This window comes from Microcebus murinus, chromosome 8 (assembly GCF_040939455.1).
Source record: "Microcebus murinus isolate Inina chromosome 8, M.murinus_Inina_mat1.0, whole genome shotgun sequence".
NCBI classification, from domain to species: Eukaryota; Metazoa; Chordata; class Mammalia; order Primates; family Cheirogaleidae; genus Microcebus; species Microcebus murinus.
The window spans coordinates 96,256,877-96,325,000 of NC_134111.1; the positions used below are offsets into that span (position 1 = coordinate 96,256,877).

At 38.4% G+C, this 68,124-nt stretch overlaps 2 protein-coding genes across 19 annotated transcripts; one reads left to right on the forward strand and one right to left on the reverse strand.

Moving 5' to 3' along the window:
• The first annotated feature begins 2,825 nt into the window (after window positions 1–2,825).
• MFF (mitochondrial fission factor) lies at window positions 2,826–35,402 on the forward strand. 18 transcript variants are annotated; one of them, XM_012749390.3, is made up of 12 exons: window positions 2,826–3,030; window positions 6,080–6,191; window positions 7,160–7,337; window positions 8,243–8,463; window positions 9,894–10,063; window positions 16,745–16,833; window positions 19,752–19,826; window positions 24,319–24,477; window positions 28,493–28,525; window positions 30,081–30,140; window positions 32,992–33,076; window positions 34,305–35,004. In XM_012749390.3, exons 3-12 carry the CDS (start codon window positions 7,300–7,302, stop codon window positions 34,434–34,436), a joined length of 1,062 nt encoding a protein of 353 aa, XP_012604844.1. In that variant the 5' UTR covers window positions 2,826–3,030; window positions 6,080–6,191; window positions 7,160–7,299; the 3' UTR covers window positions 34,437–35,004. The 18 variants fall into 18 exon arrangements, with proteins under 18 accessions (XP_012604844.1, XP_075862102.1, XP_012604845.1 ...); XM_076005986.1 differs by having other exon boundaries at window positions 2,843–2,861; XM_076005987.1 differs by lacking the exon at window positions 32,992–33,076 and having other exon boundaries at window positions 34,566–35,402.
• Window positions 35,403–40,006: 4,604 nt separating this feature from the next.
• TM4SF20 (transmembrane 4 L six family member 20) lies at window positions 40,007–54,010 on the reverse strand. The gene is made up of 4 exons (XM_012749389.3): window positions 53,774–54,010; window positions 47,225–47,290; window positions 43,856–44,007; window positions 40,007–42,119 (listed from the first exon to the last, which is right to left on the reverse strand). Exons 1-4 carry the CDS (start codon window positions 53,954–53,956, stop codon window positions 41,873–41,875), a joined length of 648 nt encoding a protein of 215 aa, XP_012604843.1. The 5' UTR covers window positions 53,957–54,010; the 3' UTR covers window positions 40,007–41,872.
• Between the last annotated feature and the right edge of the window lie 14,114 nt (window positions 54,011–68,124).

Genomic DNA, 68,124 nt, shown 5'->3' on the forward strand with positions numbered 1-68,124 from the left:
TAACCTGGAAGCTCCAATATTTATAATAATATGCTGGACTTGTCAGACTGTTTCATAATTTCAAGTGTTTTTAAAAGTACTGGATTGCTGTTAAGGACTTTTGGATTTGTAGATAACTATAAGTCATCCATTTCTTTTAAACTTGGGCTTCATAGTTGGAATGTCACAATTTGCAAAACTAGGCTCTTTGTAGACAAAATGTTTAGGAATATAGAAAAAGAAAAAGATTGGAGATAGAGAGGCCAATTAAAAGGGTAGCAGCTCAGATGATGGGTAATCATCTAGCAGTTGGAACAGAAAGGACAGATAAAGTAGATAGCAGTCATCAGAGAGAATCCAAAGGATGGAGGATGCATTAGTCAGGGTTCTCCAGAGAAACAGATGAAATAGAATGGATGGATGGACAGAAAGATAGATAAGTAGATCTATGAAAGGGGATTTATTGTGAGAATTGGCTCACATGATTTTGGAGGCTAAGAAGTCCTGCCATAGGTCATCTACAAGCTAGAGAACCAGGAAAGCTGGCAGCATGACTTAGTGCAAAGGCCTGAGAAACTGGGGAGCTGCTGGTACAAGTTCCAGAGTCCAGAGACCAGACAATCTGGAGTTCTGATGTCCAGGAGCAGGAGTAGATGGATGTCCCAACTTCAGAAGAGAGAGAGCATATTCCCCTTTCCTTGGTCTTTTTTGGTCTCTAGAGGCACGCAGTTAATTTGATGGTGCCTGCCCACATTGGGTGAGGGAAGATCTTCCTTACTCAGTCACTGATTCAAATGCCAATCTCTTCCAGAAACACCCTTACAGGTATACCCATAAATACGGCTTTACCACCTGTCTGGGCTTCCTTTAATTCAATCAAGTTGACACCTAAAATTAACCATCACAAGGTATTTGGGAGGTAATTAAAGATAATGTCAGTATTTTAAACCTTGATGACTGCAAAAATCATCTTTCCATTATCTGGAAAAAAGGAATTCAGCAGACAGTGTCTGGATTGAGAAGGGGGAAAAATGTGAGTTTAAAACCCTGTTGAGATCAAGCTCAAACAGGACACAAGTGGAAATTGCTTGAACATATGCAACAGAGTGAGAGTAAACAAATGTGCTAATTTAGAGAAAGAAAACCCACCATGAATCTATATGACACAAAATGAGTAGAGATCGTTTATGAGTAGAGATGTAAGGGAGAGAAAATGCTTTTTTTTCCCCTTTGCAAATCTACTACCAGACAGCATTAGGAACTTTGAGGTACAATTCTCTGCCTCATTTAATTTACCAGATTCAAATGATGCAAGAAGATAAAGGATGATCTCAATTATTGGCGAAGAGATAATGGATTTGATAATTGGATCACAATCTTCATTTTAAAGTTATTTCAAAATGGGTTTTCTTTTGGGAAGGGCAGCAATAAAAACCAAATTGCAAGTAATTAAGAAGTGAAAGGTTAAGTGGAAGCAGCAGGAACCTCATTTCTAAAGGTTTTGATCATAGATGGCTTATCCAGCTTGATCTCAATCTTCTCCCAAAATGTTGACTTGGAATGACTATTTCTAAAATCAATCAATTCTTAAAGGATGATTTGCCACTGTAGGATATGCTACCCCAAAATATGCCACTTTGGTATAAACATTATTTTGAGTCAAAGGCATTAAAAAAAAAAAAAAACTGTAGATGCAAGAACATTCTGATTTTCCTTTTTCTTCTTGAAGGCAGGAGGTGAAAATGCCCATGCGAAAAGTGTCCTTGCTGTACCAGGAGGAAGATATTCTTATCACCAGAGACAGGGAGTCAAAGCCAAGAGATATCTGTACAAACCAACTTTGTTAAACTAACCCTTATCTTCCCAGTCAGTTCTCACGGTTAATGGCCCTAACCCAAAGCCCTTTGTTTTCTCGTATTTTCACAATTTACTACTCTTTGTCCAAACTATTATATGAGCTTTGGATCCTGACTGCTTCTTTGGGTCTTCATTTTTCTAGTGAAGTCTCTGGAGTACATGAAAGAGTTACTAACTAAAATTTGTATGCTTTCTTCCTTTTAATCCATTTTCTATCCGTTTAATTCTTAGGCCCAACCTAGATCCCAAGAGGGTAGAGAAGATATTTTCCTTTCCCTACACCGCTATTAAGAAGGAGCTCAAGAACGCAATTCAGAGGCCTTCCCAAATTATTTTGAAGAATGGCAACATCAATGGACTATCTTTAGATACTAGAGGAGTACATAACTCATAGTATATCTTTGTTGGCTTGTTTGTGAAAATCGAGGCATATGAAGTATTCTGTTATTTGGCCTCCATCGGTCCCTGGATTCCTGCTCTAGCCCGAGAGCTTCCATAGGGGAGAGTCAATAGTTAGGTGGTTAGACCCAGAGAGAGCTCTCTGGACGCTAAACAAGTACTGTGAAACCTAACTTCCCCTCTTCCCAGATTCTCACCTTGTAAAACAATGCCTGATAATTAGAGGGTTTACAGAATAATCAAAATCGGAGTGTATAAGAATCACTAGAGGACTCTGTCTCAAAAAAAAAGAATCACTAGAGGAGCTGGTTAATTATGAGGATTCTTAGGCCTTACACCATAGAAATTTTGATGTAGATGGTCCAGAAAAACAGTTTTTTAAACTGGCTACCGAAGGTTTACCTTGTAAACACGAGGTTCTTCTAGACCATGAACTCTACAAAGGATAAGCATGAATCCAACATAAGTACCACAGAGATAACACCAGCGGCCCGCGCACTTTGCCCACAACAAAGATGGCTCCATATCGGCGTCGCCTGGCCCCTACTCCTGTGCGTGAGCCGCACGTCCGCCTTTTCCCGCGTCACATGACCACGAATCGGCTTCCGTTACGGTTACTAGAAGGGGTCAGTCCCGGGCGTTCTCGCGTCTTTCCCGGGCAGCTGCGGGCCGCTCCGCCGGTTTTGCCTGGGCGCCTCGGTGCGCTCGGCCAACGGCCTCAGAGAGCGCTCACCCGAGCGCCCCGGGAGCCGGCGGGCGGCGGCCCTCGCCAGCGACCCTCCAGTGGGCGTAGGGGTGAGTTCTGACGCCTTCCCGACCCGGGACGCGCGGCCTCAGCTGGCAGCCAGGCCTAGCGCCGCCGCCCTGACCCTCCGGCGGACAGAGGGACCCACAGTGGCCCTGGCCGGCCCGTGGTGACCCCCTGGCCGGAGTCCGGTGGTCCCCCGACCTCTCGCCTTCAACTCTAGCCTTTCCTCCTCCTCAGGACCTTGGCGCCCTTTCAGTCCCCGAGGAGAGCGAGGGAGAGAAGAAGCACTCTCTCCTGCAAATGTTTTTGAGCTAACTTCTTCACTCTTGTAGCTGGGCATCTCGTTTTGTGGTTTAATTCGGACTTTCCCGACTAGAAAATAGTTAAGGGTTTGGGAAATGGCAGGAAAGTCCTGTGAGCTTGAACGCCGGGCTTTGCAGGTTGTCTTCACGCATCCTTCCCATCCCTGACACCTTATGTTCATGACCCGTAAGCCTGCCGTTTTAAAAGTAGGATTTTGTTTAGTTTTCTGGAACATAAGCGTTCCAAAAGAAAGGCCTTGTTCGAAAAAGGTTGTGGCATCGCGGGTGACAGCGGGCCACCAGAGAGACCCCTGTCGGTGTGTAAGCATCCTTGCTCCCAAGTGTGGATGCAGGCAGTGGCTCCTGGGGTTTCCTTCCAGTCACAGGGAAGCCGGAGGAAAGGGCCTCTGACCTTGGTCTGTAGGATGAGTCCTCTGGTTAAAGAAAAGCCCGGGCTGCGTCCCACAAAGTTACAGCGGGGACATTCTCGAGGGAAGAGCACCCTTTCTAAAGTGGTGGCGTCTTTTAATTGCAGAAGATAAAAAAGAAAAGCTTCCAGGGGCCCTCGTGCCCAAATATGGAACCATTTGTATCCAGGACTCTCACCCAAGAAGACACTTTGAGTGATCTTGAATGTTGTCTCTCCCTGGGTGGAAAACATTTGTTTCTGCCTCAATTCCGTTGACTAATGAGATCCCAAAAGAAAACCCTTAGGAAAAATAGGACGATTTAGTTGTACTTAGTAGTGTTTTCCCATGCAATTAATTTGTTTGGGGATTTACTGCCTTTTTGTTTTCCGAGGCTTGTGAGTTGGTTTTGCTATTCTTTCCAAAAGGAAATTGTGTTCTCTCCCTTCCTGTACGATAGAGCTGCCTCCTTTTAAGATTACCACATTTAGCTGTTGCTTTCCTCTCTTCTGTGTTGAAACGTCTTTGTGGGTTCATAACTTTATTTTAAAGTTCGTTAATACATATTTTTCAAAGCTTGCAGTGACTTAAGTATAGTTGCTTGGAAAGAGAACTGAAACAGGGTGACCTATATAAAAACCTTGACCTAGGTCCACATAATAAGTGATAAGGAACTGGAAATTTGTTGTTGTTGTTGTTATTGGCGAATTATATAAAGCCCTTGCAACCACAATCAATACGAACTTAGTTGTTTCTGAGACTTCCTAGGCTTTCTGGGTTCTAAGTGTTCTTATATAGAAAATGAGAAAGTTGGGCTTGAATCATTGTGTCCTCAAATTGGTACACCATCCACCAGTGAGATGTGACTTGACTCTAGCTGGTACGTGGGTGAGAGTTTTTGTTATAGCTGTGTTTTTATGTGTATTTATATATGTACATCAAGTCTATGGCTTAAGGTAGTGATGTAAAATTTTCTTTTAAAATACATTTATTTACATTGTTTTTAAGTTGAATTAAAGAAAAATTAAGTGTAGCTAACAATAAATGTACTCTGTGAATATAGCAAACAAACATGAAGTTAATAAGTTACTTATGTTTAGGAACCACTGGGCCTAGAAAGTAGAGATCTGTTCCTTCATGCTTTTTCTTGGGGGAAAAAAAAAAAAGAAAGTAGAGATATGAAATCTTTGATTCTAAGAGAAATTTTGTCTCATTAGTTATGTAATAGAGAATCATGTACTGAGTGCCTACTAGATTCTGAGTGACAGAGCTTCTGGAATTAATATCTTAACCTCAAACGATAAGTTTATTTTACTTATTGCCAAAAGATATTACCAAAAATTTTATAGTCTAATAAGGGAGATTTTGATCTGTTTTACTTAAGCAGAAAACCCAATAATTGGGGACAGTACAGTGTTAAATCTTAATAGAAAATTTCCACTTACTTTTTAAATTTAAGTAGTTCAGCTACAGGTGAATTTAGCTTTTCCCAGAAGTTGACTTTTGAGCGTCCACCTTTGTGTTCTAAGTCAATGATTGCTGACAAATTCAGATTCTCATGAGAAAATAAGTTGGCTATAGAATAAAATGTTGAGACCTATGAGATATACTAATGGAAAATTAAGAAGACTGAAATGCAATGAATGGAATACAGAGAATAGCACATTTCAAGGAGATAAGGTGGTTCTAACAACTTCCTTCTCTTGTTTATTATTATAAAACTTCAATTTATAATGTCCCAAGGCATATGTTTTTGACATAGCTCTTTTCAGTGTATTTTTCCCCTAAATACAAGTTTTTTTACTATGCTTTAGGTACACACAAATGTTATAAGAGCATTTCATCTAGAATGATGTACAAAATTTGATTACAGTTGGCTGTGGTGACTTCAGTGGTTGAGGATTGGATTGGGTGGGACACTTGCATTTTTTCTGTATATTCTTAATGTACTTTGTACCATGCACATGCATGTATTGTTCAAAATTAAAACATTTTAAGTGAATGAAAATTTAACCAATGCATTTGTTCCTCAATATATACATATGTGTATATATGTATACATGCCCATAAATATTAAATTCATTTAAACGGATATATTTTCCATATTTTTCATCTTTCTAAATACAATTCAGAAACAGTGGCAAAGTTAGTCTTTTATTTTATATTGCCTTACCTAATGAATAGTCATAAGACCCTATCTGTGGGACTAAGATTGGTGGTAAACTTTGTTAACTTTTTCTTTCTTTATTGGTTTTTCTTTCTTTAATTGGTTTCTTAATGTGATGTTGTGCATCTTTGTTACTGTTACCATTTTGAGAATACCCAACAGTGAATCCCCTAATATGAGTGTTATCTAGTTTTTCAATTAGCCTGTTTTTCTCCCTCAGGGACAAAAGTGGCTCTAAATCCAGCATATGCACATTGAAGCAAGTGAAAGGATTTAATATGAAGCACAGAAGCAGATAGTGCCAAATAGCAAGCAGTAGTTGGTACACATTTGTGAGTAAAAATTTTCTCTTTTGGCTCCTTTAGTCTTTAAATCATGTGCATGCCAAATCCTTAAAGAATTATGTCCCCAAAGACACTGTGGTAAAGAATAAAAGAAGCTAGTTAGCCGTGATTATCAAGTCAGTTGTTGGAACTTAGCAGGATAACCAACCACTAGGAACTCTTCTAAGCATCGAAGGGTGAGGAACCTGTGGCCTTCTGATTTCAAGATTATTCTTTTTTAAGCACCAAAGGAGGGAAGAAAAGCTTCTTCTTTTTCTGCTGCACCCCTTTTAATAAAAGGGTTTGTTCTGTAAAGTTTGGGTCCAGTCAAAAGGCCACATTTAAGGACCTAGAAGACTACCTGTGGCCTTAAGGCTGCAGATTCAGACTACATCTCTGTCATGGAATTTATGAAATATCCCTGCTATCATAAAGACATTTCTACTCTCTTTAATTTTTTATTGCCCTTAATTTATATATAATATCATTTGCTGAAAATGTAGTGTAATTTGCTTTTTGAAATTTATTTCCTTTTAAAGAAACCATTGCTTACATACCAAATTTTTAGGCTACCTCAAATATATTTACTTTTTACCCTTTGCATTCTCTTTGTGATTTCTTCATTTGTGCTTAGTCTTAAAAAAAGAGGGGGGGTTTCCCCCTTCTGGATGTAATGATTAGAGGAGTTTTACATCAGTGTTTTTTTCCAATCTAACTTCATGTTTGTATATACATTTGGTAGAGCTTTTCTTTATCCTGTTTGCACAATTATAACAGACTATGCTTAAAACCATCTTCGTGATTTTCAAGGTATAGAATAACAACTGTTCAGGAGAGATTTGAAAATTGGTTTCTCAGACCAATCCCCAAGCCATTTCAAGTCCAAAAATAATTTTAAGTAGATACTCACTTTTATTCATAGTTTTCTTATGAAATGAATTGTTGAAATACTGATTTTTATTCTTTCTTTTTTACAGCTGGAAAAGCAGTGTCCGTGTTGTTATGTACACCTCCAAAAAAAGTTCAGATCTGTAGGGGAATTGTTGTGTAAAGTAAACTGAACTACAGGGTAGCAGTATTTTAATAGCTATTGTAGACGTGTATTTACTGTAATAAAATGAGTAAAAGAACAAGCAGTGACACACCACTAGGAAGGTCAGTGAAATTTTATTCAGTTGAGCTGGTATGACAGGTTTGAGAGACTGGCTTTAAAGCTGATGGCCATAGGCTGACCATGATCTTTTACACTTTTATTGGCATTTTGTATTTTGGGACAAATTATTTCTACTATGTTTCCCTGGGATCATGGATCCTTCTCCGATTTAGAAGGTTACTCAATGCATTTGTACTGTCTTTCCCTTTAAAGGCATGTGATGTTTTTAAAATATATACATGTAAATATGATATTAAATACAAATTAATAATGTAAAACTCTCAATCCCTCCAAAAATGAATGCATACATTAGGATTTATTAATACAAATTTTATATTTGGTATTCATTGCATCTCAGTCATTAGATACATATTCAATAAGAGTTTTAATTTCTGTGATGTGATTTTCAGGGGTTGCATCTTTTTTTAGTAAACTCAGAATTAACCTTATTTACCTTGGGAGTCTGATTTTTATCATTTAAAGGTTTTGTTTTTTTCATGCATGACAGAAATTTCTAATTTTATTTTTAGAGTTCAAGCAGCTTTCCCTCAAATAGCTTAAGAAATTTTAATTTAAATTCTATTTCAGGCATTTTTAAGTGATAAGCAGCATGCATATTTTTGTTTATGCAGAAAGAGCATGTGTATATTTGTATGTACACATAATTTTTAAAATTTGCTCCCAAGTAGTATCTTTAAGTGCAATTTCAGCTGATAAGTAAGAAGTCATTTTGTTTAGGAAAACATTTTCTTTGGTCTTTTATTTTTCCTTTGTATGTATTCAGCATTTGCAAATGAGAAGTTTCCTTTTGCTCTTTCTGTAAGATAATGTCTTCTAACTTCACTACATAAAGGAGGTTGGCATTGTAACACTGGGTCATCCCTGTCTTTAAATTTTTCTCCCACAGGGTGAGTGGGGCAGCATTTCCTTCTCCCACTGCTTCTGAGATGGCGGAAATTAGTCGAATTCAGTATGAAATGGAATATACTGAAGGTATTAGTCAGCGAATGAGGGTCCCGGAAAAATTAAAAGTAGCACCACCAAATGCTGACCTGGAGCAAGGATTTCAAGAAGGAGTTCCAAATGCTAGTGTAATAATGCAAGTTCCAGAGAGGATTGTTGTAGCAGGTATTTCACATTTGTTTAGAAAGTTGCGTGATAAATCTTCATTTTATATATTTTTATGAAAACTTTTAGGTTTTTCAATATATTATCTAGAAAAGGGGTTGGGAAACTCAACTCTATCTTTTTGAAATTTTTATTCGTTATAGTAGTTTGAATTTCAAACAGTATTTCTTTTTTTTAAAGACAGAGTCTTGCTGTGTTGTCCAGCCTGGAGTGTGGTGGGCTGATTATAACTCACTGTAGCCTCAAATTCTGGGGTTCAAGGGATCTTTCCATCTTGGTCTCCCAAAGTATTGGGATTACAGGCATGAGCCACTGCACCCAGTTCAAACAGTATTTTTTAATAATCCAACTCATTATTAGGTTTTACATACATAAAATATATACATTTTAAGTGTACACTTGATGAGCTTTGACAAATATATATACCCATGTAACCACCACAGTGCAGATACAGAACATATTAGTTATCCCAGAAAGTTCTCTTGTGCCCCTTCTCAGTCAGTCCTTACCCCACAACTCTAGGCAACCATGATCTCCTTCCTATAACCAGAGACTAAATTTGTCTTTCCTAGAGTTTCATAAAAATGGAATCATGGAGTATATGCTCTTTTGTCTGGATTCTTTTGTTCAGTATAATATTCTTGAAATTCTTCCATGTTGTTACAGATATCAGTTGTTCATTCCATTTCATTACTGAGTAATATTTTACTGTTTGGATATACCATAATTTGTTTATCCATTCTTTTGTTGGTGGATATTTGTGGTGTTTCCTGTTTGAGGTTGTTAGCAATAAATCTACTGTGTATATTCATGCACAAGTCTTTGTGAGGACATATGTTTTTCTATCTTTAGGAGTGAAATTGCTTGATCATATTATAAGTTATGTTTAACTTTTTGAAAAGCTGCCAAGCTATTTTCCAAATTGTTGTACCATGTTAAATTCCAATCAGTGATGTGTGAGAGTTTCAGTTGCTCCATATCCTTGCCCACTTTTTGTATTGTCAGTCTTTTTAATTTTCACTGTTTGAGTAGGTGTGTAGCATCTCATAATTTTAATTCTGTTTCCCTGATGTTAATTTTGAACATCTGCCTGAATGCTTTTTGACTATTTATAGGTCTTATTTGTGAAGTACTACTCAAATGTTTTACCAGTTTGAAAAATTGGGTGTTTTAAAAGTTTTTTTTCATATTATGGGTACCAGTTCTTTGTCATATATTATGTATTACATAATTTCTTTATCATTTCTGTACCACACTGTTAGATATTAGTGAAATGTCAGTTCTTATGCTGAAAACATATTTTTAAAGAAATTAATGCTTAGTGGGTAGGTTAATAATTCAAAAGTGGGAGAAGGTAAATATATTTTAACAAAATCACTGTATTTTTAAAATCTCCTCCCTTTCCTGTTTTTCCCCCCTCTTACTCTTAGGAAATAATGAAGACATTTCATTTTCAAGACCAGCAGATCTTGACCTTATTCAGTCAACTCCCTTTAAACCTCTGGCACTAAAAACACCACCCCGTGTACTTACACTAAGCGAAAGACCACTAGATTTTCTGGATTTAGAAAGACCTCCTACAACCCCTCAAAATGAAGAAGTAAGTAGAGTTTTCACATCAGCAGAATTTGAAATAATATAGACGAAAAGGTAGGTTGAGAGAGGCATTAAGAAGCTGTAAGTCGTAACATTAGTACTATATAGTTAAGCTTTCCATATGGAATATTGACTAATATCAATTTGGATTTATAAATACCCCAAATAAAGCATTATACTGTTACTCTTTATTTAGATATTATATTTTAGGAAAATGAAAATTTTGTGAAAAGTATTAGCATTGTCTCGAAGAAAGAGCTTTTATGGCTAGGTGTTAACATTTTAAGCATTACAGAAAAAGTTGGGAAGTTTAACAATAGAAAATTAATGCATCACTTTGTTATAAAATCATTTTGGCAAATAGGGCAAAGAAAGCTCTTTTTGCCTTGATGCTACACATTCTCGTTACTTGATCAAAGGTTTCTATTGAGTTAGCTTCCCTACCACATAACATGTTGACTTAAATATAGCAGTATGGACTAAAAGGGGGTTAGTAGCATAGTTCAAATCTTGATTCTGGTATTGATTCAGAGCTAATCTTTTGAAGCTTTTTTTCTTTGAATTCCAGGAAGATTTCTGTAGTTGCATCTTTCTCGTATAACTTCTAAACTTCTAATGTGTTATCATGAGGCTAGTATAAGACAATGTGTAAGCAAAAATTTTTACTACTGCTTGTGTCTGATTTCATTTTTCATATAGTTCTTTCCAAAGAAGGTAAAACACCCATATAACCTAGGGCAATGTAATTTTGTAGGACTAGGTGTGACTTTTTCTTAGGTTGTAAGTTTCTGCTGAGGTGTAATTGAGGTAACATAGCTAAGTTGGACATTCTAGATATTTGCTTGGGGAAAAGCACTAAATTTGAATGTTTACATGGCAAAATGGCACTAATATACTCGCAGAATTTTATTTATTTAACAAACATTTTTTGAACTTTTATGTTTGAGACACTGTATGCAATGTAAGAATGAATGAAACGTAGTTCCTGCTTTCAGAAATTTACTTTCTGCCTAGTTACAGCAAGAAAAGTTTGCCAGGATTGCCCCTAGTAGACCCAGGCTTTAAGACTATATCTGTGGGGTTCACTCCTGCATTTATATTGACAGTCATATGTGATAAATGCCCAGAGTGTATAGCACTGAGGTAAAAACTCTGGCTGAGAATTAGACCTAATTTTAACCCTGTGCACTCGGATGTCAAGTGTGGATAATGTAGAGTGGATAACGAGAAAAAAGCAAGCGAGTGCAAAGGGTTAAAGGCCTACCTTGCCACTTACTAACCACATAACTTTGGGCAAGTTATTTATCAGTTACCTCTAAAGATAAGAACAGTGTCAAGTGCATAATATTATTGTGAAAATTAAATATAATAACACATGTAATATGTTTAGAACTTGTTCTACTTCATATTAAAAGCTCAATATGTATAAATGTTATGAAAAAGTTAAAATCCTATGGCAAGAGGCAAATCCTGAGGCCTAAGAGAGGAGTTTCTGAGATTAGTGCCAGCTGCCTGTTGAGAGGAAAGCGAAGTGATGGTTTGTACTTCAAGTTTATAGGAGGGGCCGTCCGGTCGTCCTCAAGAGGCGATCAATGAGTAGGCGAGGAAGCGGGGAAAGGGATCCAGAGTTCTAGCAGCTTCTAAAAATAGAAAAAGAAGGGCAGTAGGGACCTGAGTCCTGATAACATTGATGATTCATTCATATACTACTCAGAATCTGTAAGCTGGGATCCCCAGAACCATTTGTTCTGTGGTAATTATTCTGCAGTGGGTGCAAGATTGCTCTGCCTTAACACTGCTGGTGTTTTGGACTAGAGAATTCTTTGTTATGGTGAGGGCTATCTTTTAGCACTAGAATGTTTAACAGCATTCTTGATCTCTATGTATAAGGTGCTGTTAGCATTCTCCAAGTAATGGCAATCAAAAATGTCTCTAATAGTCAAAAGGTAGAAGAAGGAACTGAAATGTCTGTCAGCTGATGAATGGATAAGCAAAATATGCTATATCCATGTAGTAACCATTATTCATCCATTAAAAAAAAATAAGGCTGGGTGCAGTGACTCATGCCTGTAATCCCAGTGCTTTGGGAAGTCAAGGTGAGAGGATCCTTTGAGGCCAGGAGTTCAAGACCAGCCTGGGCAACATGGCAAGCGCCCCTCTAGAAAAAGTAAAAAAATAAATAAATAAATTGCCAGGCATGGTGGCACGTGCTGGTAGTCCCAGCTACTTGGGAGGCTGAGGTGGCAGGAGCACCTGAGCCCAGGAGTTTGAGGTTGGAGTGAGCTCCAGTGATGCCACTGTACTCTAGCTGGGTTGACAGAGCAAGACTCTATCTCAAAAAAACAGGAAGCCAAACAGAAAAAGTTACCTAATGCATTGTTCTACCTACATGAAATATCCAGAATAGGCAAATCCATATAGACAAAAGGCAGATTAGTGACTGCCAGAGGATTGGGGGAGAAGGTAATTAAGAGTGGCTACTTAATCAGTATTGGATTTCCCTTTGGAGTGATGAAAATGTTGTAGAACTAGATAATGGTTATGATTGCACAGCATTATTAGTGTATGAAACACCAGTGAATTGTATAATTTAAAGTGGTTAAAATTACAAATTGTATATGTGTTTTGTCACAATAAGAAAGAATCTCCAGACACTGCCCAATGTCCTCTACAGAGCAAAATCATCCCCAGCTGAGAACCACTGGCCTATGTCAAGAAAGGAGACTACCAGGAGAAGGCTTATGAGGAAGGCTATAAAATTATTGTTAAAAACCTGACTGATGCAGTGATAAATTTGTAAAAGGCAGCTGTACCTGACGTTCTTAAACTTGCTTAAAAAAACCCAAGTCAGCCTATGAGGAAGGCTTAAAACATGACTTAAATAATACTCTAGCTCAAAGAAGCTTATAAAATCTGGAGGCTTGGCTGGAAGTGAGGAAATTAATGAATCCTTTCAATGTGCCTAATTTCTGTAAATACTTGGAAAGCAGCTCTAGGACAAGACCATTGCTTGGTGATTCTGCCTACAGGGAATGAATAAAGCAACTATGCAATAAGCCATGTGATCTGGGCATGAAACTACAAAATACTCAAATCGTGACAACTCTCAGTGTTCTTGTGGTAGATGGAGCAGTGTGAATGATTGATTAGGAAGAGGCTGTGACGCTGATACTACCTCCTCCTCTCCAAAAGGAGCCCCATCTGGAGCCAGAGGAAGGAGAACTTGCAGGAAGAAGGAAGGAAGTTCTTCTTCCTTGCAAGGAAGAAGAACTTGCAAAGAAAGAGTTGGGAAAAGATGCCTGTAAGAAGATTTGACACAGCCTTGAACATTGTGACTGAGTCAAAGATTTGGACTCCGCCATTATATCCTATCAATCAAGCGGTAGTATACTTTGAAAAGATATCTACAATAAATGCCAAGAGCTTTGTGAGACATATAAAGAGAAAACAGACTGGTCTAAAGATAGATTGTAAGATCTTTTGCCCAAATTGGCAACTCTTACTTCAAAGAAGTACAAGAATGCCATCCATTTCTATAATAAATCTTTGGAAGGGCACTGAACCCCAAATATACCCAAGAACCATCAATAGTTAGAAATGTTCTGGAACGAGCAAAATTGGCCTATATAAACCCCTTCCTGATTTTGGAAGGGAAGAACAAAAGGCGATGAGTATTTTCAGAAAGGGTATTATGTCTAAGCCATGCAGGCATTATACAGAAGCCATCAAATGGCATCCATAGAATGCCAAATTCTGCAACAATCATGTACAAAGTGTACAGCCAGAGCTCAAGAAGTGGGAGAAATAATATCCACCTAGAACAAACCTCATCACAGATTACACTTGTAAAGCAGTCTTGGAACCTGAAGGATAATACAAAATCCACGGATATCTGACAGAAGGCTGTAGTCTTGCAAACCTACTGTAAGGAAGCAGCAGATGATTATCAGATAGCCCACTTCAATTGATATGACAACCCTGAGGATGTGAAGAAGACCATAGCTGACCTGAAGTGTTATGAGTCACCTAGCTATATGGCACATCCTATAACAAATACAGGATTCCTGGGCACTTAGTGAAACTTAAAAGGGTCCTGCAGTAGCTCAGAAAATCAAGAACCCGATGGATGTGGGCCTGATCACAATTTGATGATGTTTTATTTAACTCCCTTTCCTTTCTCCTCATCTATGGAAAGAGGATCTGAAACTACAATGAGCAGAATGAAGCAGAAAGTCTGGAGAGAAGAGAAAAAAAGAACAACTTAATTGTATGTGTATAAACACATTCATCCATGGAAGATTCAGAGATGTGTGTTCAGATTCTTTGTATAGTTACTGTTTCATGGCCTTCTTAGCACGGGCATGATCCCTTCACTGCTGACATATTGTTCCATGTTTTCTCCCCTTAACCTGCAATTACTGGTTCAACTCTTTTCCCTATAGTTGCTTTTTGCCTCAATATGGCGGTAATATCAAGCTCATTGTCTGTGTTATATTTTAAATCAGATTTCAGGTGGTAAAAATAGCAGTAGACTTAGGATCCTCTAGCTTCTCAGGCTATGTTGAAGTCATGGATGTATTTGTTTTCTTCCATCATTTCCTGTCCTGGTTAATGTTAGTTCTCACGACATAGCAGTAGGAATGGTTCTGAATTCATAGACAAGTCACCTTGATCTTTGCTGTGTAGAAGAGCTGTTTTACTGTAGGGAAAGCAGCCACAACTCTACAGTAGTTTGGAAGGCAAGTATCAGTGGGATTCACACAAACTAACCTGCTCACTGTACGTGAATAAAATGCACTTAGTTTTCAGAAATGTTATATTTTATATATAGTTGCTTAAAGGTAATTTTGGGAGTTAACCTTAAAAAACTCTTGCAGTAGGCTTCAAAGTTGACATCTCTATTTTCAGATTATTTTTCCCCTTTGTTTAGATGGGCAATAATAAATGTTTCATAACCATAAATTAAAACCATGCTCTGAAATTATGGGTTGCATAGTGTGGTTTTAAGTTTTGTTGGCATGAAATACAGGATCTATTCTGCTTTGATGATGGTGTATATAACCTGATAATCTACTCCCAAGTCTTTTTAAAATACCTATATAGATTGGTAATTTTGAAAATTTTAATTTTCAAATCCTTTGATTCACATCTAGGTGTCCTTTATGATGAAGTTTTGTTTTTTGGTGTTTTTTTTTTTTTGAGACAGAGTCTCACTTTGTCACCCAGGCTAGAGTGAGTGCCGTGGCGTCAGCCTAGCTCACAGCAACCTCAAACTCCTGGGCCCAAGCAATTCTCCTGCCTCAGCCTCCCAAGTAGCTGGGACTACAGGCATGTGCCACCATGCCCGGCTAATTTTTTCTATATATGTATTAGTTGGCCAATTAATTTCTTTCTATTTATAGTAGAGACGGGGTCTCACTCTTGCTCAGGCTGGTTTCGAACTCCTGACCTGGAGCAATCCGCCCGCCTCGGCCTCCCAGAGTGCTAGGATTACAGGCGTGAGCCACCACACCCGGCCTATGATAAAGTTTAATTTTTGTTTTTAACCATGAAGTTGCTGTGACTGTGTCTAGTTTAAAAAATATATATGTTTCTAAACAAGCAGGAAAGGTAGTGACTACCACTGTCCTAGTTTTCTATTGCTGTATATAACAAACCACCCTAAATTTAGTGGCTTAAAATAAACAAAATTATTTATTTTGCACTTGGATTTTGTGGATTAGGAATTTGCAGTGGGCATGATGGGGAAAACTTGTTTCTGATTCACAATGTCTGGGGCCTAAGGTAGGAAGTCTCAAAGGCTATCAATGATTCAGCAGCTGGAAGCTGCAGTCATCTGAAGGCCCACTCACGTGTCACTTGATGTTAGCTGTTGTCTTGGACCTCCACTAGGGTTGTTAGCTGGTGCACCTATATGTGGCCTTGCCATGTGCCTGCTTGGGCTTCCTCACATTATGATGCCATTGTTCCAACCATGAATGTGGTGGTGGGGAAATAGGAGGGGGAAGCTGTATTGTTATTTATGACCTAGCTTCAAAACTCATATTGCATGATTTCTACGTCACCAGCCCACTCAATTTCTTTCTGGCTTGCTTTTTTTAATCCCCAATTTCAAGGTAAGGGAACATAGATCCTATCTCTTAATGAAAGAAGGTCAAAGATACATTCTATAAAAGGAGCATGTGGAAGTAGAGATTGTGGCCATTCTGGAATGCTAAAACCATTAAGCTAGAAAGATCCTTTTTTTAGTCTAATTTTCCAGTATTCAACCAAATCTGAATTTGTTTCAACCCTAGAAGCTAGAACCATCTATTTGTAGTACAGATATATTCCATTTCCTACAATATATGTGCCTTTAAAAATTTCTATAAATTGTTCTTATAAATAAGTATATAATATCAATTATAAAGAAGAATAATTGTACAAAGATTGATACTTAAGAGAATCGAGTACCTTTTATCTTAAAGTAAATAGGCGTTCCTAAATTTTTCTGCATTCTAGTAGAGGGTTTTTTTTCTTTTTTCAAACAAATCTTTCTGTAAGACACATGCCTGGCAGCAATTCTTGGTTGCTTTTTCTTTGTAAATTTGTGAGTAGCATTGGATTAAAGTTCTTTTGATGCTAAGCAGCTAGTAGGCTACTAAGAATATATTCTATTTCCTTCCCTTTCTTTGTGCCTTAACAGATCCGTGCAGTTGGCAGGCTAAAAAGAGAGCGCTCTATGAGTGAAAATGCTGTTCGCCAAAATGGACAGTTGGTCAGAAATGATTCTATGTGAGTAGAACCACTGAATATTGTATCTCCTTTGTAAGTTTTCTCAGTGTATTGTCTGTACCCATCTTTTCCTAAATAATTACTTTCCATAGTTTTTAAAATCTATTTTATATTTTTGGAGTACTTTTTATAGTCTTGAAATCTGGCCATTTTGTTAGTCGTGAGAAAATTTCAGAAACACTATCCTATTCTATGTGTATGATACTCTTCTGTAAGTATGATTTGCTTTTTTGGGAAATCTTCTATAAAATATACTTAAGACAAATTGATAAATGTAAGTGCTCAGTTATATGCAGTCTTTGAAAATGTTTAACCAGCCTGTAGATTGAAAAATAAAAAAGGAAAATGCACTGCAGAATATCTTTATTTTCAGTTTAAGTTGTCATAAATTGTGAACTAGTGCTTTCCAGCTCTACTTCTAATGAGCTATGGTAAACAATGTAGCATAGACAAGTGGCATTCTCTTTTCAGGAGTATTTTTTAGCATTCTACCTACTGATTCATTGAATTATTAGGTCCCTTTCAAAAAATACAAGTGTGTTGTTTAATGCATTAACCACCATATGAGTTGTAGTTAACTCACACTAGTTTTGAACCTGGGGCTTCATGAAGCATATGTAACTCACATGTCTCTTTACTTTGGGAGCCATATGAACTATTTTTCAAGTTGCATATAACTTATGCACAGAAAACAATAAAAAATCATTATTAAATTAGAAAAGATCATTTTGTTTTCAAAATTTTTATTCTATTTTCATAATAAACACCTGGGCCCCAAGGGAAAAAAAGTTTTTTCTAGTGTGGCTGTCAATGTGTTAAAGGACTATTTGTTTAAACCTTTCTTTCTCATTTGGCTGTATTACCATACCCTGATCTTAAAACTACCACAAGATATTTTAGATCAGGCAAATGCTTTTTAATTGTTTTATTAAAAGTGATGAATTTTTACAAATAAAATACCTCTTGAAACTGGTCAGAATTTTAAATCTGAAAGCCATTTGCAGTGGTGGCTTTTTAAGTTATTTAGATTGTTTGTGTAAATTAATATTTCTTATTAATTTTTTGGCCTATTTTTATGAACTCATCATGAACCATATTTGATGCCAAGCATCATGTTAGCTTTTCTGGGAACTATGCAAGAATCAGGTGATGATGCATCTTTTCTTAGGGCTAGCAAATCTAGGTAAAAGCAAAACAATTTTGTTTACAAAATGACTAGAGTACAATACAATTATATTATTTATATTGTACCGTACTAAGTTCTAGTTTGGACCTGACTATAGAGTATAGGCATACAGAAGGGACTTTGATAGGGTAAGGTCTGTGATACGGTAGAGAGGGGAATTTTTTGCCCTATATTTTTATCCGTGCTTTGAAAGAAGTCAGTGTTTCAATCAATCAGTGAAGTTCCAACTTCCAGATAAATTATTTGCTTGCCTTATTGAAATTCTATTCTCTGTGTTAGGTGCAAAGGAGAACTATAATTGCTCTACTTGGAGAATCTTGAAATGTCTCCCAAGGTAGCTATAGTTATTCTGAAGGGTTATTTAGGAAGATTAGTAAGTTAAATTAATGAATATATATCTCCTTCAGGGAATACTTGTCTGAAAGGTTCAACTATTATTATTATTATATGAAGTTTTTTATGATTAATTGTATTTCCCTGAAGGTCTTTGGTTGGCAGTGATGTCAGCAGACCCATGAAATCCATTTTCTGGATTGTTTCCAATTGTATCACAACAAATGGTAGAAAGGCTACATAGTTGATGGCTAAAGTAGCTTCTTGATCTTTAGTATCCTATCAGAATGATTAAACATACACTTAGGGCTTTAGTTATTTTCTTTTTGTAATTTTTTTTAAGGCAGGAAAATTTCTAGTAAACTTTTTTTGCTTTGTAAAGATATAGCTTACTGTTTAGGTCCTTAATTACTTTGACATTTCATATTAATAAAGTAAATACAGGATTATTTACATATACCATCAGTTTTGTTTTTTTCTCACAAAGTATATATTATTGGTTGTTGCATTCAGTTGAACAGAAAGGAAACAGCTCTATTATGTATGAAAACCAGTCCAGTGAAGTATGAACTAGAGTAGATGATTAGTTAATACATACATTTGCACTTACCCAATAACATAAGTTCCTCGTAACAGAAAAGATTAACACTGCTAATATTTGATTTTCTGTTTTTTTCTTTAAGTTACCTTCATGGCATTTTTTAGATCTTTAATAAAACTGAAAATCTCAGTTTGAAATCTCACTTAGTGAAATCTCACTAGTTTGAAAATCTCACTTTGGTAGTAAAAGTAACATGAATTTTTGACTATACATTTTCAAAGCAAAATGTTTAACATTACCCATATTTTTGGTATGGTTGTTATGTATCTTACCATGTTATGTATGATAAGATACTTAATCATCGTTTTGTTAAAAATGTAACTTTGCCGTTTCTTCTACCATTGTTAACTTTATAATTGAATTCATCTTTAAGAAGTTACATCTTATTAACTTGAGGAATTTTGTGTAATGAGCATATTATATATTTATTGTTAATGTAGTAAGGAAGAAACAGTATAATACAGCTATATTTTACTTTTATTAAAGTAATTATTAAACTCTTGCTGTCTGTACCTACTTTAGTCTTTTCTTTGTAATAGGAGATTGTTATGTATTATTGTGCATGAACCTTTGCCTGGCTCCACTTTGTTTTATTCCGTGGCTTTAAGAATAGAAATATGAACAGATATAAGAACAGGAGCACTGGCTTTTGTTTTCTTAATTACTTTGAAGGGGCAACACGATTGATTATTGTCAGCTATTGGCACAAAAATGAATTCTGAACAGTAGAATCGTATCTATCTTTTTCTTTGTGTTATAAAAGCTGAATATGTAAAAGAAGCATAATTATTATTTAAGGTGGCACAGATCAGATTCTGCCCCAAGAAATAAAATTTCAAGGTTCCAGGCACCGATTTCTGCACCGGAGTACACGTAAGATTTTATCTGCTCTGCTTTTCACAAGTAGGAGTTGTTTTAATTTTGCAGGATTATGTTAAAACTAACCTATTTCACCAGGTAATTGGCCTATAATACCCTAATTCTCTTACTGTTTGCTTTTTAGTGCCTCTGTTTCAGGATTTCTCAAACTGTCGTCATACACTTTATTAAGAAAATAACTAGACCAACTAAGGAAATTCTGTATGATTTGGGGTGTTTGGTGAAAGGAAAATAGAATAATTTCCACATAAGGACCAAGCATTCTTTTCTGTTTCCTTTATTTTGATTTGGTTGGCATATTAGTTCTGTACAGATTCAACTTAGTCAGGTTCAGTGATCCCAATCCTTTTTTAAATTTTAGCACACTGTCTTTTCTTCTTTTATTTTGACCCAGAAGGAGAATGGAGTCTAAGTGTGGCTTGTCATTTAAGTTGTTTTATAATTCCATAGCTTAAAATTATGTTTGGAAGAATTCTTTTATGATTATTAAATCCACTCTTTCTATAAGTGTGACAAAATGAATGACCGACCTCTCATGGGGAAGACATTTGGGTATGCAGCATAAGTATTCAACAGCCAATATAGTTCTTAAGCAACAGAAGAAGCCACGCTGACAGCCAATGATTTTTTCTCTTATTCTGGTTCTATTATTGTGCTTTTAGGAGCTAGTAAATGGCCTTAAATAGTGGCAACATATTAAAGTTTTCTCTCTTTAAAATTCCAAAAGAGGTTAATACAAAGTTTATGTTTTAGTGAAAATTTTTTCTCTTCTGTTTTATTGTTTTACCTTTACTATGTTTTGGAAGAGGCTGGTACCTCACTGAAGAGGTTAAACTCACAGTTTGAGAAACATTATTCCTATGAAACCCATAGAAAAAGAGGTACTTGACTTTGAACTTACCTTTTAATAATGACATAGTTATGCCAAGTAAATTTTAATTTAAATTTAGTTCTGACATTGACTAGTGTTGTTTACTTAATTCTTATGCAGTAAGATTTTGTGTAAGCATGAGGTAGAGCTATTACTAATGAAATGTGGTAAGCATCAGTGTTTTTTCAAAATTTTCTAATTTTATTTAAAAAAAGTAGAGTTGACATTTTGCTATTTTATAACATTACTAGGATCAATTTATCATTAAAGTGCATTTTATTAAATTACTAATACATATAATGACATTTGTTTAATCTTCTCAATGCTTTTGCAATGTGTTTACTTTATTATTTTTTGCAATAGTTCTTTTGTCAAAAACAAAACAACAAAAAGTAACTAAACCTTTGTTGGATATATGAGTGGACAGACCTGAAACCTAACTCAAAAAGCAGTTTCCCTCCACAGTTGATGCCAATGGGGAACACTAGTCACATTCTGACTTTTGCTAAATTGTGGCTTATTCTTTTTTGTTTTTAAATTTATTTGTAAAAAGACTTACAAGACTGCCTACATCTTAAAAAAAGAAAGGGAATTTCTAAATTATGTATTGCTTCTAATTATTAAAGTAGTTTGATCGTCTTATGATATAATCATTCACTTAATCTGTAAATGGAAGTAAATGTTAATAATCAGGAGCATTTAATCTATATGTATACTGGCAAAAGTGGTCATTAATTTAAAAATATTCCCTTTTGTTTTTACTATTTATGGAGGATTGCCATGTAAATGAATGAAAAGTTTCCTAGTAATCTCTGAAATTTTAATTTGTTTTGAGAAACAACCAGAAATTGAAGTATGTTTTTGATGCTGGTTTTGATGAAATAAGTATCCTTACTAGTATTGATAAAGACTTAATTTCATTTTATCTTTCTATACAAGTACATTTTTCTTATTAAGTTATAATTGAGGATCACATAAGACATTTTATTCCCATTTATTACCACATTCTAATTTCATGTAATCATAGAATCTTAAAATTGGAAGAGATATTATACATTGTTTTAGAATCCAACCTTATGTGCATTTCATCTTAAGAATTCTTTGCAGTTAATCTGAAGTTAGTTTATGCTTGATTATTTTATGAGGTGGCCACCTCATTTCCTATGTGTAGACAGAAAATACTCATAATTTTAGAATTTAAATCAACAGTTCCTTATTATTTGTTTTAGGCAAAAGGATTTCTCTGAAAGGAAGTAACCCTTCTTTTTTTTTAATTTGTATTGTGCAGAAATCCATTAAACATTTTTCCTGGATTTGGATTTAGTTCATTGACGTTATTGCCCTAAGATCATAATTCTAAATATTGATTCTTTTACCTTTTAATATATTAGTGTGTAGCTAGTTTATTAACACAGAATGGTACACGAAGTGTTTCAATTTAAGCCCTCAAATACAAAGTACTGGTTACTCTTTTAAAATTTGCTTAAGTAAAAATTTAGGCAGGTATGCTAGCATCTCTATCAAGAAGAGTATAAGATAGACTGTTTATTGGCCAGGCATGGTAGCTCATGCCTGTAATTCTAGCTGTCTGAGAGGGTGAGGCGGGAGAATCACTTGAGATCATTAGCTTGAGACCAGCCTGAGCAAGAGCGAAATCCCATCTCTACTAAAAATAGAAAAAAAAAAAAAAATGCCAGGTGTGGTAGTGGTAGTATGCACCTGTAGTCCCAGCTACTCAGGTTGAGGCAGGAGGATCTCTTGAGCCTACGAGTTTGAGGTTGCTGTAAGCTAGGCTGACGCCATGGGTAGCCCAGGCAACAGAGTGAGACTCTGTCTCAAAAAAAAAAAAAAAAAAAAAAAAATTGACTGTTTATATTGATACAGAACTGGCCATTTATAATCCTGCCTGTGGTGATACTTTTTTTATATGGACTCAGTCTGGTTTCTCACAAGCAGCAAGAGCTTCAGGTTTTCACAGTGATTCTTAAAGAGAATGCCAAGCACAAGACCAGCATATAGACTTTTTTATACCAGATATGTTTTTGGGGGGGTTTTTTGTTGTTTTTTTTTTTTACTTTTCTAGAATGCCCAGTATGGGTTTTGCCAAGTACCATGGGTCATTTGATGCATTGGCTTATATACATTCCCAAAGATTCGAAGTCTTTGGACAGACATTTAGGGTCACTAGTCATGAAACTGCATCTGAAAATTTGAGTTTATCTTGACACCATTAGGCCTAATTCCTGTGGTGAATCAGGCTTGATAGATTAATGCTTAATCTGCCAAGATTTGGCTTGGATCTTTCTCTTACAAGTAGTCTTTGGAAAGCACGGTTTTCATATTTATTATACCTCTTTCTTTTAATCATAAAGCCATTCATATTTATTCACAAAATTGTGGAGAGTTTTTTAAATTTCGGAGACTCTAGGAATAATATTAGATGACAATATTATCCCTTCATAATTATCCCACTTATTTTGTGGTTTCCAAACAAATACATGTTAAGTTAGAAAAGATTACACAGTCAAAATAAAAGATTTTCTCTGCTTTGCTTCTATTCTTTTGGATGTAATACACAAGGATGAAGTTTAGCTTGATATATTTTGCTGTTGACATTGACAATGTTGAGCCTTCATCCTAGTATTATAGTCTTATTAAAAAATACCAAATGCCAAGTCCATATGTCAGTTAAATATCTCACATAGCTAATCATGCCCTAATGTTAAAACAGCTCTCTGAAAATACACAGATCTTAAGAGTTTAGGTTAGAGCTATAAAAATGGCTTCCTTCAAATGTGGTCAGCTTTCAGGAAGCACTGGCAGTGGAGCCAAAAGAAATTGTGAATCTCAGCCCACGCATGAAAGAATGATGACTGCTGCTGTCGCTGAGAAGCCCATTACTCATCAGCCATCTTGATAATTTGAGAAGTGTCCTTGCCTTCTTTTTCTGTATATATTCACAAAATTGGGAGTAGTTTTATGTTTTAGTCATTTATCTAGAGAACATATGCTTTCCTATGATTAAGCAATCAACAGCATGCTTTTGTTAGTTTTCTGAGTCTTTAATTCATCTTTAAATCAATGCCATTTATGTCATTTACTCATTATAAACTCTGCTTGCTTCATTGTCTTTGTGAAGTATTAATATTTTAAATGGGATTTCATGGAATCTCTTTTGATTCGTGTGTTTAAACTTTGATACCTATATACCAGAATTCCCGATTTTCCTCTTCTAATCATCCATAAGTTGACTGCAGTGTTATTTCTTGGAGATTTGGTTTGCTGAATTGGAATATACACACACTAAATAATGTTGCTGCTTCAAAGTTAGGGGTTGGACACATTCATTGCTCTAGATCTCTTCCTTCTCCAAAGTTGTTCATTCATAACTTAGTTTGATGTTTTGGATTACAGAGTTACAAGTGCTACATTGTAGCTAGTTATTGAAAACAATTCAAAATGTTTATTCTTCGGTTTTACTATTTTCTTGTGGTGGGGAGAGTAAAGGGTGGGGGAAAAGGGGCAAGAAAACTAAGGTAAAAACTGCTTGGCTGAAGTTTTATAAAAATCTGACTTGAGTGTTTTTCTCTTCATTTGCTGTGCTTGTGCAAACAGTGTGACACCATCGCCACAACAGGCTCGGGTCTGTCCTCCCCATATGTTACCTGAAGATGGAGCTAATCTTTCCTCTGCTCGTGGCATTTTGTCGCTTATCCAGTCTTCTACTCGTAGGGCTTACCAGCAGATCTTGGATGTGCTGGATGAAAATCGCAGGTGATTTGCCATCAGTGGCTCTTGCCAGCTTTATTGCATATTTTTTGGCTTCTTATTTAGTGGACTGTGGTGTCTTCCTTTTGTTTCTAGTCTCTTTCTAAGATGCAATGGTTTGAAACGGCTTGCTTTGCTTTCCTTTAATTTGAAATTATTGTCCAAAATTCACATTTCACAGGACTACATTAGCTTTCCTTCTGTCAAGGAGAGAGTAGTTACTAACTATGCATAGAAAGTGTAATGACTTTTCTCAAAGGCTTTATTTACTGACCTATTCTAAGTACTTGAGTCCATTTGGGACTATGCTGAGGGCTGCTGTTGAATTGAGTGTGGCATGTTGGACTAAAGCGTAGTATTTTTCTTTAGTAGGCCTTTATACTAGCTCTCTTTAGTAGTCTTTTGAACTAATCATTTATGACACTAATATGATTGGATTAATTAAGCATATCTGAGAAGGTAATGTCAGTGTAGCTGCCAGGACATTTTTTCCCTTTCCTCCTTAACTATGGATTTCTAAGCCTATATTGAAAATCCCAGGTGATATTATCTTTTTGATAATACTGACATTTTTCAGTATCGATAACTTATCTCACTTTTGAACATCTCCAAGTAAAATCATTAGTTGTATACTTAGATTTGTTCATATAAATAATTTTTTTGCAATTATTTTGGGTACCTTTTGTCCTTTGTTACCACATAGTGTTCTAAAACAGAGGAAATTTGGGGATCTTTTCCCATAGTGTGGGAAAGGTGCATTCAGTTTCATTTCAACTCTAAACAATTATCTAGTGGCTTCTGAGAGTCGGTATTTGATTTTTCATTATCAGTTTTTTTAGATTATTAATTTTTGCATTTTAAAGAATTCCCAATAAATTAAGCTGGCCCTTCCAGTACATTTTATTTTTTACCTTAGGAACTGATTTGCATTCTAGCTTGTTCTGAACAATCTTTTTCTTGTTGCATGCTTTTAATTCTCACACAGGCCCCAGGTGTTGCACCATACTTCATGAGCACTTGTCCATACTGCTTACCATTGTTGAATCCATGGCCTTTTAAAGCCTTCCCAGGGTTAATCTAATGGTATGCATTTGGACATAAGGACTTAGAGCTGCACTAAACAGAGCTTAAAGAGAAAGCTCATGGTGAGGGAGAATTATATATAATGTTTATGTGTATATATTTCTTGTCCTCCCTGTCCCAAGGGTTTAGAGTCCCTTTTATGCTCTTTGAAGCTTCAAAGACAATCTGGGAATATTTGGAAGCTGTAAGAAACAGCAGTATTCAGAAGAAAAAGCATGGCTTCCGGGGATCAAGAAGATTCAATCTTTATCCACCCCACTAAATAGCTGCATGATAGCCTTGAATTAATTGCCTTCTTCTTTTGGACCTCATTTTCCTCATCTGTTTAAAAAAAAAGAAGAGGAAGGTTAATAATACCTAACTTTCTGGATTCTTTTGAGGAGTTTTGTCCACTTCCCCACCTTTATAATACAGGGATAATGACCTCAAATTCTTTATTTAGTATAGTAGGAGATCTTTCAGAGGATATTGAATATAAAATATCTGATACTTAAGAACAAATATTTACAAAGGCCTGTTTTCTCCTCCCTCCTTAAAACAGATTTATTCTGCACCAGATATCCTTTTTGACTTTTAAATTACAATAAATTTTTAGAAGATGCCAGATTATTAGGTCAGACTATGTCATATCAAATGATTACAGTGAAAATACCTGAATAAGAAAGATATTTCTAAATCCTGTACAGCTTAAATGGCTAGATGACAAAGTCTGAGTTAAAATTATTAAAATTTTTTTATCCACCCCCACCCAACATACACAGTTCAATGCGGTGATATACAACTTGTAAAAATACAGATTTTTTTTCTCTACAATGGAAAAAAATTTGCCTCAAGGCCAAATGTATGAAATCAGAAATCTTACTAGTGTAAACTTTACATTTTATTTTCTTACCATGAAAAACTTTTTTGAACTCTAAGTGAAATTTTATTTTATTTTTTTATATTGTAATGAATTGGTAACTTTAAAATCCCTTTTCTGGGAAGGAATTATCTTTTCTTATTCACTTATATAAGATTTCTGAAATTTATGAAGGAGTTATGGTAATAATGCTTTGCTCCTGGATCTATACCATTAGTTGTTACCTTGGAGCCTAGAGGGTTGTTAGATTCTCATCCATCTTATTGATGCTTTCATCATTAAAAGGGGTTTCTTTGTTTAGAGTTGTATTCACATCTCTTATGATTTAAATGTTGAACAAAATTTGATCAGAATTTGAAATGCCCAGTTTTTATTTCTGCTATGCTAGAAGTGTCTAGCATGACTTTTCAGATATAAAAAAATAAGAATGTAGGTGGGAAGATTGCTTGAGCTCAGGAGTTCAAGACCAATGTGAGCAACCACGAGATCCTGTCTCTACTAAAAATAGAAAAAAAAATTAGCCAGGCATGGTGGTGAGCACCTGTAGTCCCAGATTAGGATGCTGGAGCAGAAGAATCCCTTGAGCCCAGGAGTTTGAGATTGCAGCGAGCTTTGATAACGCCACTGCACTCTAGTCCAGGCAAGGGGAAAAAAAAAAAAAGGAATGTGAAATTTGGATAATGTTCTACTTGCATGATTATAAAATAATACTGCTTATAAAGTTTTTAAGTGCTTTTATGTTCCTTGCTCTGTACATCAGTTTTTTCCTTTCTATTACCCTTGGCTGTTAATGCTAATGCAATATCTTATCTTTTGTCTTATGCCATCACATAAAGGTATAATTTAAGCTAGAATTCTTAGGCAGAAAGAAAGACACAAAAGCTTTCTGCTTGCTTTATTGTCATAAGATTATGCATATTCACAGTTGCTTGACAAAAGAACTATTTTTAGTTTACATATTTAAGGACATTGTCAAAAAGTTTATGTACCATATGTTTTTTTTTTCTTATAAGAATTTAGATGATCTATTCTAAATCAAGCTCAACATGAAAACCAAGTTAAATCCTAGGTACACATTAGGACTTTATTTACACAGGTTAGTGCTATACATTTGGAAAACTGATATATTGAAAATTTACCAAAACACCTGGCATGAGCACCAGGTGTGTTCTTTGGTCAGTGGCAGTGAGATTTAAAATGCTATTACAATTTGGTCCTTTGCTGGTTAGGAGATGCCCATGTCTTCCTACATCTGTCATAGCTATGTATCTCCTTCCCCAATGTAAAATATTAATATTTTTTAAAAAAGAAGCCAGGCGTGGTGGCATGCAAATACAGTCCCAGCTACTTGGGAGGCTGAGGTAGGAGGAGCTCTTGAAGCCAGGAGTCCAAGGCTGCAGTGCACTATGGTGGCACTGGTGAATAGCCACTGCACTCCACTCTGAGCAGCATGTGAGACCCATCTCTAATAAAAAACAAAAATAAAAAAGAAACTTAGTTCCCATGTAATAGCATTATTTAAATATTGATAGATGAGTCATGCTTAAGTTTTATTTTTAGGAGGGGCTTGATTATTTTTATACAATTTTTCCATGGCAGATTGTACTAACTTTGAGTGAATAGAATAGAATGAATTGGTAATAATTTATAATTTGGGCAAGTGAATAATTTATAATTTGGGTAAGTATCCCTATAAATACATAACTTGGAAGACAGAGAAATGTAAAGTTGCAGTTGAGACACTATTTGTTGTTTGTAATTTTTCTTTTAAACAAATGTGAATTCCTGGTCCCTCAAACTATTTGTTTATTATAGCAGTTTATATTTTTTGTAGCAAAGAAACATATATTCAGTTAAGTCAGAGCATATAGTTACTCAAAAATGTCAGTATACAAGTTAATGCTGGAACTTGATAGCCTCGGATTTCCTTCCCTTTGCCACTCTACAAAGCACACTGTTGGAAAGACTTCTTATATGTATTAAATCATACTTATGGTAGAAAGTGGTACTTGAATGAAGTTTCTAACTTTGCCAAATACCTGTCTAATTTACTTTTATATTATGTGTGTCAATTGCCAGTGTGAGAAGACAAAATGAAATACGTTGTGAAAGGTAACTGTATTATTTTCTGGCTCTGCATTATAAAAGGGAAATCTCTGTGGTGGAATATGTTGAATATGGCAGATCCGTTTGAACGTATTAGTATGCTTTTTTTTTAAGTTTTAGGGAGCATACAACAGTGGCTTCATCTAGTTAACCATTTTCATATTAGTGTGATTTAACATTGTAGTTAAGTAAGTTTTCCTGATACCACAGAGTAAATATGTTAATAGGATGGGATGAGTTTAAAACCCATCTCAAGCATATATGATTTCTCAGTGTTCTTTAGTCAACAAAATAAAAGTCAAACATGTCTTTCCCAAAAGTCTCCTAATCCTATATCCTCTAGGCTTCAGAAATTTCTTTAAGTACCAGTAGCACCTTTGGGACATGTAGAAGCTAAACATTAAAGTTTTCTTGTATAACTTGAGTTGTCAGAAAATAGTGATTTGTATTGTAGTCAGAATTCTACAACTATGCCAACTTACAGGAAAAAAAAAATAGTGTATTGGTATTAAACATTTGCTATAACTAAATATTGCCTTGATATTTAAATTCAGGCAAAACCAGATCAGTTACTTAGAGAATTAGATATTGAAAGAATAGGATTTAATAATTCTTAAAATCCTTATATGGATCCTATAACACAATCTCCTTTTTTTGGTTAGTAAATATTGCTGATTATTTCTGGGTGGAGATTGACCAGTGAACACATGGAGCTTTTGTTTTCTGATTTTGAAAAATAAAATTTATTGGAAAGGTTACTCCTTATCTAGGTAGAGAACTAAACTACTTGTCCTCTAGATCCAAAGTATGTACTGAGTGAAGATTCCCCACACAGTTTTCCAGAGCATCTTAGTTCTCATTTCCAGCAGCACTGTATGTCACTCCTGGTTGTCTCAAGATCAGACTCACATTTTTTATGGCACTTCCTGTAATGTGCTGTAGCATGTCCTCTCGTCTTCCCAGCTTCAGAACTGAGGCTTGTGTTTTTGCTCTGGAGAGCTGAGAGTTTGAATGAGACTCAGCTACATTGAAATATCATGCACTAATCAGAATTAATGAGGTGAGAGGGCAGGAATTTTGAGAAATGGGACTTTCTTAAAAATTTTTAGGTTTTCAGATAGAGCTATTTTGTCTGATGAGCAACCATGATCATGCAGGTGCAACTAACCAGCTCTTACATGCTTTTAAAGTTGATAGTGATTTTGTTTTTCTAACTAGAAGAGATGAAATACACTTTTTAAACAGAGTTGTCCTCTAAATTTGATAAATTTAAGGTATAAGCACCGAAAATAATTATTTTATGTATCTGTGTGGTGCTGTTTTGTCACATAATTGTAGCTTCCCTTTGTTTTTTTAATCAACTATAAAATGTTAAAGTTTTGAAAAGCATACAATGGAGGACATGGGAGACAAAGGTTTTTAAAGTATTAGATATTATATTGTATTGAAGCATACAATATAATCCTATTTGACATTTATTTGTCTTCTTTTTGCTTTTATTTTATTACCTCTCTGTTTCCTGATTCTGTCTTGTGCCTTCTCCTGCAAAAACCTGCCTTAGACCTGTGTTGCGTGGTGGGTCTGCTGCCGCCACTTCTAATCCTCATCATGACAACGTCAGGTAAATTTTGAGACTTTGTAATTACCAGGGTAAATGGTTGACAACATTTGTATTTTGTAGGACATAATGTATTAGTAGTCATGCCTTTATGTTATAGCTTGAATTTTTACAGCTTTCCTTGATGAGTACATTCTGCTTCTTTCTAAGAACAATGAGTCTAATCAGTCATGACATTTGGCAGAGTAGGAGGAAAAATGTTTAGTAATTATGACATGGTATAATGATCTGAGATATTTTATTTAAATGCAGTTTAAATAAAATATAGGAGATCATGCTAAGACATCAAAAAATAATCTTAAATTTTGTTGTTATATATATCATTTTTAATTGTTGCCTGGGTTCCATCTAGCATTTCCTTTTTAGTTGTTAATTATCTTAATGTCACTTTCAGTGTGTGGATAAACCTGTCTGTAAGGCATCATCTTAAATTGGGAGAAATCAGCATTGACAACCCAACAATTAGGGGAGTTAAACATTTAGAAAGGGAATTTAGTTTTAAGCGTTTTTATCATCTGCTAATTTAAGCCTTTCTCTCTTTTAATTTTGCCCCTTTCGCACTTTCAGGCATGCTTAGCCTGAATAATTATTTCTTCCTGTCATGGACAGGGGCATACAGAATGGCATGTACAAATACTTACAGTTCTCCAGTGCCAAAATCCTCATTTAGTTTTTCCCATCTTCTGGAAAAACAAAAGCTAAAGCTGATTGGTATTCATAGATGCTATTACTGTAGTTTTTTTCAGAGCCCAGTTTTGTTTATTTTGTCTATAGCAGTAGATTTAAAACCAGCAGGGTTATTTCTATGATTAGAAGAAGCTGGCACATTTATTTAAGCAATAGAAAGCAGGAAACGTCAGTTTCTCATTAATGTGAAATACATGTTGGAGGAGTAAAAGTGTGCCCGTAGTGGTCCCTTATCACTCTGCTGACTTGTTTCCTTTTACAATCTTAATTCAGTCCAGTGTAGTTTTCCATTGTATTTTTCTTTAAGTTTGTGATCCTTTCCTTTTGTGAAAGTATTATTAGCCAGTGGTTTGACTTAGCTGTTCTTATAGAGTTTTTACTTCTGATAAATACAGGTTTTAATTTAAAACACATTGTAAAGTATTAATAATATATTTTTGTTTTTAATTAAATTATATAGGCAAACTCCTTTGGCATATCCTTAGATTTCTTTGCAAATGAAGATTTCCTTTAAAGATATCTAAAACTTTAGTGAATTCTGGATTTAAATTGTGTGTAATTCCTTTGCTTTGTATTTCATTCTCTATGTTCAATGCAGGTCCCTTTTACCTTTGAAGCACTTGCTTCTGTTGTTCCCCGCCCTCCCCAATTATTCATCTCTTATGTGAACTCAGGGAAATAGAAGAATTTTGAGGTTGAAGTATAGAAAAGAGGAATCTTCAACCTTTATTTTTTCCACTAATCATTTAACAGTTCTGTTTTAATGTTCAAAAGAATAATAACTCAGATGGTTGTAAACCCAAAGTTCCAGCATCTACTAAGTTAGAAGTTTACTTTTCTAAGTAATAAGATTACCCTCTGTATGCCAGGATATTTCCTCTGTTCTCATGAAGAAAGGGCAGTTAATGAGAAAGCAAGTTAATTTACCCATAAAAGGAATATTAAGAGATTGTTGTAGATTATCTAGAGTCAGTACATACCATCTATTGTTTAAATTCTGTTTTGCATAATTTATTAAAGTGTTTTAGATTACTTTTAACAGTATTTGAAATAGAAGAATTTTCTGAATAGATTTGTCTTTATCATGTCCCAATGAAAAGTGTAATTCTTTGTATCCCTTTTGTGTGGTAATGTGCTTTTTGTAATGGGGGCTTGCTAAACATGTTAGAATAGATGACCCATGGGCCAACCCTCTGGATTACATAGGAGTAACTTTTAATTCAATTTATTTATATTCTGCTCACTCAAAAATGTTACTATGCCATTTTACTGGAATAACCATATAGGATATAAAATGGTTATGCAGGTGAGGTGAATTGTATAGTATATAAATTATATCTTAATAACTCTATAAAAATAAATTTTAAAACGTGGAAATCCAGGCAAAGGAAAAGAATGGCATTTTTATTTGTGTTTCAGAAGTTTATTGTCATTTGTTTAAAAATCAGTGCCCCTTTAGTAACAACTGCATTTAAACAAAAAGTACCTTTTTATGTGCTTTCTTTGGATTTTGTCTTAGTGGTTTTTCAGTATTATTATTTTATACACAGCCTCTTGTTTATTGTTGAGCCAATTCTGGATCAAAGTGTAGTGGCAAGACATATTCAGGAGATTTTATAATGGCTTCTGCAGAATTCAGTAGAGCGTAAGTAATTGGAAATAAGAAGTAAAGAGTAGAAATGGCAAAGCAGGGGGCAGTGAGAAGAGAAGTAAAACATGATGGGTTTTGTTGGTCTTTTTTTTAAGTCTATTTTGTATTCCCTTCCAGTGAGTCTCTGCCTATAGAACTACATATGGACATAGTTTGTGTAAGAATTGTATTTAGTTATATCTTAGAGTGGCAGCTCTCAAACCTTTTCAGCCAGGGATCTTTTTTAGTGTTGCCAGTCCCTCTGGCTTGAAAAGTATCTATTTGTATCATTAGTCAGGGTTTTTTTCTCATTCTCCAAGTTTCAGTACCCTTTTCCAGTATTGGGATAGTTCTCATGTTAAGCTTTTTCCTTTCCTGTATTATTATCAAACCAGGTACTAAAATATTTTGGTAATTTACATTGTTTTAAATACCAGTCTTCTGGATACTTCTTTGAACGTTGCATGTTACATGACTTGCCAGTTACTCTTAGTTCTATTTAAATTTTTACTTGTACTTTTATCTCTTATTTGCTAGGTATGGCATTTCAACTATAGATACAACAATTGAAGGAACTTCAGATGACATGACTGTTGTAGATGCAGCTTCATTAAGACGACAGGTATTTCATGTACCAAATAAGATAGAATCCTAAATGATATTCATATGATATTTTAAAGTGATACTTCCCAACATTTTATCATTTTCTTTCCTGTGGAACCCATGAATAGGAATATATTATCTATCAAACTATTTAGTAAGCCATAATTTACTCTCTCACTTTGATTCAAGATATATTAAACTACCACTTACATGTTTTGATCAGCATAAAACAGTATTGCCAAAATAGACTGATATAATTTCTGGCTGGTGATAAAAAATCTTGATATTTTAGTAAACTAGTACAGCCATATATTGCTTATTTGGCTTTTGATATATGGAGTAATCACTTTGGGGACCTTTGTTACTATGTTTGATAACTCTATTTTGGAAACCACTGCTTTCAGTTTGCACAGTATCTCTACATACATATTTCTTGTATTCTGTAATAAGTACTGTCTTGGACCTGCAGTTTTGCTTATGCATATTTTAATATGTACTTCCACAGTGTCTAGAATCACACAGACATACACACATGTGGGGAAGGCATATTTGGTGTTCTCGCTGTGTTTGTGCCAAGTATTTTTAAGTATAAATCAGTAAGGGAGCATGAGCTTAGGCAGCAGTTATTCAGCTCAGGGCTATTCACAGTCAAGACCAACAGCTGAGGATGGTGCTGTCAACCAGCAACATTTCTAGCACCTGGGGAATTGGCCTTTCAGACCTGAAGGATCTGGGTGACCTATCATAAGACCTACTACAATAGGTTATTTTATGGGACCCTCTCAGTAACTCAGAGAGGTGGACAGAGAAGGCATTTATACCAGGTTAAAGATGGATAACTGAGAGGGTGAGTGACAAGAAGCTCATAGAAAAGACATAGAAAGGGGCAGGAGTCCTGTGTTCTTCCTACTGTGGTAAGCCTGCCTAAATGTGTGCTTAGTCTTTCCTACCACAATAGTAATGTGTGTGTAACAGTTTTCCCCCTCCCTGTCTGATCAAGCAAGGAAGGAAATAGACCCTTCCTAACTCAGAAATTTGAAGAAGGGAAAGGGTATTTAAGTGAATTTAAGCTGTCATGAATAACATTTTTTTCTATATGTAGTTGTGTTTATTTTGGTCCAAATGATGAAACTTTATATGTTTGTAATAATTCTTTTGACAAATTATACTATTTTATAAGAATCCAATTACTCTATGCATTGAAGCTTCTGTTTTGTATTTTTTCTTGTTGTTTGTTTTTCACTTAGATAATCAAACTAAATAGACGTCTGCAACTTCTAGAAGAGGAGAACAAAGAACGTGCTAAAAGAGAAATGGTCATGTATTCAATTACTGTAGCATTCTGGCTGCTTAATAGCTGGCTCTGGTTTCGCCGCTAGAGGTAACCTCAGCTCTCAAAAAAAATTGTCTCAACAGCGGAAATATAAAAGATTTGCAAACTTCTTTGTTTCTGTCTTTGCATTGTATGCCGTTTTATAGTCCATGCTCTGAAAATGTATTTCTTCCAGAAAATGGGGGGGAAGGACCTATATTTGTAGAAGTAAAGGTATGTTCTGTCACTCAGCTGTATTCACTTTTAACCAGTTCTGCAGTAACACCTGCTTAAAATTCTCCCTTTGCATGTTTTGTAAATAGGCTCTATTTTTTTTTTTTTTTTTGAGAAATTGAATTTTTGCTTCATCAGTCTGCACAACTAATTCTGAATGGGCGAGAGTGTATAGAGAATGGATTTAGAAAAATATCTGTAAAAGAAAAACAGTATTGTTTCTCAAATACTATTAGATTAAACAGTTTTGTTAATAGACATGTTTTCATCCATTTTCAACATTAACACTTTTGAAGTCTTGGTCTGGTGCCAGATTTAAGAAAATTAAACCACCTAATGTTTCATGATTGCCTTCATTAAGCACCTGTATGGATTAAATTAAAATAATTTCTAACATTTCAGCAGTTTATCTAATATGTGTGCAGTATTTTCATTTTAGTTTTGCGGATGGTTTTCTATACAGTACGTTTTTACTAAGTCAATGTGTGAATGATTTGAAAAAACTACAGAATAAGGTACAAATGTAGTGTATTTAATAAACTGTCAACCAAAGCAATATTTGTCTATTGAAAGATTTTATTTGATCATATTGTGTGATGAGCTAAATTGCATATCATATTACCTTATATGAGTCCTTCTGTCTCAGGAGGAAGTAAAGTAATGAATGCAGGCAGCAAGAGCCTACTGTACTTCCTTTCAGATCTTCATCCTGGTAGTGGTGGGCACTGGTTGCATTGTAGGTGTTTTTCAAATGTATAGTATCTATAAAGTGGTTCAGATTAAAATACCTTGAGTTGTATATACTTTTCCCTTTCTTGTATTTACTTGCTAAATACACTAAATCTCAGGAGAATTAAGCTCACCAATGAATCCAAGTCCTGGGTACCTTTAGTTCTCAAACCTTTTATTTTCCCTTTTGTGGTTTAGAAATGGGTAGAATTAAGTTAGATGAAGTATTCTCCACACATCTTCATTATCTTTCTTTCAAGGCACTGAGTTGTGGGTAAGACAGTTGAGGAAATTCCTCAGATACAGGTAGATTTAATGCGTCTTTTCTTGCTTATCCCTCATTTCTCCAAAAACTATTAGGAGAAAGATTCTTCTCTGTACTTAGGTTTATTATGAGTTTGATGACAATTTTTTTTTCCCATGGATGTCTTCTGACTTTTGGTAATAATGCAATTATATTAATTCTAGCTTTATATATATCACAAGGTAATTTCTGTAAGGATCCTCCCAATTGAAACCACAAAAATAATAAAAATGATGGATAAAAGTAGCACCTCTTTTGCTGAACAGGCATGAAAAGGATTTCACAAAGGAAAAAATAAATAAAAGTAGGAATTTTGAGAGAGAAGTGCAAAAGCTCTTTTTCTTCCTGATGATTCTTACCAGACACTTTAGACTTGGAGCCTTCTCCCTTAGTGGTCATGCAGGGGTAGAAGATAGAATTCCCTGGCCAGACGCTGACTGTGACAGGAGACTTAGGATTGAAGCCGCGGCTGTGTAAGAATACTCCTTTACTGAAAGGGTGAGTGAGAGCCCTACTTACGATGCAAAAGGGAACAACAAAGAAACCTGCCTTTCTTGACCTTGTCATATATCTAAAAGTAGAAGAGCTTGAATCTCTCTAACTCCAGAGTCAAGTTTTCTCTGTTACACCAGTCTACCTCCCATAAGAGTTGTTAATAACTATAAAAAATGTTTTAGAATTGAGAGGGACAAATTTACTCCTGATTAGGATAATCAGGAAATACTTCTTAGAGAGGTATTTTAGTTGAACCTTGAAATATGTATAGGATTTCAATAAGCAGAGAATGAAGAAAAAGATTCCAGGTGCAGGGAGCAGAGGGAGAAATGGATACAATTGGGAGCCAACTAAGTGTAGCAAATATATTATTGTTATACTACTTTCAGAACTTTTTTAAAGAACTTTCAGAAGTCCCCCCCCCCTACACACACACACACACACACACACTTCTAGGAATACTTCTTGAAGCATTTGTAGGTTGTTTACACTTTGAGGTATGATAATTTTATGAGAACATATTTTAAAGAGAGCTTTCCTGCATGAATGTCTATTCTCCAGCTTCTTAACTGTGCAGGTTGAGTATCCCTTTTCCAAAATACTTGGCATCAGAAGGGTTTTGGATTTTGGATTTTTTTCAGATTTTGGAATATTTGCAAATACGTAATGAGGTATCTTAAGTATGGGACCCAAGTCTAGACATTAAAATAGTTTGTTTCATGTATACCTTATACACATAGCCTGAAGGTAATTTTATATATTTTTAATGATTTTGTGCATGAAACAAAGTATATATACATTGAACCATCAGAAAGCATCACTTGTCCGCCATCCATGTGGACAATCTGGTTGTTTTGACATCACCACCATTCCTGACTCTGAATTTATAAGCAATCATTTTCTTATACTTTTCATACATACATACTTAACAGTGAAAAATGGCATATCATGAATACAGTGAAAAAATAATGTGTTCAGGGTAACTTAGCAGCACAGTAGCATCACCAGAATACCTGTGTCAGTTTTTAAAAGCTGCGCCAACAAACAACAGCAGGCTTTCAGTCTCCACCTTCACTACTGTGTTTTGATTAAAAGGTTACTGTCCACTATGTTTTAGGTGAGAAGAAACCTCTTAGAAGTGTCTCTTCGATTTTATAAACTCATGATCTTTTGTTCTGTCATGAATACATGCTGCTCTAGTCCTTCAATAAACCCACCACACATTTTCACAATGTCATCTATAGGCACTTTTTAATTCAGTGTTAATGTCATCATCATTATTATCACGATCATCTCATTTCAGCTATTTTGCCATCAGTGAAGGAACAACCAGAGCCCCATTATCAGTGTTAGAATCTTCTTTCATATCCTCTTCTTCTGGCTTACTAATGGATAAAACGATGTTTTGTCAGCATCATAAACTTATTCTGGCATCAGATTTTCAGCAGTGATGACCTTGGCAAACTCATTAATGAATTTCTCTACTGCGTGATCAGCAGGTACTTTATTCACTGCAAGTCTTTAAAAATTTAATGCTGTGTCTTTTCTTAAATTTCTGTAACCAGTCTGTTGAATACTCCTTTCAATTTTCAGTTCATAGTGATAGATCTTTACTTCTTTTATGATCAGCGATATCATTAAGTGGCATGTGTTCCCTGTGATGTTGACACATCCAGTCTTTTCAGTACAAATGAGATCTTCATTTTTAGCTCTATGCAGCATTTTTGTAATTTTCATTAACTTGTATTCATTGCTTTCAGCATGGAACTTCAACAGCTTATCCTTCTGTTTTTCACATCATATGTGGTGGCCAGTCCAACACTGTACTCTTCTGTAAGACATTTCACTCTTACACTGCTGTAGAGTTTCAACAGCTTCACCTTCTGTGTTATAGATAAACATAAATGCTACCTCCTTTTCTTATCACTGTTACCCATAGGACTACCTACAGGCCCTTTTGACATTTTCTACAGTATCTTCATACCACAGAGCAGAGAATAAGCAGAGAAATACAGTGACTAATGCTTGGAGGTCTTGGCCCCATGTGAGGCGTTGTGGAGAACCTGGCACTGGGGCTTCCAGCCTGCTCATATGCCATTTTATTATGCTTTGTGGGCGGGCTTGCCTGGGGGATCTGGGCATGTGTAGAAAAGATATATCACAGCTAAAGGGGGCTGAGAAGGTCTTTTACCTCTTGGGGATGCTGAATAAACTGTTGGGCACCTGTGTTTTCACTGCAACCCATTATGTGATCAGGTGTAGAATTTCCCACTTGTGTCTTGTTGGTATTAAAAAATTTTTGGATTTTGGAGGATTTTGGATTTGGGATTTCCAGATTAGGGATGTTCACCCTGTATTTGACATGGAAATTTAATTGTTCCCTGGGCTTCAAGTTCAGAAATGTTTAATTTATCATTAATATTCTTTGGCTTGTAATATCTCAATAAAGAGCGTGTGGACACGCTGACCTAAGAACCAAGCAGTTACAGAAGATACGCCACAAACCCTGCTCTTAAGGAATTGACAGATTGATGGGGAGCGAAGCAGGGTAGTGGTAAGGCTTGGTAAAGAATTAGAGGGTCATAAAAACAGAACTTTGATAAAGAGAAACTTGAGATAAATGCTGAAGGTTGGGGAAAAGAGAGCATTTTAGATGGCAGATACAGTGAAAAAAGTATATAGATTCCAAAATGAGATTGAATTTGAGGATACAAGTGAAAGTTCAAAAACAATGAGCTTTGCAAATGACTGGGTGCATTTTGGGTATCAGGGGATGAGGGTGTGCACACTCTTACATGTACAGACATGTATTTGCAAGTTTAGGTACCAGACCCGAGATGGCATGCCCCCCAAACAATGCTAACCTCAGGTGGCCCGTAGGCTTTAGACATTTAATCCGTGGTAACAGTTTCTGGAAGACTAAACTAGTGAAGAAATAACTAGCTTTTTCAGCTGACTGTGTTACTGCCATCCTTCCATCCATCCACCCTTTCTTTTGCCCTCTGAAATGGGAGGCTTAAGTCTTTCCTGACCCAGGAGAGAACTGGAGTCATTTCTCTCCCACTTCCAGCATGTTGAGAAAATCGTAAGCACCATCACTGACCCTTGTTCATTTAAATACAGTGAGCTGCCATAGTCATTTTACCTGTGTTTTAATTTCATGAGTATTAACAGTTTGACATTCATTTAGTAAGCATTGAGTCTTCACTAAAGCTAGGTACTGAAAATAGGGTTCATTAATTCGTTCAACCTAACATTAATATTTATAATGACCTTACTTTGTACCAGGCACTATCCTAGGTACTGATTGTACCAGAACTGAATAAAAGAAACATGTCCCTGTACTCACAGAGCTTATGGTCTGATGGGGGACAGTGAAATTTGTGAAGCAAGCACAAATGAAAATGCCTTTGCCATGGTGATAAGTGCTGTAAATGAGAGCTTGCTAAAGGAGAGAGTAAAGGGAAACCTACTTTTCAACAGCAGTTAGGGATGGCCTCTCAGAAAGAGTGGCATTTGTGCTGAAGTCTGAAGGATGGAGGGAACCCAGCCAGAGATAAGGCAGGTTGGGGCCTCAGGGATGGGGAGAGGAGAGGCCTTACTAAGGACCTGAAGCGGAAAAGGCTAATGAATAAATGGGTAAGAAGGACCTAGTTCCTCTTCTCTTTAAGTTCCATTGTGATGGATGTACAAAAACACACATTGTGACCGGTCTGGTAATAGTGGCTTTGGTAAGTGCTATCTTAGTTTATTGGAATCATGCACATTGAGAAGTCTTCCTCAAGTAGGAGATATTTAAGCTAGGCCTTAAGGATAAATTAAGTATTTGTGGGAGTGTAGGGAGATGTCTTTGTATAGTAAATGAGTTCAGAAAAAAGGCTTATAGTTCTTCAATGTTATTTATTTGGACAGCTATGATATAGATATTATAAATTCTTTCTAGAACCTTAAGCCCAGTGAACATTAACAAAATTGAAATAAAATGCAGAAATGATAACATTCAGAAGATTGTAGATTCTTAGTTTTGTCTATTTTATAGCATTTTAATATGGCAAATGTTTTGCTATCCTGTCTTTTAAAGATTGGCATATATAGAAATCAACTTTTGAAAGACTGGCTTTTTTCTAGGTATTGATTTTTAATTATTATTATAAAAAAGGTAAACATAGAAAAATAGAAGAGTATAATAAATTGCCATGTACCTGCCACCTAAATATAACAATAAACATTTTTCCATTGCTTTATTTTTTTAGCCATATTTTAAAAACATGACATTTTCCCACTAAACATATAAGTTCACATTTCTAAAATAAATAAGGACATTTCCTTATACATGTTGAGCATCCCTAATGTGAAAATCCAAAATACTCCATCCGAAATGCTCCAAAATCTGAAACTTTTTGAGCAGCAACATAACACCACAAGTAGAAAATTCCATACCTGCCCTCATGTGACAGGTCACAGTCAAAATGCACTGAAAACTTTGTTTCATGCACAAAATTATTAAAATATTGTATGAGATTACTTTCAGGCTATATATATAAGGTGTATATGAAACATAAATGAATTTTATGTTTAGACTTGGGTCCCCTACCCAAGATATCTCATTATGTATACGCAAATATTCCAAAATCCAAAACCCTAAACACTTCTGGTCCCAATCGTTTCAGACAAGGGATATTCAACTTGTATAATCATAAAAACCATTATCAGACTTACCAAAATTAATAATTGCTAAATATCATCTACCCCAATTCTTCTACATATTTCTCCCAATTATCCCTAATAAAGTTCACATAATGCTTTTAGTTGAAACATGTCTTTGGTCTATTAATCTAGAACAGTTTCCTCAACCCATGCCACCTTTTTTTTTTGTTTTTTAAGAGATGAGGGTCTCCCTCCATCCAGGCTGGGGAGTACATTAGTGTAATTATAGATCACTATAGCTTTAGAACCCCTCAGCTCAAGTGATCCTCCTATATCAACCTCCTGAGTAGCTGGGACTACAGGCCTACACCGCCATGCCCCACTAATCTTTGCTCTTATTTTTTGTAGAGAAGGGATCTTGAACTCCTGGGCTCAAGCAATTCTCCCACTTTGGCCTCTCAAAGTTCTGGGATTACAAGACCACTCTTTTTTTTTTTAAGTAACATTTTTTTTGTTTTATTGAAAACAGGGCCATTCTTTGTTTACTATACCACCGTTGGGATTTGTCTGAGTGTTTTCTGCAAGCTGGGAACTAGATCTAAAGGCTTAATTACATTCAAGTTATATATTTCTTTTTAAGTACAAAGAAATACAAAAAGAAGCTCCATGCTTGTATTTCCAAGATGACTTCTGTTCCTTCTCATCCTCTCTCCCTCCTTCTCCCCTTCTCCTTTTTCCCTCACTCCACACATACAAGAATATAGAGATAGAAAATTCAAATAGTGCAGAATGGAAAGATACAAAACTAATTGAAAGCTTCTGTCCACCTGTCCCCAAAGTCAACCACTGATGATCTTTCCTTTCTGAATGGAAGTGTTGTGCATTTATAACATGCTTTCTCTGTGAAAGGTTGGTGGTGGTTGTTTTTTTTTAATCACCTCAACTTTGTTGACTTTGAAAACAACTTTTTGGACTGAAAAAACTGATACAGCTTTCTAGATAATGTTCTATTATTGAACTTCTGGAAGAGTGTATTTGAAATTTAATTCTTAAATTATTCAAACTACCAGGACTTCCATTTTATTCTCATTAAACTACACAATTTGACTTCGCTTAGAGACTCCACACAGACAGCCAAGGAAACCAATGATGATCTGACTGAGCCCAAACAGGACCTCAAGAATTCCAACAACCAACAGACCTAAAAATACTGAGAAGTGAATAATTGTATGTTGGGCCATGGTGTCACTGCTGGTGGGGTTATTGAAACCATTAAGAGTTTCAATAATGCAGGAGTTATTAAGGTACCACTGCAAGTCGAAGGATTCTTGATGAACGGCACTGGAAAACAAGAGAAAAGATAAAAATAAGATGTTCAGGTATGTCACTGTCCAAAGGAATGCAGCATTGTGCCCAGAAAGGAACAAGTATAAAATAAGACAGAATGCACTTTTGAAATACTGTGAAAAACTATCGCTAAGACAGGGTTTCTAAGCATGTGTCCATAAACCCTCATAGTTATAAAACTTGTATTCATTATATATCCCATTATTTAACAAGCATTTCTATGGTGCATCCACTTTTAGGTTGAACCGTATGAAATTGCTGTTAATATATGTCAAAGGATTGAATATCAATAGTTTTGTGTGGCTTGGCCTATTTATGCAGGCACTCTTCTATTTGCTAAAGATACAGAAACAAAATAAAGGATCTCCCCTCCTTTAAAGGAGCTCAGTTCCTAGTGCAGAACTGCAGCGTTGCATCTACTCTAAAACCAAATGTACACTTTTTGCTCACAAAAGACATTTTAAATAAGTCTGCTTAAAGTGATTTGTGCCTGTTCTACCAGGGCTATGGAAAATGATTAGATGTTAGCCCTAACATCTAATCCCAAGATGATTTTTCTTTGGTTTATTATAGAGTAGGAATGAAGTGTCCTTAGGGAGTTTGCACTTCTGGATACCGATAGCTGACATTCAACATAGGAGAAAAACAACAGTATTTTCAGTACATGGACTGAGTCTGCTTTTGTGAAGTTTGCAGCAGGCACAGGATCACTCTGTTGTAACTGTGTGCTGGCATAGTCCATCTCCCCAACTAGACTGGGAATTTTCTGAGCGCTGGTACACTGTGGGCTATTGTCTTTCCTGAGGATCGAATGTGTATAGCATCTGTGGTAGGAATCTCTAATCTACTTCAAATCTATTCGTAAGGGGAATTTCTTTGGGTTTTGATTCAAAACAACTGTACTATGCACATTTTGAGAGATTTTCCTTTTTAATGTAGCAAGGTAAGGGAAAGGAGGAAAAACAATTTGTTATGTAACAACAAAAGTAAATTCTGCTTATTTACCAACTGGGCAGCTATACTGATAGCTCATGCATTGGATTGTTTTTCTTCCAGTTTTTACACATTGTGCCTAGATTTAGTCGCAGAACCATCTTAAAAGACAAAAATGAGCCATTTACATGTGACTCTTCAGTATTATGTATTATTACATGACTTAAAATGTTGACTTATTCCCATGCCTACAGTAAGGTCTGCATGAATCTGTCAGCTGCTTTATTCCATTTAGGGCCCACAGGTAAGGCTCTATGTTTTATTTATTATGTTTTTATTAAATTTAAAAAATTATACGCGTGATATGTGCTCTGGTTTACAAATTTAATTCAGAAGTGTAGAAAGTAAATGTTTCCTTCACTCCCCCAGGGAATCCTGCCTTACTGTTCTCCAAGGATGAAAGTTAAGTTTCTAGTGTATGTTTCCGGAAATTTTTTTATATACATACACATATGTAACCATAAATTTTCAAAAGACAGGCATAAGCCATTTGAGATCAACTAGTCCTTTTAGACAAGACCATACCCAGAGCGTTCTAAATGCAGCGATTCTTCCATTTCTCTGTGAGATTATGCGAATTGGGATTAATGTGCTAAATCCCTAAAAATCTGTTTGTCCCAGTAGTGGTAGGTAGTTGCATCAAAGAAAAACGAGGCATTGTTGTAGTACTGTGCTGTTCTCGTCTAACTAGCTGCATTTCTGTAAGATGGTAAGACAATGAAAATCAGGTTACTTACCTTAAGTTTTTGAATGAAAATTTACAGTTGGCAGTACTGTTTCCTTGAGAGTTACACACGAGAGGACCTTCCAAGAGAGCCTGGAAAGACACCCAAATGCAATACGCAGCACCAAGGACTGTGATTACATTGAAGAGTGATGAAAGAAACATCTGAAAAATAAAATAGAGCCATTTGCACATGTTCTTGGTTTGTTCCAACAACATACACAGTCTTTTTGACATCGACTGCTGCCATTCTCCAGTCACCCCATAGTCTTGGATCGTAATAAGATCACAGTTTGATTAGGTGTGAATTCTAAAAGAAGGCAGAGGGCAAAGTCTGCTATTTGATCACACTCACTAAAAGATGGTTGGGCTTGCCACTGACTCTGAAAACTCTCAACTTTCAATATTCCTGAGCATTGTTAATTTCATCCTGTTTCTCCCCTCTATTTTGTGTACTTCCTAGTTGAAAGAACCTTGACTAGATCTCAACCACGCACATTTTGATGTCTGGTCTCTTGGCTCCCAAATCTTTAATCTAAATTTGGCCCTGATGCTCTAAGCGGCTAGTGGCCGGCATCCTGCCGTGCCAATCAACAGCGCAGAGCGGGGCTTTCTGACCTCAGCACTCCTGGCGTGTGAGCATCTTGCTCTTGGAACCTGTCCTGTGCAGTGCAGGTTGTTCAGCAGCATCTCTGATCTCTACTCACTAGATTCCAATATCACCACCTTCCCAACTCCCAGCCCAGTGGTGACAATATTGTCTCCAGACATTACCAAATATCCCCTTGGGGTGGGGGTGGGTGGCCAAAATCCCCCCCGGTTGAGAACCACTGTGTTCAAAAGTTAGTGCTCGTGCTTTTCCAAAAATAGTTCTTATGTTGTTTCAGTGACGGTGTTAGTCGATGATGGTGATTATTGCAAAATCAGTAGAAATGAAGTGTGGGGATATTTCTTTTCCTTTGGTAGAATAGTACTGCAGCTCCCAGAGGAAGTATGTGTTGTGCTTTCCAGGCCTACTTTTAGTGGGTAGGCAGAGTAAAGTGGCTACCTATATAGTTGAGGGACATTGTACTTTACATGTGTTATCTCATTTAATACTTTCGATAACTCCAAAAGATAGATACTATTATTATTTCTATTTTATGAATGAAAAAACTGCATTTCTTGGAGGTTGACAAACTTGTCAGGATCTCACAGCTGGGGAACACTGGTGCTCAGATTTTAATCACTGCACTACACTTCTTCCAGCTGGAAGCACAGAATGATGGGTTTGGAGTTTGGAGTCTAATTCAAAGCCTGAATCTCCCACCCTACTGTCACCTATGCACATCACTTCAATGTACTCATTAGGAGGTGCCACTGTGTTTATTTTTTGATCATCTGTTATTCCTGACTTCTCATCGCTGCAAAGGAGTCTGGCTGCAGAAAGTGATCTGGGCATCTGTATTTCCTGGAGAGTGGGGATTCATTTAAATGATTGGGCAAAACCATTTTGCATGCAGGAACAAAATCAAGAACTGGAAAAGGGGAAGAAGCAAGGAACAGTTAAAATAGGGAACAAGCCTTTGTGACCCCTTTCTCTCCCTCCCTAGATTTAGCCTTCATCACTTTTATGATGCTTCCAGTCTTACCTAGACTTTGAAGACACCAGGTAGGACTTAAACACACATGGCTGCCAACGAGTGAGAAAAGTTGCTAAGAACTTTTTTATAACATTTAATCAATATAAACTGGTGATTCTGATTAAATAACTGGCACAGCACCCCCTCGGAACTCCTGGAGCTCCCAAGCATGTAATAATCTGTAATTTTGCTGAAGCATGACTTTGGATTATTTTCAAGGTGGATATGGGTGAGCAAAACCTCCTAGTGAAGTAAGCCCAGTTCAGAAGTGGCTTGGTTATTCCTCCTCCGTGTGTCCTCAAAGGAGAGGGAACACTTAAGTGATTATTGAAGAGAAATGTGAAAGAACATGTGCAGGAAATAAAAAAGATTCTTAGTTATGATTTGAGGAAAAAATCTATATAAGTGTTTTGATATTTTTGATTTAAGGGATTCAGAATTATCTCAAGATGTCTCTCTCTCTCTCTCTGTGTCTCTCAAGAATGTTTCGAGTACAATATAAAAGAAATACAAGTCAAATTCTAAATTATTACAGTTTATAGAGAAAAATGACAGGGAGAGGAAATGGAAAACTAATATTTACTGAACACCTGAAAGGTGTCAAGAACAAAGATAAACTAGACATAATTAAAGTAATTATTGTAATCCTAGATAAATGGACCAACTATCAGAAAAAAAAGGAAATTAAAAAAAATATTCTGTTATAGATGTAAATATCTATTCTCTCTAAAACAGTGGTCCTAATTCCTGGCAACACATTAGAATCAACCTGGGTGCTTTTGGAAAATACTGATGCAGTATCTCTGGAGACCACCATGGCACTGGTATTTTTTAAACCTCCCCAGATGATTCTAATGTTCCCATATGTCCCAGAATCCTTGCTTTAAAACCTCAAGCTCAGCCAGGAACGTTTATTGTGCTCGTTAGGGATCTGCCCCTTCCTTGAGGAGTTATGAGAGCCCTCGCTCTTACTTAATGGTAAAGTTCACGGTATGAAGAATCTACACACTGTAAATTTTGGAGCTGGGTGGACTTGGATAGAAATCCACCCTGAATGTGCCCGATCTCGTCAGAAATCCACGTGCTAGCTGTGCTACACTGGCAAATTACTCACTGTCTCTGAGCATCAGTTTCTTGGTCAATAAAACATAGATCTCACTCTTTCCCACCTAAGGGTTTTGAGAGAATTAAATGAGATAGCTTATTTGAAAGTGTTCTGAGCAGAGTGACACTTAGGTTAATGAATATAAATTTACTTATAGTTTAGTTACAACTTCATGCATAGTAGGTAGGTACTAAATGTTTGGAAAAAAAAAACAAAACTGGCATCTCCTTTAACCGGATAAGGGCAATTATTCGAATCCTGACTCACTGATCTTTCATATGCATGAAAGGATGGAGAATATGGTTTCCCTAAATGTTTTATACACACCACAAAACTAACAAGTATTTGAGTACTATGAAATGGATTACAGCTCTGGATGTGACTAACAAATCTTTCTTTGAAAACCTTCAGATTGGTGGACTGAAGATTGAGGGAAGGACGGAAGGCTGGCTCCAAAGCTTCATTTTTATGGGAAAAAGAAATCTCTTCTCACTTTCCCTTGTTACCATATAATCATCCTAAATAGCATGTTTCTGAGACTGTGGCCTGCCGGCGGAGCCCACTGTGACTCGGTGGGTGACTCAGGGTGGCTCTGCATCGATGTCAATAACTACGTGTGCACTTCTGCCTCCAGGCCAGTCCCCCCCGCACTCACCCCGACTCTGTTGTTGCAGCACGCTCTCTTTGTTGCCGACAGGGACATTATCGTGGCCGGAATGACCTGGAAATCACATCAACAGGAAAGATGAGTATTATTACTTCTCGTCAGACAATGGAGCAATAATCTCCATCTTCCATTTTTACCACCAGTTGTGGGAAATCAAGGCTCAAGAGAACAAGAAGAAAATTTGGCAGTATCCTTGGTCTTCTGAACTTTGTGATCCCAATTCCAACTGTAAAGATTAAAGAGTGAAGGGGGTGAATTCAAGACAGCAGTTTTAAAGTCTTGCATCTACATTCTTAGTTTACTCCGAGTCATCTGCCGAGAGACTTGGATTTTAAATAGATCAGGATGACTTCTTTATGCACTATTTTGTAAAAAAAATGTTTCTGAAAGAATTGATTGCATCATCCAACGTTCGCTTTTTTTTCCTTTTTTATTACTACGACTTACAGCCACTTATCCAGTTTCCCAAAAATTGTATGAATTAGTCTGGCAAACCTCCAGAAATAAATTGATGGCTTTGTTTGCCTGGCACTTGGGAACATCACCATGCCCTCCCCCTCACGTCACTCTTCTCCCAGGGTCCCTGCCATCTCGCCGGTTTCCCCGACCTTCTATTTGAGAACTGGTTTGGGTTCCACATTCACGTTTTAGCTCCTGGGGCCAGGATCTGTAATGACCGCACCTTGCTCTGATGCGCAGCGGTCTCGTATAGAAGGCCGTATGAAACCACACCACGTTCTCAGGCCTTGGGTTTCAACAGCTACGACTAGACATTCTTCCTGGAGGGAGTTTTGTATCTCTGAAGGGTGGAGTGTAAGTTACCCTCCTTGCCACTTGAGAAATTTTAGCCGTGTTTTTGCCAACTCAGCACAGCTGTTCTCGAGTCATTTTCCCTGTCCTTCTGCTCCCGTTTCCTAACACTTCACTGAGCGCTAACCGCATGCCAGGTGCTGTCGCAGGTGCTGGACTGGACAGGCTTTAGTTTGTTCCATCCTCATAACAGTCCTATGAAGTAGGTGCTACGATATCCCCATTTTACCCGTGAGAAAACCAAGGCACAGAAATTCTGAGTAACTTGCGAGAGTGGGAGAGTTGTGATTCAAAGCTCGGCATTTGGGCTCCAGACCCCAGACTCTTACCCGCTATTCCACGCTGCCTCGATTGTTATAATGCTCCCCTGTTTCTGCCTAGAGTTTGTTCATTCTCATCCCCAACCACCGCCCTTGCGCTTATCACTGTTCTCCCAGCTGCTCCTTCTCTGGTCCGTTTTCCCACACCCACATCTGCCTCTGTTGTTTCAGAACAGGTGTAAGGTTTGCACCTCTTACAAGGCAGCTTTCCTAACAAACTTCACCCCCTCTGATCAGGTGCTGCCCCATGTCACTTTGTATTGTTACCAAGCTTTGCTTACACATTTCTTTGAACACCAACACCCTTATAATTTAGAGGCCACATATATGGCTGCCCAGCAACCCCAGGGCATAACTGAAAGCCCAGAAGAAAAAGAAAAAGAAGGGTCAGGCATGGTGGCTCATGCCTGTAATCCCAGCACTTTCGGAGGTCGAGGTGGAAGGATCACTTGAGCCTAGGAGTTTTGAGACCAGCCTGGGCCACACAGCAAGGTCCCGTCTCTACAAAATTAACCAGGCATGGTGGTGTGTGACTATAGTTCTAGCTACTTGGGAGGCTGAGACGGGATGATTGCTTGACCCCATGAGTTCGAGGTAACAGTGAGCTATTATTGTACCACTGTGCTCTAGGTTGGTAGCAGAGTATGAACCTGCCTCTAAGAAAGAAAGGGGAAAAGAAATTTCAGCCCCCAAATAGGTATTAGCATTCATGCATTAAGCCTCTTTTGTTGTAAGCTATACTGGCCTTCTGAGCTTACAAAACAAATCATGTAGAACAAGAACTGGCGAACTATGGCCCACCACCTCTCTTTCTGTAAATAAAGTTTTATTGGGACACAGCCCTGCCCGTTCATTTCAATATCGTCTTTAGCTACTTTTTGCACACCAAGAGTAGAGTTGAATAGTTGTTGAAGAGACTGGCTTGCAAAGCCTCAAATATTCACTTATGAGTCTCTTTATAGAAAAAGTTTGCCAACCACTGATTTGGAAAATTCATGAATCTTTTAAAAGAAAGTAGACCAACATTACATTATGACTTAAATGGATCAATCACTCCATTTTCCTTATTGGTGTAAATTAACTCTGCTAACTTTCTTTTTTTCTTCTTCTTCTTCTTTTTATGTATCTATTTATTTTTATTTCAGCATATTATGGGGGTACAAATGTTAAGGTTATATATATTGCCCATGTGCCCCCTTCCCCCTCGAGTCTGAGCTTCAATTCTTGAGGATTAGTTTATTTCAGAGATACTAAATATCTACTTTCATGATTCCCTTGCAAAAAGGTTTTATAAAGTAACAATAACTTATAGTATATGAATCACCGCCCAGTTGACTTTCACGATATGTTAACACATCTTTGTTACACCCATTATGAGTAACTTGATAACTGCATTTCAACCATTTTGCCTCTTTGGAACTTTAGAAATTGGAGGGGCTCTATAATGGGATGGACCCTAAAATGTGAAAGAAAGAGACAGTGTGTGTGAGAGTGTGTGTGCGTGTATGTGACTGAATTATAAATCTTCCAGATAATCTGCCAAAATAATTATGAGAATACCCTTTCTCTTCAATTCCTAAACATATTTGAATGCCTAAGAGTGTTTGTAAAATTAGAAGTCTTATTGGTCTTTTGTTTTTATAAGGAAAAGAAGTATTGTTCATTTTTCCTGACAGAAACCCATACTTCTATAAAATTTTCAAAGTGAGTTATAAGATTTTACAAATGAAATATAGAAAAGCTTTAGATTATTAAAAATTCTGTGTTAAAATCTGGACATTTGGGAATTCTCTAAGTACTTAAAACATAACACACAAAGTTGCAGCTCATCGTAAATATAAAAACTATTTTGCAAATGTTTATCATGCATAATACCTTCTAATCTGTTTAACTTTCAATAATTTGTTCTCTATTAAGACTTCAATAATTGACCTTGATGGGTTACTATTATGTAATAAGTGAACTCAATAAATTCACATGATTAAGATGAAGCTTACAATTAACTTCATAGAAAGTTAAATGGCCTTTCTGTGTATAGTTTTCAAGGAAAAATTTTGAGGTTTTTTAAAATACTCAAACAAATAACAATCTGTATTGTTTTTTCCATTTAGCAGATAATAGGTTAAAGATAACTACGTATGTAACACTTTTAGTCATGGTTTCAAAACATGACAAGGTTTACCTCTGTTCTGGGTAAGTCATAAAACCATAAAACGAATATATTTTATGAAGTAATCAATAATGAATTCTGTAGTTTGTGTTATTAGCTGCTTTCTCCTAATAATTATTTTTTAAACAATACTGATTTGAAATGCTACAGCAAGTTTGGAAAGATTTCTAGTTATATCTAAAGTGCTCATCACAGAATGTGATTTCTTCTCTATTTGCAAGTGTATTGAGAGTTCAATATTTTGAACTTGTCAGCATTTTGATGGACATTGGAAAGGACATAATTCCCTTTGGAAAAGATATTTTCCCACATTCTCTATATAGTTAAGGATCATGAAACTACCCCTGTATTCTGAGCCCTCCTGCCACCCACCCATTTGCTTGTGGGCATAGCCTAGAGTTTGAGGCTTTATCTTTAAAGTATATATTGGACTTTTCAAAAAGCTGTTTGATGCTTTAATGACATTCTGTCATACTGAGTAATAGAGATAGCCTGGCGTTGATACCTTTCATTATTTATTGAGGGCGATAAAGTAAATTTAGCTGCAGAACAAGGAAGTCCAGATTACAGGTTTATATAACCTTTCTACATATGATTCAGTTTCCTGGTCACTTAACTTTATGAATTACATTATGGATGTAATGTAATTACACCTCTGGCAGCCTGAGACAGGTGTTAAGGACTCTGGTACTAACACTGGTGGAAAAACAGAGCTTTGGAGTCAGATAAATCTGGAATTGGATTTCTCGCCCACTATGTGACCTTGTTAACATTCCTAGCCTTCTGTTTGTTGGTCTGTAAAACACAAATGATAATATCTGCCCAGGTTATTATAGAGATTAAACGAAATAGGACTAATGCATGAGCCTGGTAGTTGGCACTTTGCAGCTGGTCAGTAAGTGGAAGATGTGTGCCGTTTTGTCTGTCTCTGTGTCTTTGTCTCTTCTCTCCCTCCACCAAGACTTCCACCTCCCCAAAATGAAGACTGCAAGTGACATAGGCGTGTGATCACCACCGCAGGCTCCTTTAGTGCTAGTACAAAAATTATTTTTTAATTCTCATGGGGTTTAGGGCAGAATGAATTTATATCTAAAGCTACACGAGTTATTCTAAGTGGATTGTCCTAAGTCAGGAACTTTTAAGAGCTTCATGGGAATCGCCGTCGTTAAGTTACGCTCAGCTCGCTGCCTCGTGAGTCTGACGCAAGCGCATGCAAAGCAGACGTACGCTGCTCAAGGAGAGAAGCCGTCTGCAGGGCAGAAAACAGACACGAGGATTTACAGTTGCTTCCTTATTGAGCGATGGGTTCTCTCTCTTTTAGCCTGGAAGAGAACTTTCATGGCAGTTTGAGGAAATAGCCCAAAACTTTCCTTTAATTAGCTCTTTCTTCCTAAAGTGGGCGAGACATCGCTCGTGATGGTAGAAGAAAAGAAGGTGTCACTTTTGCAGGATGCTTCCTAGAGTGGCTTTCTTATGCCAGAGTGGTCTCAAGGCCAGTGTCCCAGCTAAAGGATGGAGTCCTATCTGGAGTTTAATACCTAATGGCCTGACAGCGATTTGGATACGTCTGGGGGTAAGACCAGCAGCAGCAACTGACCATCATTAAGAATTCATGATTCAAGTAAAAACTGTGTCCTGAGTTTCTTTTTTCTTTTCTTTTCTTTCTTTTCCTCTTTTCTTCTCCTTTACTTTCCTTTTCCCTCCCTTCCGTTCTTCCTTCCTTCCTTCCTTCCTCCTTCCTTCCTTCCTTCCTTCCTTCCTTCCTTCCTTCCTTCCTTCCTTCCTTCCTTCCTTCCTTCCCCCCTCTCTCTCTCTGTTTCTTTGGTGGTTCAAGTAAGAATTATGTCCTGAGTTTCTCTTTTCTTTTTTGCTCTATTGCCTGGCTGGAGTGCAGTGGGCACTATCATAGCTCACTGTTACCTTGAACTCCTGGGCTCAAGTGATCCTCCTGCCTCAGCCTCCAGAGTAGCTAGGACTATAGGCATGCACCACCACACCTGGCTAATTTTTTTAATTTTTTTTTTGTAGAGACAGTCTTGCTATCTTGCCCAGTCTGGTCTTGAACTCCTAGGCTCAAGTGATCCTCACACCTCTGCCTCCCAAAGTGCTGGGATTACAGGCATGAGCCACAGTGCTCGGCCCTGATTTTAAAAGTTGTCTCCATGTTTCCTTATCCCCAAAACACTGATAATATGGGTCTTTGCAGCTCTCTCTCTCTCTCTCTCTCTCTCTCTCTCTCTCTCTCTCTCTCACACACACACACACACACACACACAAACTCATTTCTGTGGCACCGACTAGACCCTAGTGGTAGAACAGACAAAAAGAAGTCTCCCAGATGCTGAGTTTTCAACTTCAACATCCACATCACTATTTTAGGAATTTGGAAACAAAACCACAGGATAAATGATTTGTTCACAATAATATATTGGAAACAGAACCATAGCTGAAATATTCTTCCAGATATGAAAACAGTATTCCACTCTACCAGTGTGTCCTACCAAGTACTCCTACAGAATTCCCAGACAAGGTCTGTAAACTGTTGCAAGTGCCTCAGGTGATTGATGATCTGTTAGATTGAGGAGTTTCCACATGGCACTCCTCTGTTGCAGATCTCAACACAGGCAGACCAATTAGTAATCATCAAACTATCAAACAAGCTCAATGATGTTCTAGGTCTAGGATCTATGTAACAGCTGAATCCGAAAGTCCTTGGGGACAGAGACCCAGGACTTCAAGTCCCTACCTCTTGGGGGAACTCCCTTCAGCTACAGACCACCCAACATTCGTGCCTCACAGTTATCACCAGGGATAGTCATGGAGCATGGGGAGGTTTCTTCTCCTTTCTGTTGGGCAATGTCCCACGCCTACTGCATCCCCTGTAAATACTTAGAGACTGGTGTGGAGCAAAGAAAAGTCGACAGAATGAATTCAGAAGGTCCCTAGTACTAACTATAAAGCTTAGAAGACCAGGCTACATGTGTAGAAATGGGAGAAGTAATAACCCAACCAACTTTTATCAATTTAGTATTTTTTTTGCCCAAGCTTCCTCGCCTGTACCACATAGTATAATTTGCCACTCTTCACTGATGACCAATATAAATTAATACGTTATCCCTGCTCCTAATTGTATCCTAAACCAAGATGTAACTAACTGCAAGGCTGAAAGAGAGCCTTTAGGAGTCTGGCAAAGTAGGCAAGCCCTTCTCCAAATCAAGTCGAATAACTATCACTCACCATGAAACCTGCTCCTATGATTCCTGGGAACCACCACTCAAAGCAAGAGATGGGATTTTGAGGAAATCGGTCTTCCTCAATTAAGTTGAAAATCAGAGGCACCGCATTGAGAGCTACTCCCAAGATCAGGAGGATCAGCAGGCAGACCCCGTTGCAGGACGTCCATCCCTCGCAGCAGGTCATGGCCTCCCCGTCCAGGTAGGAGCCTCGTCAGCGTGACTGTGGGTGTGCGGCACTGCCTTGCCTTTTATCCCAACCTTCTGGTTAAAGTTTAGACATTATAAAAATGAATTGTGGAGAGTAGTTCAGAGTCCAACAGGGGGGGACATTATTATGACGACTATGATGGGAACTAAGAGTAAGTTTCTATTATGACGGAATGAAGAAAGGAAGGCGGAAAAAAATCTCTGTTTTTTTCTGTGAGATAAATTTCCACCTGAAAATAGGCAGATTAAAAAAAGGATGGGCTTAAGATGAGCTCCTCTAACATACTCCTTTACTAGTATGCCTTATAAAAAGTAAAAACAAGACTATCTAGCTAACATAAACAATTTCTCCCGTTTTGTTTATATTATTATCAGCTATGGAAGTTTCTCATTTTAAGATTGTTTAACAAGAAAATGAACATGTATGAGATTGGGAGAAAAGTATTTTCTCTGCTGCAAATGGTCCTAGTCAAAATATTAGGGTACAGTTTCAGGCTGTATGTTCATATGCAAACAAAAATTTTTTGATGTTATATTAAGTCTGGTCTTGTAGAAGAATCCATGTGGAGAGAGTCTGACTAAGACATGTGGGAGGTTTGGCTAACACTGCCAGACTGAAAGGTAGCAATAGGAAAGAGATTGGAGGGGAGCTTACCATCTTTTATTCAACCCCCTCTTGGCCATGTATAGTACTTTCCATTTCTAGACTTTGGTTCCATATTATCTCTCTACTGGTTTGCGAACTCTTCAAGAGAAGACTTTATCAGTTGAGATAGGCTTTGAAATACAAAGCTCTCGCTTAAGCTCGCTGGCCATCATGATTGACAAGGGGGCTCTGCTCATAGTAGTTACTGGGAGACCCAGACTGGCAGCAGCAGCATTTTGATCCGGGCTTCCACGACTGCAGAGGAAGGGTACAAAAATGCGGTGAGCCACATTCTGGGTCTAAACGTTTCTGCCCGGAAGTGACGCCCATCACTTCTGTTCACATTTCATTGGCTAAACAAGTCACTCAGTTATGCTTGGGTTCATGTGGAGGGTAAAATACAAACACAAGTGCCTAGAAGAAAAGAATGGAATGTTAGGCAGCTCTGATATCTACAGTGCCTTCCTCTACTTCTGTGCAATCCCCGTCTCAGCGTGGAGCAATCAGCAAATGCAACAGGGAATGGGAGCTAGCGAATGCAGCCGTGTGGTCAGTGGCTTCCACAAGCTCAGGTGCAATGGGCTGAGAGAGCAGCAGCCCGTCCTGCAACGGCAGGAAGGCACACAGCCTGTGGCACTGGGTGTCCCTGGTCATGGGCACTGAAACATTAGTTCCAGTTTGGGGCTCAAGCTGGAAATGACTCTTTGTACCAAAGGATTAAAAATAATCTAGCATCACCACAGCACACAAAACACTGGGAATGACTGAGATAACACCACTACAGCTAGGTTGAGAGATGAGAGATACTTCCATTGTATGATTCGTATACTTCTGCATGCTTGGGATTTCTAGAACAATTACATAACTTTCTAGAAATATACTTTTTATTTTTTAAAAGCAATTTAAAACTACCCTCCCATTGAGTCATACAAATTGTATGGTTATGTAAATATAGAATGTTATGTAAAGAAATTATGTATTTATTACCAAGTTGAATGCATGCAAACTAGCAGTTACTTATTTTAGAATGTGGGCTCTACAATTTCAAATCCTTTTGCAGTCTTCATAAGGTGTTGAATTGAAGAACTGTTTGGGTAATTGTTTTATGTCTAGGGACCTGAACTGGTTGGATTCTACCCGACCATGAGAATCAAAAGTCTGATTTCCAGAGTGTTTGTCAGAAGACCCAAACTAAGTAAGCCACATGGTTTTGCTTAGTAGGCATAATATAACTTTTTTCCACTTGAGTCTGGTACTCCTTACACCTGTGGCTAAAAGTAAGTGTATGAAGAATTCTGTGAAAATGTAGACATATAGTTGGTATGTTACGAAGATGATATTTAAGGTAAAGATGAAAAGGAAATTAGCTTATAACTGAAGAGAAGGAATATGGTAGACAACTTTTTAGTATCTGCCCAACAAACACCTCTCCTTCCATAAAAACAAACCCCCACAACTTACATGCATAGAACTTCTGTATCTCATTTGTATTATGGAACTTTGCTGCCCTGGCCATTGCTGATTGGAACACAGGTAAATACAGAAGCTAAGCTTTTCCAATCTCTCCCAGGAGCTTGGAAGTGAAACCAAGAGACACTAGTTATTCCCTTTCATGTATGCAATGGGAGGACAAGTGTATCAGTTAGGATTAAGCTTAGTTACATGTGAAAAGAAATTCAAAATAACAATTGCTTAAGATAGCAATATGGTTATTCATACACACAAAGTCTGGAGGTAGGGACTCAAGAGCTGGCATCATAGCTCCACTTCTTTATGGATCCACTATCTCTTTAATCTCTTCATTGTGTTCAAAATGTGGCAACCATAGCTCCAACCACCATATCTTCTCTCTGTTCAGAAGGGTAAAGGAAGAAGCTTTAAAGGCTTCTATCAAGCCGTTTCCTTGCTTACAATCCAGCCATGTGGCAACATGGGAAATGTAGCATTTATTCCAAGTGGCCCATGCCCGGTTAAAGTTGGGGGGGGGAAGAATGAGACAAGAGAGTATTGGGTCAGCCACCAGCAGTCTCTACCATACCATTTAAATTCATGAGCTCTGCCTGGAAAAACAGAGAAACTGATCTGCACATAAAGAAGGAGAAGGAGGAGGGAAGGAAAGAGAGGAAAGTGGAGGGGGAAAGGGAGAGGAGGTGAGAGACCATGTGGCTTTAGAGGGAGGCAGAGAAAGGGTAGCTGCCAGGTTTCCCCATGGCTTTTTATTTCTTGATTTCTACCCTGTGAAGAGTGACTGCAGGTCCTGTCTTTGTTTTCTGTGACACGCCTGCATATTCTTATATTAAATTATCCCTTTATACTCCTTTTAGTGGGTTTCTATTTTTCTGCAACCAAAAGAACTAAAACTGAAAGCTACTAAAACCAAGGATAGAAAAGTACACAAATAACTAGTCACATGGCGTGTCAAAACAGCAAAAGCTTAGGAGTTCAGGAAAAGGAAGGATTCTTTCAAGACGGGCTGGGATTTGGAATTCCTCTCAGATTTGGAGGATGGCTAGCATTTGACATAAAAAGACAGTGGAAAGGGCATTTATTGTACCAGGGTTAGCCAGTTGCAGAAAACCGAAATTCTAGCTATGTTAAGTGGGAAGAGATGTAACTGGGGAATTGTGTACAAAATTTCTGGAAGGGCTAGAAAAGCAGGCTCTAGGCTCATCTGCAGAAATGCTTCCCCAGGACATGACATGTCCCTGCTTTACTGGCCCAGAGGAAGCTGCTGCTTCTAGAAAGTCAGGGTAGCCAGAAAGGCAGGGAAACCAGTAAACCACCTCTGGAGTGATTCTGTTCAAGCACACACCACTACAGTTATGGTCCAGGAAACCATTGCCACCACTGTGGTCATCACGCCTCCGCCCCCTCCATGCTGGTGACTAGATGCTAGAACACTGAATTTGACCACTGCTGCCACTGCAACTGGTTCTTAACTTCCATGAAATGGATATCTGGACCCAGGAACACTGGTGTACTGCAGAAAACTCAACACTCACCCCCATCCTCCTTGTCAGCAGCAACAGACCAAAGTTGCAGGAAGATGGCCTTTACCTCATTTCTGTCTTCCATACTCCTTGAGGGTTAATCAATATCCAGACCCCAGATGCAGAAGACTCTGGGAAATGTAGTTTCTAATCATCCCAGCCTTTGCTGTACAGAAATACTAGAGGGATATTTAAATGGATATTGAGCAAGACAAGTCACCATAGCCACGATAGTGATCTCATTTGAATTGTACGGAGAAAACTTTCTCCTGAATATCTAGGGTTACCATATACCAGATCCCTTTTAAAAGAATCTAAATGTTTGTACTTGTGACTCCAGAGCGACATGTAACATTTAAAAAACAAGTCAAAACTACCTTGTTAATTCAAGTGAGAACAGTGTAAGGTATTAGAAAAATTTGTATTCTATAAAGAATGATCTGCTTCAGGGACCTGTTTAAGTACCCCAGGAGGAATTCAAGTGATAGGAATGAGTATTAAATGTCCACCTAAACTGCCTCAGGGCAACTCCCTTCTAAACACACTCCAGCCACATCAGTTGAAAGCTTTAATAGAACATAGGTGTTATATGGTAGACACAGCTAACTATCCATGAAAAATTTATGCTTTTGCCTTTCATATTAGGTTGTTGCTGGGAAGTGTTGGCCTAGTCTTGGACTAGGTTGTCCAGCCCCTCCTCCTCCACATCTGGGTAGGACCATGTGACTACTTCTAACTAATGGGAAGAGAAGGGAAGTCAGCTGTGTCAGTTTCAAGCCAAAGAACATAAAGAAGTGATGGGCTTTGTTTACGCTCTTCTTTTCCACCTATAGAGTGGAGACAACTAATTGATCTTAGAGGACATGTCTTGAAAATCTCAGTGCTTCCTTCGACCTAGATCCCTGAATGACCTAGTGGAAAACAGCCCCCCCAACCCTCATCCCCTTCTGCCCACCTAGAACTGCTAGGACTGTTAACATCAACAAGAAAAACCTTGTGTTGCATCATTGTGGATTTGTGTGTCAGTTTGTTACAGTAGCTAGCATTAACCCCCCATAAATTCAGTGTATCCCTTGTCTTTCACCTTATCACCTTCCTGATGTTTTCAACATGTGTTGCCAAACATCAGTTTCATCACTGTCAACCCTTCTCAGAAACAACGACCCAAAACAAATCAAAACGAACACAGTGAAATACTATATTTTTCTAGTGTTTTATTAAGAAATTATATTTGGGAAAATAAGGGAAAAGTAGGAATCTTAAGAAATGTCCAGTATATCACCTATGTAAGAGGTATTTAAGTGCAGAAGTTCCACAAAGTAAATGTTGCAAAAAAATAGAACATATTAAAGAGCATTATTTCATTCCACTGAGCTCATTGATGTGAATTTTTGTGCCCTCATGAGGTGAGCTACGGCCTGTTTTTGTTGCAGTACAGATTATGATTGTTGGACTATATTGGACTGAGGGTGATTTTTATTTGTATGGGCAGATTCTAATGCCCACTATAGCCAAGGTAAATAAAAGTATAAGATATATAACAGAAAGCTTTAGAGTGTGAGGATGGAGAGCCTGAGGATGGGTTTAGTTTTGAGAACTCGATAGGATTCGTGTGTTGTTAGAGCTGACAAGGTCCTTGGAGATTCTTAGTTCAACCTTATCATTTTATAGATGGATAAGCAAGACTCAGGAAGGCCAGCGACTTGTCTGCGGTCGGGCTGCTCTGGCAAAGCATGGGCTTGAATTTGGGCTTCTGACTTCTAATCGGGTGCATTTCTATTGAATCACAGGGCTCTATGTTTAGGTGAAACAGAAGAGATGAAAATACAGAAGGTCTAAAGACCTAAGCACAGGAAAGGGCCACCTGTCCAGAGCCAGGCGGCCCGCCTAGCAGCAGCACTGCCTCTTGCAGCCGCAGCTCTGCTGGCAACAGCCCTTCCTGCAGCCACCACCGCAGCCACCGCAGCTGCCACCACCGCAGCAGCCACCGCAGCCACAGCAACCCATGGTGTCAGTAGAGAGGACTCAGGAGATGTGAGGGAAGTCTGATGCCTCCTTCTGCTGGGGAGGCCCTGGGGTACCATCTTTGGCTTGGGCTTGACCCAAGCACATAGTTAGCTCCCTATTGTCCTTTATCTCAATTTCCTCGGGAGAATTTTACAACATCTCTAGTTTACTTCCTTCTTAGGGACTTTTGACCTCATACGTAGCTAATTTTAGTTCTGATTTCATTTGCTGCAAAGGCATTTACAATAGGTCTATGAGGATCTGAAATATGTCACTATCAGATTTATTTCTGCACAACCAATGAAAGTCTAATGCTGAAGTCTTCATCTAAATTGTGGGCATGATTAGACTTGTGATATCTACCCTTTTTCATTTTTATTTGATATTGTCATTGACCCCTTAAGTGATGGTGCAAAGAAATACCTTCCAAGGCTGATGTCTCTACCAATTAGAGGCCTCAAAACTTAAAATGTCCAAATCGCCTGTGTCCCAGATTTGAGGAGAAGAATTGGCTGTAGGAGCCCTTTCCATCCTGTTTTAGGCTTCCTGCTGCCCTGGTTAGTCCTCAGATTTTGCAAATAAAAGAAAAGTTAGGCTGGGCACCGTAGCGCACGCTCTGCCCATAGACTCACCTGAGAGCGATAAGAAGGAAATGGCCAAGAGCTCACTTTCTCTACCTTCTTATTCCAGAGAAATATATTAATACTTCTATAGAAAGGACATGGATTAGGGTGAGGGAGAAAGAAAAGTGAATGTGGGGCTCTTTTGGAGTCTTGTGCCCTCTCTGTGGCAGAGCAATATTAAAACTTCCAGGAAAAGATCTGAGTAGCAATCCTAATAGTCATTTATTATGTATCTGCAATAAGTAAGCACAAGTAAAATAATAGCACGCTACCTTGCTTGTTTCTCAACAGAAGTAGTTTTCCATACAGTTTCTAATCTAGTGACCATCATTGTCTAGATTTAGAGGGTTCGACTGTTGGCAGTTTTATACATGCGGAAGCACACATGACAGTATCTGCAGTATCACTCAGAGTATTGAAAGCTTTCAAATCATTGGGGAATTGGTTGAAGTATAGCTTATCAATTCAGTTAATTCAGCAAATATTTATTGAGAGTTTACTATGTGATAAGCACTGGTCAGAGCATGGGGTACATCAGTGAACAAGCTCCTTGCTCCCTGAGGCTTCCACACTCATGGGAGGAGACAGAAAATAAATATAACCGAGAAATAGCAGCAAAATAAGGAAAATAAGAAGTGTCAGGGTGGTTTTGTAATTTCAATTGAAATCATAACCATAATATGTGCTATTATGTGGCTATTAAAAAATGAGACAAAGGCATAAAGTACAAAGGATCTCAAAGACACATGAGGAAAAGGAAAAAAGGAAGTTGCAGAACAACATGAACTCACTTAGACATGACTCTGTGTGTGTCTGAAAAGATCTGTAAAGATAGACACACACCAAACCATGCTATATTCTTCTGAGCAAGCTCTCCACTTAAAGGGGTGTTTGTTCTATTTTATCCAGAATTTATAAATGTCTTGAAGAGAGGGAAGGCTTTGCAGAGTATCTAGTCTAGCATATTGTCAGGAATAAAAATGATTTCCATGTATTTTTCAAAAGCTAGACAAAGTTTAAAAAAATTAAAATTGTTCATTCCCTATCTGTTCTTGTAAGAAATATATTGACACTAGGATGCCACATCATGGAAAGAGAATTCTTTGCACATCAAAGTATTTGGATAGACCTTTAGGAAAACTGAAGAAGCCCTCCAGCATGCAGAAATGCTGTCAGGAAAAAATATGCCAGCACCCTGAGTCATATTTTGTTCTAAAAAATTAGCACTAGTTGTAATAATAACCTATGCTTTGTTAACTATAAAATGAAATACCCCTCTTTTTTCATAATTTTTAGTTTCATTTTTAAAGCTAGGGTTATAATTAAACATTCCTAAATTATTTGCTGTGAAACTAGTTTCTGTTTAAATAGATTCACTTCTAGATTTTTTTTTAACCTGTATCCCTGGATGATGAAGACCCCCAGTATTCTCATTTTGAAGATGAAGATATTGAGACTTGCAGGGTTTGAATACTTTGCTCAGAGTCTCCCAAGCAGTGACTTAGAGCTGAGATGCTAAGCCAGGTCTTGGTGACCTCGGGCGGGCTCTGTCCATGGCCCGCATGAAGCCAGAGAGGTCACCGCCTATGCCCTGGCATTGCTCCAGCCCACTGTCTGTTTTGCCTGTTCCACTTGTCAGTCCTCTCTCCTGCACCTCGGCCTCTTGCTCCCCTGAGCCCCTGGGCCTGCTGTCCAGTTTGGGGTTTGCTTTACAGCCTTCCATCTCAAGAGCAGAAACTCTCTGTCGGGACCTGATTTGTATGGGCCAGCCTCCCTCTGGGCCCACAGCTGACAGATGAGGGGCGTTGGACATCATGTTCCATGTCCTGCTCCTGTGACGTCACTATGATTATCTTGAGGCTGAAACTTGGACCTGGCTGGCTCAGTGCCTGAGTCAGTGGGAGAGGTGAGCCATTATTGCCAATGGTGGCTGCCCTGTTCCCTCTGCCATTTCCTGCCTATCGGTTCTGTTGCCTGTGTTCCTACCGAAGACGTATCACGTGTTCAGTAAATGATTTTTTTAATGTGCAATAACCAGAGATACGTTTTAGCCTTCTCATCATTGTGTACATTGTTGACAGCGAAGTTATAAGGTATGTTACTTTTGTACTTTGCTTCCTTACCTTGAGGTCTGCAAGTTATGTATGCCCTTCGAGGGGACTAGATTCTCTGAACAAATAGGGAGTAATCAACCTACAGCATTAAGACCACAGTCAATTTTTCATATAGTGGATATAGACATGAGACCAAATTATCCATAATAATGTATATTCAATTGCTAGGGACACTCAGCACTGTGTTCCCATTAGATTTTATCCAGCCAAAAAGTCATTAGTCGTCTATCTTATCCTTACAGAGTCTCAAGAAAAGCAGTTATTCAATCTCTCTCTGCAGTCAGGGATTTTTTTTTCCATATAATTAACCTGAATGCTTCTGCAGTTTGAGGTTGGTCCCCCTTTGTCCTCAGAATAGATGGAAAACATCTAGCACATAAGAAATCAAATAGCTTTTCAGGTGTTGGCTAATAGTTAGCAAGTTACCTTTTAGCCATTTTCTTCTTTTCCAGAACATGCTGTAGTAAGCTTTACTATTAGTATTATTATTTGTACTTCCTTAGGTCTGTTTCTTCTTTCTGGTCTTGTCCATTTCTCCCCTTTCCTGTTCAATTCCCTCCCCCACCTTCAACCCCTCAGTGCCTGTCCAGAGCTTCTAGAATAAAATCCAAACTTCTTAGGATGGTTTGCATGGCGCTTGGTGAGGTGAATTACCTCTGGCTTCAATTCGCGCTCCCTGGTGACCTTTTCCCTGTTCCAGCACAGCCAGCCTCTCTCTAGTAAATGCACTCCCACCCCAGGACTTTGCACTCCCTGCGCCAGTCAGAACTAGAACAGGAAAAGCCACGCTAGAAACTGTTTCCAAAGAAAAACAGGATTTAATCTGGAGATTTCGGCCGGGCACGGTGGCCCACACCTGTAATCCTAGCACTGTGGAAGACCAAGGCAGGAGCATCGCCTGAGCTCAGGAGTTCGAGACCAGCCTGAGCAGGAGTGAGATCCCGTCTCTACTGAAAATAGAAAAAATTAGCCAGGTGGGGTGAAGTGTGCCTGTAGTCCCAGCTACTCAGAAGCAGCTGAAGCAGGAGGATTGCTTGAGCACAGGAGTTTGAGGTTGCTGTGAGCTAGGCTGATGCCAGGACACTCTAGCCAAGGTGATGGAGTGAGACTCTGTCTCAAAAAAAAAAAAAAAAAAAAAAAATTGGAGACTTCTATGTAAGCCAATGAAAGGATTGGAAGGGATAGTTGCACTTAGCTCCACTAGAGAATCAGGGAGCCCAGAAAGCGCAGGAAACCACATAGCCAGCACCGGGAACGCCAAGTCCTACCTTTGCCAAAGCCCAGACATTGACCTACTCTGTGCCTGCCCCTCCCGCACCTCCTCTTAGGAGTGGAGTGTGCACTGCGCCCAGAACACTGGGGTGAGGGGCTGGGAAACTCAGTTCCCAGGGTCTAACCACTGGGCTATGGGGGAGAGCAGGGAAGGGGATGGGAGGAAACAGACCAATGAACAAAAGCGTTCCTTCCATTTCAAAGCTCTTTCCCTACATCTTCCAGAGGCTCTGTCCTTACCACCCGGTCCATTCTTTCCGGCGATCCTCATCCAGCCCCATCCTCCTTCCCCTTGCCCAGATACTCCCACTTGGATCACTTGATTTTATCATCTTTGACCATTTATCAGTAGCTGACATAACCATACTTATTTACTTGCCTATTTTCTGTCATCTCTTACGCGTACCATTGCAGCAACAGCAAACCCCTTGCACCTGTGGTGCCTGGTCTCACAGTTGTGGGCCCTGCACTCACATCTGCAGACCTGCACTCACATCTGCAGACCTGCACTCACATCTGCAGACCCTGCACTCACATCTACAGACCCTGCACTCACATCTGCAGACCTGCGCTCACATCTGCAGACCTGCGCTCACATCTGCAGACCTGCGCTCACATCTGCAGACCTGCACTCACATCTGCAGACCCTGCACTCACATCTGCAGACCTTCACACACATCTGCAGACCTGCACTCACATCTGCAGACCAGCACTCACATCTGCAGACCTGCACTCACATCTGCAGACCTGCACTCACATCTGCAGACCAGCACTCACATCTGCAGACCTGCACTCACATCTGCAGACCTGCACTCACATCTGCAGACCTGCGCTCACATCTGCAGACCCTGCACTCACATCTGCAGATCTGCACTCACATCTGCAGACCTGCACTCACATCTGCAGACCTGCACTCACATCTGCAGACCTACACTCACATCTGCAGACCTTCACACACATCTGCAGACCTGCACTCACATCTGCAGACCAGCACTCACATCTGCAGACCTGCACTCACATCGGCAGACCTGCACTCACATCTGCAGACCTGCACTCACATCTGCAGACCTGCACTCACATCTGCAGACCCTGCACTCACATATGCAGACCTGCGCTCACATCTGTAGACCCTGCACTCACATCTGCAGACCCTGCACTCACATCTGCAGACCTGCGCTCACATCTGCAGACCTGCGCTCACATCTGCAGACCTGCACATCTGCAGACCTGCGCTCACATCTGCAGACCTGCGCTCACATCTGCAGACCCTGCACTCACATCTGTAGACCCTGCACTCACATCTGCAGACCCTGCACTCACATCTGCAGACCTGCACTCACATCTGCAGACCCTGCACTCACATCTGCAGACCCTGCACTCACATCTGTAGACCCTGCACTCACATCTGCAGACCTGCGCTCACATCTGTAGACCCTGCACTCACATCTGCAGACCCTGCACTCACATCTGCAGACCTGCGCTCACATCTGCAGACCTGCGCTCACATCTGCAGACCTGCACATCTGCAGACCTGCGCTAACATCTGCAGACCTGCACTCACATCTGTAGACCCTGCACTCACATCTGCAGACCCTGCACTCACATCTGCAGACCCTGCACTCACATCTGCAGACCTGCACTCACATCTGCAGACCCTGCGCTCACATCTGCAGACCTGCGCTCACATCTGCAGACCCTGCACTCACATCTGCAGACCCTGCACTCACATCTGCAGACCTGCACTCACATCTGCAGACCCTGCACTCACATCTGCAGACCCTGCACTCACATCTGTAGACCCTGCACTCACATCTGCAGACCTGCGCTCACATCTGTAGACCTTGCACTCACATCTGCAGACCTGCACTCACATCTGCAGACCCTGCACTCACATCTGCAGACCTGCACTCACATCTGCAGACCCTGCACTCACATCTGCAGACCTGCGCTCACATCTACAGACCTGCGCTCACATCTGCAGACCCTGCGCTCACATCTGCAGACCCTGCGCTCACATCTGCAGACCCTGCACTCACATCTGCAGACCTGCGCTCACATCTGTAGACCCTGCACTCACATCTGCAGACCCTGCACTCACATCTGTAGACCCTGCACTCACATCTGCAGACCCTGCACTCACATCTGCAGACCCTGCACTCACATCTGTAGACCCTGCACTCACATCTGCAGACCTGCGCTCACATCTGTAGACCTTGCACTCACATCTGCAGACCCTGCACTCACATCTGCAGACCCTGCACTCACATCTGCAGACCTGCACTCACATCTGCAGACCCTGCACTCACATCTGCAGACCTTCACACACAGCTGTAGACCTCTACACACAGCTATGGGCCCTGCATCCACCCCTCTGGACCCTGCATCCCCCTCTGTAGGCCCCCCCCCTCAGAACAAGGCCTGTCCCATGATTGAAATATAATAAAGATCATATCCCCTCATCCCTCAAGTCTAGAGGGAGAGTTTGTTCTGGCTTCCATAGGCAGTGAAAGTAGCTTTGAGTGCATTTCAATTATGGAGAAAGCACAATGGATCCACCATTATAAAAAAAAAAAGCATGAATTTTTTATGTTTATTTTATTTTTATTTCAGCATATTAAAGCATGAATTTTGAGCTCATCCCTGTGTGGTCTCAGGAGACCTTTGTTTGGATGGTCGGCAGTGAAACTTCTACAAACTTATGTTGGTTCTCAGAGACCCATAGAATTATTTTAAGACCCGATACTGTGCATTTTCTGTAGAGAGAGCAGTATTGCAAGCTATCGGTAGCCACAGAGATTAAGAACGTGGCACATAACAGCACTCAGAGAGTGTGGTCTAATGTTAATATCACTATTTTTCTTTATGCTAAAACAGGAGGCTTTAGAGAGAGAAAAAGAAGAGGTGTGTCAGGGACAGTAGGTAGGTGGCTGCCCAGGCTAACAGATTTGTGACCTGGCCCTTTACAGGAAAAGTTTGTGACCCTGCTCTGGAGGCTCAACTTCCTTTTAACTGTTTTGATTGATTGGAAAGAAAACTTAATTTCTTAATTAAGCAAATATTTACTGTTATTGTTCCCCAAACTGATAAAGACCTCAAGGCCAGTTGAGGAGCTATGGGCCTTGAGGATCCGCCCAGCATTGACGCTGTGTTCGCCTCCGTCATCATCGTCCTAGAATTATTCCTGTCTGGGTGTGTCTGGAAATACACTGATTAGTTATAAATGTCCCTTAATAGCATCTCTTTGGGAACATTGCATGGACTGTCAGCCGGTGACTGATCCTGGGGAATTTCCAAGGTGGTGTTTGTAGCTCTTGCTGTCAGCCTGGGGTCCGGCTCATTCTGGGCGGAGGAGGGGCGCAGGGAGGTGCCAGCCCACCTGCGGTCTCCCTCCCCCTGCATCTGCACCTGTCACCCCTGTGGCTCTCCTTCCTCCCCACACAGCAGTGGTGGACACTTGCAGGGGGCAGGCAGGTAGTGTGCACCTCCACCTGTCTGGATTCTGTCCTGATCTTGTCCGCTCCCACAGACATTCCTCTTGCCAAATGTGTTCTTGTCACTGGGAAGAAAAATGCAAGCTCCGCTCCCCGGGGAGAGATCTCTCTCAGGGACAAGTGGATCTCTTACCGAGTTCTGGGTAAATAAAACTATTTATTTATTTATTTATTTATTGAGACAGAGTCTCACTCTGTTGCCTGGGCTAGAGTGAATGCCATGGTGTCAGCCTAGCTCACAGCAACCTCAAACTCCTGGGCTCAAGCAATCCTTCTGCCTCAGCCTCCCTAGTAGCTGGGACTACAGGAATGTGCCACCGTGCCCGGCTAATTTTTTCTATATATTTTTAGTTGGCCAATTAATTTCCTTCTATTTATAGTAGAGACAGGGTTTCGCTCTTGCTCAGGCTGGTTTCGAACTCCTGACCTTGAGTGATCTGCCTGCCTGGGCCTCCCAGAGTGCTAGGATTACAGGCGTGAGCCACAATGCCCAGCCTAAAACCCTTTATTTTTGATGCTAATTCCGTTCTTCCGGATCCCTTCCCAGTCACTCTGTTCGAGGCCTCTCCGTACCCTTCGATCCCACAGCCCACCTTCCCCCTTCACCCACGTCTCTGGGAGGGCCCCAAGAACTCCAGTATTGTTGCTGTTGTTGTTTTCCTGCCATTGTATGTGGAGGAACGTTTTGGTTCTCCTGTCAGCTTCCACAGTGAGACTCCTTAAGATGTACAGCAGCCTAAAGGTCCTTCCGGTTAACAGAGTCCACCCTTCTTGGAAGGCACCTGTTGAAGCGGAGAACAAAACACATATTTGGGTTATCCTGGTGATGGATGCTATGGAGGGGACGCTTTTAGCAGAGGGGCCTTGACCCAGTCTGTGGGTCAGGGGAGGTGACCTCACAGAACACAGCTGAGAGCTGAGGCCTGAACAGGAGCCGGCTGCGAAAGTTGGGGAATGGGGACGTTCTAGGCAAAGGCAAGATGAAGGGCAGAGATTCTGAAG

Coding starts and splice junctions, on each gene's coding strand:
- MFF (XM_012749390.3), top strand. CDS start 7,300: ATGAGTAAAAGAACAAGCAGTGACACACCACTAGGAAG. Junction 10,064..16,744: donor CAACCCCTCAAAATGAAGAA/GTAAGTAGAGTT, acceptor GTGCCTTAACAG/ATCCGTGCAGTTGGCAGGCT. Junction 30,141..32,991: donor CCTCATCATGACAACGTCAG/GTAAATTTTGAG, acceptor CTTATTTGCTAG/GTATGGCATTTCAACTATAG.
- TM4SF20 (XM_012749389.3), bottom strand. CDS start 53,956: ATGACCTGCTGCGAGGGATGGACGTCCTGCAACGGGGTCTGCCTGCTG. Junction 47,291..53,773: donor TCATAGGAGCAGGTTTCATG/GTGAGTGATAGT, acceptor TGTGATTTCCAG/GTCATTCCGGCCACGATAAT. Junction 42,120..43,855: donor TTTTCATTCAAAAACTTAAG/GTAAGTAACCTG, acceptor CTTGTTTTCCAG/TGCCGTTCATCAAGAATCCT.